This window comes from Lacerta agilis, chromosome 1 (genome assembly GCF_009819535.1).
Source record: "Lacerta agilis isolate rLacAgi1 chromosome 1, rLacAgi1.pri, whole genome shotgun sequence".
Lineage (NCBI taxonomy): Eukaryota > Metazoa > Chordata > Lepidosauria > Squamata > Lacertidae > Lacerta > Lacerta agilis.
In genome coordinates, this window is record NC_046312.1 from 28,213,172 (window position 1) to 28,285,260 (window position 72,089).

Here is a 72,089-nt window from a genome sequence, read left to right on the forward strand (position 1 = left end):
CCACTGCCTCCCGCAGTTTGGCCAAACTCATGCCAGTCGCTTCGAGAACACTGTCCAACCATCTCATCCTTTGTCGTCCCCTTCTCCTTGTGCCCTCCATCTTTCCCAACACCAGGGTCTTTTCTAGGGAGTCTTCTCTTCTCATGGGGTGGCCAAAGTACTGGAGCCTCAACTTCAGGATCTGTCCTTCCAGTGAGCACTCAGGGCTGATTTCTTTAAGGATGGATAAGTTTGATTTTTTTGCAGTCCATGGGACTCTCAAGAGTCTCCTCCAGCACCATAATTCAAAAGCATCAATTCTTCAGCGATCAGCCTTCTTTATGGTCCAGCTCTCACTTCCGTACATTACTACTGGGAAAACCATAGCTTTAACTATATGGACCTTTGTCGGCAAGGTGATGTCTCTGCTTTTTAAGATGCTGTCTAGGTTTGTCATCGCTTTCCTCCCAAGAAGCAGGCGTCTTCTAATTTCGTGACTGCTGTCACCATCTGCAGTGATCATGGAGCCCAAGAAAGGAAAATCTCTCACTGCCTCCATTTCTTCCCCTTCTATTTGCCAGGAGGTGATGGGACCAGTGACCATGATCTTAGTTTTTTTTATGTTGAGCTTCAGACCATATTTTGCACTCTCCTCTTTCACCCTCATTAAAAGGTTCTTTAATTCCTCCTCACTTTCTGCCATCAAGGTAGTATCATCAGCATATCTGAGGTTGTTGATATTTCTTCCAGCAATCTTAATTCTGGCTTGGGATTCATCCAGTCCAGCCTTTCGCATGATGAATTCGTACTCCTTTCCCTATTTTGAACCAATCAGTTGTTCCATATCCAGTTCTAACTGTAGCTTCTTGTCCCACATAGAGATTTCTCAGGAGACAAATGAAGTGATCGGCACTCCCATTTCTTTAAGAGCTTGCCATAGTTTGCTGTGGTCGACAGCAGAGGTTACCTATCTCTTGGGTTGCTAAAGAGAGGCAGCACTGGGAAGATATTTCCGCATCTCACACCTGCAAGGAAACACAGCCTTTAGCCAGAATAGCCAACTGAAAGCTCCTGATTCAGGGGCAATAAGCCCCTGGATGCCACATGCTGTGGGCAACTGTTGCCGATATCCCCTGCTCTTAAGCACCCCACAGGCTTCTGGTTCGACACTGTGGGAAGCTCTGAACTAGCTGGACCTTTGGTCTGACCCAGCAGGGCTTCTCTTCTTAAGGCACGCCAGGAGGGAGCAGTGAGCACAATTTCCTCCTCCTTTCTTACCTTCTTTAGTTTTCAGGATCAGAGAACCGGGTCATCTGCAGGAGAGACTCTCCGGAGCGACTCCAGGTGGGAGCGCACCTCTTTCGGATTTCCTGAGAATTCTCTTCCCGCCCACGCCGCTCCATAGGCGGCTTGCTTCGCTCGTGGTGCTGAAGGGACAGCTCCCCGCCGAGCTCCCGAAGCGCTTCCCCAACAGGGTTGCGGAAGGGGCGGACAGCTCCCCGGGGAAAGGAGGGCTCCCCACGGAGCCCGGGCGGGAGGGTGGGCTGCCGGTAGTAGCGTCTGTGCTGCTAACGGGGACTCTCTGAGCGCCTTTGCTGTTCACACCGCGGCGGCTAGAGGGGGTGGAGAGAGGGAGATCAGGCGGGGAGGGGGGGGAGCAGCAGCTGGCCCGGGGGCTTCGCGGCGCACAGGGCTGGCTGGTGCTGAAGGAACAGCAGCTTCCGCTCCGCTCCAGGCTTTCAGGTAAATATGGGAACGGCGGGGAGGACCCATCCAGGCAGCGAGCAAGGGGACTTCAAGGTGAATTCAACGCTCCTTGCCAGACAGATAGCCAGACGGAGCTGACTCGGGAAGTGGAGACTCCTGGCAGGTCCCTCGCCAAGTCACCCGCCCGCAGGGCTGGAGCACAGAAAAGTTCCCACCGGCGACCGTCAGATCCGGGGAGCGGACAGAGTTCCTCGCCTCTCCACAACGAAGGCAGCCCCTAAGTTCGCCTTCACCATGGACAGAGGCAAGGGGCGGCCACTGGAGAACCGGCTGGGGCGCCAGGGCGCCTTGTTAGCAATAGCAATGTTCTCCAACATTTGAAGTACGTGTGTCGTACATGGATTTGTTTTGGAAGAGAAAGCCAAGCGTGGAGAACTGGGTGAGGAAGGCGGGGTGGAGAGGGAAAGTGAAGGGGTGTGTGTGTGTGTGTGTGTGTGTGTGGCGAGGGGGAGGTAGACTTGTAGGAACACCTCCCTGTTTGGGTGTCTGAGCCCCCGCGTTCTTTAAGGTGGGTGGCTGCTTGGGGAGTGGATGTCGGCTTGCTTCGTTCTGCGATGCGCCTTGACGGAGCAGCGATGCTAGACAGGCTGAATGCCACAGACAGAGTTCCTTGCTGGCGCACCGCTGGCGGCTGGTGCCCGGCAGCACTTAAGCAGCTGTTTGGAGCATTTCCTGATGATGCCCATGTCAGGGCAACAGCCGCCGCGGTAATCTGCGGATTTGTGGCTTTCCAGGCGAAATTAGAGCATCGTTTTTGATCCGTATTGCAGCGGATTAGGACCGCCACCCGGATCCTCGCCTCCCCGCTATCTAATTAATAGCGCATAATAAAATAATAACGGCGCCCTGCATGGAAGAAGAGGAACTCCTGAATTGCAGGGCGAACCTCGGCAGGTCTGCTCAGCACACACACGCAAGAATCGTCCTCGGAGTTCAAGAGGACTCGCTACCCGGCGAGGGTGTCTTGCAGCCTTCCAGAACAGGGGGCCACGAGGAGCAGAGAGAGCTGGGTGGCGATGCAACCGGCAGGCAGACAGATAGGCAGGCTGGCAGGCAGGCAAGCAAGAGGCAGGCAACTTGAGAGAGACACTCCAGGGACTGCGGCCCCTGGCATCTCAGTGGCAATGCTGCCCGCCAGAGGCAGGGCCCTGGAGCCAGACCTGAGGCTCAGCGATGGAGAGCGAACCTTTGAGTTTGTCGTCCTGTGCACCGCTGAGCAGAGCTAGGAGGTGAAATGTGTGGGGAGTGTTTGTGAGAGATTCCACTGGGGAAGGGAGCAGGTTGGGAGGGACAAAGAGCCAAGGAGACCTGTGAGGAGGTGCTTCTTTTTCTCCAGCATCGGGGCGGGGGGGAGGAGGGGGGAATGGGGAATCCTTGTGTGCATGGGAAAGTGCAAGTCCACTGGCTAGGCTGGTGACCACTTGCGCTCTCTCTCTCTCTCTCTCTCTCTCTCTCTCTCTCTCTCCCTCCCTCCCTCCCTCCCTCCCTCTCCTCTTGCTCCCCGTTGCAGGAATGTAATCCACAATGCTAGTCCTCAGGTTCCTCAATGTGGTCGCTCCTGCCTACTTCCTGTGCATCTCCTGTGTGACCTTCGTCCTCCAGCTCTTCCTCTTCATCCCCAGCATGTTCAAAGACCCTTCCGCCGCCCCGCTCTTCTGCTCCTCCGCTTTGCTGCACGGCGCCCTCTTCCTCTTCCTCTCCGCCAACGCGCTGGGCAACTACATCCTGGTGATCCAGAACACCCCGGAGGACCTGAGCAAGGGCCTGAACTGGGTCGGAGAAGGAGGAGGAGCCGATGGGGTGGCCCCCAACTGGTCCGATGGGAGCTGCCCCCCTGGCTCGGCCTTACCCAACACCCACTTCTGTAGACTGTGTGCCCGGGTCACCCAAAGGCATGACCACCACTGTTTCTTCACAGGGAACTGCATTGGGAGCAGGAACATGAGGAACTTCGTCATGTTCTGCCTGTATACTGCTTTGGCTTGCCTGGATTCCTTGGTGGCAGGGGTGGCTTACATTTCCACTGTGCTCTCCACCTCCTTTGCCAACCCACTGGCATTCCTCACTCTCCTGCCTCAGTCCATCAGCCAGTTCTTCTCAGGTCAGTGTCTTCTCCTCTAGCAGAAGGGGTGATCTGTGGCTCCCTTCCCTCTCCCCCTCTCCCTGCCAACACTTCTTTATAAGACTTCCTTTCCCACAGCAGCTGTCCCTCCAGCATTGCCAGGAGCACGGGGGAGGGGGCTGTCTGTGCCTATGTGGGTTTCTTATGTTCCTTTGCCCATCTTTTGCTGTAATTGCTGGGGCTGATTATTGGAATAGCCAGCAAATAGAAAAGCCAGAGTGCTGTGCAAAGGCCACCTTGATACACAAAGGTTGGGGTCTGCTCCAGGTTACCGCCCAATGCTGTCTATGTATAATTGGATTGATTCTAAGAAAAGCACCCTGAAATGTCCTATGGGTGACTCAGTGTGGACCAGCCCAAGGCCATTGTCTGAAAGGTTTTGTACATGTTGGAAGACGGTGGAAGGAGCATTTCATTTTTGTATTATGTGACTACTGAGGGAAGTTAGTGTAGAGGCTTGCAAGAAAGGTTCCTTTTCCAGAATCCTATTTCCTCAGATACTCATTGGCTATCACCTGGACTTTGGTTCCTCCTGATCTGAACATCGTGTCCGTTCCTGTGAAAAGGACAGGAACTCGTTATGGAGAAAATTAATACAGTTAATAATTTAATACTTCATTTAGGCAGCAACCCTAATTAAGCCGGTCCTATTGAACCTTCAGATCAACACCACACGTTAAAAACATATCCAGCTCGCATTGAAAGCAAATGACTTTCCTCAAAACACCCTAAGAACTGTACTCGGCGAAGGGTATTAAGAATTGTAGCTCTGTTAGCAGTAAACCACAGTTCTTGTGATTCTCTGTGGGAAGTCCTGTGCTTTAAATGGACATTGGATGTGCTTTAAATGTGTGGTGTGGATCTGCCTTTATTAAAATGCATAGGATTGCACCACTAAGCTGCTACTCTAAACACACTTGCTAGGAGTAAGTCCCATTGCTGAAGAAGCATGCATAGGATTGCACTGTCATTGCCTCCTAGTGGAGGTAGACAAAAAGCAGATTTGATGCGAGGCACCCTGCTACATCCCACTTGCATTTGAAATGTGATTCAGATTCTGACCTTTCTGGTCAAGATCAAGCAGGCCTCATCATCATGCTGTTTTTCTTTTTCTCCACACCTCCGTTTGTGCCCAGTTTCTGGTTTTCCCTCCTTGTATTTATCAATTTCCACCCCTACTGCTCTCACTTCTGAAATTCAAGAACCATACAAAAGATCATTAAAATGAGAAACACACACACACTAAAGCCAGCCCAATATATTTTGCTGCCTGAGGCATAATAGTAAATGCCACCTCTCAAGTTAAGATGAACAGTACCCAAGGCTAGTCAAGTTACGCTGATCCCTGAAGCAGAAAATCTCACAAGTAACTTTTCTCTATGCTGGTAGGGGAAAAAATGCAACACTTTAAATAACAAGTTGCTGCCTTTTTTTTGACACCCAAGATCTGCTGCCTGAGGTAGCTGCCTCACTTTGCCTAATGGTAGGGCTGGGGTCGTGGGCACACACACAGATGGATTCAGTTCCGAAAGTGATTTTTCCCACCCAACAGGCTTGCTGTCTGAATGCATTGTGTTTCCAGAGTTTATAGACTGAACGACTTACAAGGAAGCATTAATATCCCTTCCTGCTGCTAACATTGTAGAACCAGGGAAGGATTGGGAAAAGGTCAGGGGTGTATATATTGGCTTTGAGATTATCCACGGGCTTGTTGACTCTAGTCTGTTCTTTATTGTTTATAATGACTGAGGCTAAATGAACCCAGTTTATTCTTTAGATAAAAGGATAAATTTGTATGGCTGATAAGCAGACAAATGCCAGTTTACTCAGATGGTAGTGTGAAGGTAGACCTTCATTGCGATATTATTTTAAGCTGGTGTCTGAGAAGAGTGGGGTTGTTTTTTTATGTAAAAATAATATTGTTGGATCAATTTCTTAAGCTGACAGCTTGCCAAGTTCATTCTGATGTTTGGACTCTGCCCAGCATTTATAAACTGGAAAGGGAGAAGAAGAGGAAAGGCCACTGCAGTAGGGTGCTTTGTTGTGAATCCTTGATTCCATCGCCTATTCCCCACCAGTCCTCCCATGAGCTAAGGCACGAGTTCCAACGTGAGTTGCAAAATGGAAGAAAGGCGGGAACATATATGTAACAAATAAAATAAAACTAAATGGTGATAAAGAGTATCTCTCTTTGTTGTAGAAGTGCTGCCCCACGATAGTCCTGTTACAGGAAGCCTCACCATGCATTCTCAATCTACTTGCATGATTTATGGGGATGTTTATTTTAAGGCATTGATGTATCACCCCCAAGGGCTTAGTAACATGAAGGGCGAATGAAGAGAGAGAAATTCTGCCATGGGCTACCATCTTGCCTGTGGCACTGTGCCCCAAATTATTATTATTATTATTATTATTATTATTATTATTATTATTTATGCTATATAGGCGCTTCCATCACAAAATAACCTTCCTGAAATGAGCAACTATGGCCAGAGGTGTTACACCTTAGGTGGCCTGGGATGGATTTCAAAACTGGATTGGTATGCAAAATCATTATCGTGCTTCAGCATTCATTAATTCATTCAGGCAGCCTTCCCATTTCTAGACCTCCCATTCAACTGTCCTCCGGGCAGTTTACAAAAATCAATAGAATACACAAACGCAATTCAATCAATAAAACAATCTCAATACAAATGACATAAAGACTCAGAACCCAACATAAAACAGATTCAAGATAGCATAGAAATGGAGCAGCATAGAATCATTATAAACACCAGCCTAAAAAGCCAGCAAAGGGAAAACATTTGGTCCCTAGATTTCAATGCTCTAAAACCTACAACTGAATTTAAATTCTATTTCTGACATGGTTAGGTTACAGCAATAGCGTTGTCATCATATCACCTCATGTCCATCTGGAAGAAAATTAAGACATTCAGGTGGTGAAATGTGGGGGAGCTGAGTTAGCCTGCCTGCTTCACACTCAGCTTTTGCAAACTTTGCTCAGAATGAATAATCAAAATAACAACCTCAGCTGTTTTACTGTATTTGCTTGCTTCAAGAAGGAGATTAAGAAACCATATGTGTTTTTAAGCAAGTGGCTTACGGGAGAATTTCAATTAGAAGCGGCAACAAAGAAATTGCCAATTTTCCCTCTGCAAATGTTAGAAATGCGACCCCTGAAATGAAGCTTGCAGCCTTTTCTGGGAGAAAATGTCTCAGCACATCTCCTGCTACAGCCTGAGCATTGAAAGGAGATAGCACAGGCGTTCAATTAATGTCTGCCTCCAGACCCCTTACCCACTGTTTCAAATCCATCTCACAGTAGAAAAATGACATATGTCTGGGGTTTTTTGCTTTCCAAAGGAGCCTGGTCTCTCTTTCACTATTTAGTGTTCATGATGCCTTCCTGCAACTAATGGGACCTGACAAGGATGGAAGGATGACACTGCATTTAGAAAGCAATGTTGAACAGATCCCCTTAACATCTCTTTCAAGTTTAGAGAAGACTCTTGGAATAACCAGCTGCCACCGTCTCCTTATACTGTAACAAGCTGTCATGGGGGTTCACTACAATGTGGTGGGAGAGAATCTCTGTCTTTCTCCCTCGCCGCCATATTGGAGAGTTAACTGATGAAATGGATGAGCAGCAAATTCAGGGCAGATAAAAGAAAGTGATGGTGGCCATTAGCTTAAATGGCTTTTAAAGTAAAGATTAGACTATTTCCTAAAGCAGGGGTGAGAAACTTGTTGCTGGGCTACAACTCCCATCATCCTTGACCATTGGTCATGGTGGCTGGGCTGATGGGAGTTGGAGTTCATCTGGAGGACTGCAGTTTCCCCACCCTTGTCACCATGGAGAATAAGTCTATCAATGCATTTGTGAATGGGCAGTGAGATTCATGTGATAACCCCAGCCTGGATTGAGCAGGAGATCTAAATGCTGATTTGCAAATGTGTTTGGCTGAACACACTTAGGATGGTATGCAACTAACTTATTCACAGTTGTTGACATCCATCTGCCTTGGGAGACAATGCAGGAGTGTGCCTTTGGGGTTGGTCAGGCTGTTGGAAGGTTGCAGAGCCTGCTGTGGCTGTAGAGACCGATACAGGAGAGACATGTTTTGCTGCAGGTGGGGCAGATGAAGGTGTCCGGTTGTGCTGCTGCAGATGCACCAGGGTGCTTCTTCTCTCTGCACTCCTCCTAGCAAGCCATTCCTCCTCCAGTCACTGCTATGGATACATGACCTGACTGTGTGTCTCCAGGCACTGCGGTCGTCTGCAAGGGATTCCCACATGGCAGGGTTGATTGTTGCCAGCCTTCCTGTCATGTCTGCAGCATTGGTCTGCCAATGGACCTGGTGCCTGAAGCCGGCTCCCCATAGAGCACTCAGAGTAGACCCACTGAAATTAATGAACAAGGTTAGGTATTAATTTAAATGGCCTGTGCTGAGTAAAGGTTAGCTGGATTCCACTCTTACAGTCCTCCCCATGAGCATGGAGCCACTGCCTGTCCATGGATCCAGTTTAAGAACTGCTGAATAGGGGTCATGTTCAGAAGCAATAAAGCCCTTAATATGAGATGTAGAAGAGAATCAGCAGTGGAGACCTATTGCCATCACACTCCGTTTGCAGCATTCCCATTGTTTACAAGCTGGCTCCTGTTGAAAATAGGCTGATGGATTAGATCAGGGGTCAGCAAGGTGTACCTTGACTGGGCCAGTTCACTCCTCCGGAGATTGCTCTGTGGGCTGGATCACGTCTGCGCAGACGCAATTTCCGTCGCTGCCGAAGCGAGTCCCCTCTCGATGCTGCACCGGTTTAGCGCAGTGCGTGGGGACTACCTGACCAGGTGGCTCGGATCGGGGGCAGCTTGTGGGCTTTTTAAATGACACCCGTGGGCCGCTTGTGGCCCATAGGCCGCAGGTTGCTGACCCCTGGATTAGATGTTGCCCCTTTCTGGTGAGGTGGAGGAGAAGGAAGAAGAATGAAGGTGTGGGATGCAATTTGTTGCTGCTTCGTTAGGGTCTCTCTGACCCCGGCACAGCCAGCCACATGGTTAAGTTAAGCACAGCTTTAATTCCTGGCTGCGCTACCTAGCCTGTCATTTGTCCCTTCCTGCTTGAATTTCTCTCCCCCCACTCTGCATTTTACTGCACTTTATAATAATGATTAGGAGATTACAGTGGTACCTCGGGTTACAGACGCTTCAGGTTACAGACTCTGCTAACCCAGAAATAACGCTTCAAGTTAAGAACTTTGCTTCAGGATGAGAACAGAAATCGTGCGGCGGCGGCAGGAGGCCCCATTAGCAAAAAGTGGTACCTCAGGTTAAGAACAGTTTCAGTTTAAGAACGACCTCCAGAACGAATTAAGTTCTTAACTCGAGGTACCACTGTATTGCCTTGTTTTTGCCCTTATTTTTATTATGTATTTTGTGTGGGTTTTTAAAATGTATTTTACGTTGTGGACTGCTCTGAGATCTACAGATGAAGGGTGGTATACAAAATAAATAAATAAATAAATAAATAAATAAATAAATAATAGTCTGAGCCATCAAAGCACTAAAGGAGGTGGAGAAAAGGTGGGAGTTGTTGTTGTTGTTGTTTTCTTATGTCAAGCTAATGTTCTGTTTGACCCATCTAGGAACTCATAAGAACCTGGGGTTTATTTTGAAAGAACAGCTTTGGCCATTGCTTTGATAAGGGGCCAATGGGAACCGGAGGACCCACTGAGTATCTTATACAGTGGTACCTTGGTTTACGAGGTTAATCCGTTCCTGAAATCTGTTCTTAAACCGAATCTGTTCTTAAACTGAGGTGTGCTTCCCCTAATGAGGCCTCCCACCGCTGGTGCCCTTCCACCATTTGGTTTCTGTTTGTAGACCGAGTTAAAGTTCGCAAACCGGAACACTACTTCCGGTTTTGCAGAGTTTCTAAATGGAATCATTCGCAAACAGGGCTGTTCTTAAACCAAGGTACCACTGTACCTAGAACACTGGAACAACCAAGCCATAACCCTTCCGGTCTTACCAGGAAATTAGCTTTCCTGATGAGACCAGAAGAATTTTGACTTGGTTATGCTTTGCTTAGTATGGTTCTCTCTATTGACTTTTATAGTCAAATGGTTGGATGAAAATAATTCTGATCTTTCCTACTGACCTCTTGGCAATATCTCCTTCAATCTGAGATAGTAACATTACAAATGTCTTTTACAGAACCCCGAAGGAATTACTTACCGAGGTTTGATCATTATATAAATACCTTGATAAATGTTACAGAAAATTCTTTAAACAGCATCAAGGATTACATAGTAGAAATATATCAGGAGATTTGAATAAAATGGACAGGCATGACAGGGTCATGTCCGTCCATTTTATTCAAATCTCCTGATATATTTGAGTTTTGTACATGTTTTCTGAGTATCCCTGAAGCAATTTAACTACAGGTAAATGCATTCCTGTTTAACTCATTGCCTAATTATCTAGCTGTTTGGGATGCTTCTTAGGCTATTTGGAGAAATGAGTTTGTTACATAGCTCTATGAGTCACTGAAGCCATTAAAACTAGCTAATAGTCTGCTCCAATTTTCTTCTCCATAGACATTATATCATATTTTAAAACAAACCATTATTTTCCTCCGATTTTCATACCATTAAAGTAAGGGGGAATACCTAGCAGTAGCACCATTATTGGTAACACACAATATGAAACTCATTAACTATCAATAATTTAATGACAATCATCTATGGCTTAAATCAGAAGAATGGGTTTTTATCCTATCGCAGGCATTCAATGCCAGGATGTTTGTGTTATCACCCTGCTTTGTTACATACATTTAAGCTGCTCCACTGGCCCTTCTTTACAAGATTGTTTATTTCATTTAAATCATTTCTATATATTTTAAATGGCTTACAATTTAACTTAAAGCATCAAATAAAGAATGACAAGAGTATCAAAACATTACAGATGAAGGTCAAATAAAACACACTTTTGAAGCAGCAAGTTTAACAAGAAAACAAAATATTGAACATAAATGTTCAAATAACTTGAGCATAGTTTGGCTGGCTAAAGATATTTTCTTAAAGTTCAGTCTGTCACAATGTTACAAGCACATTCACAGATCCTCACTGTGCAAACCTTGGAAGATAAAGAGATGTACAGGAGGGCCTCATTAGTGGGTCTCTTAAAGCAGGCAGATTTATTGCAGGGGTGGGTTGTTGTTTTTAGGTTTGTAGTCTTGAGCCATTTTAAAGCAGGCATGGAGAACTTGTGGCCTTCCATATGTTGTTGGACTCCAACTGCTACCAACCCCAACCAGCATGGCCAATGATCGGGGTTGATGGAAGTTGCAGTTCAACCACAGCCAGGGCCAGAAGTTCCTCAGCCCTTCTTTAAAGATAATGACTAGGGTCTGGAATTATGACAAGGGGCCTATGCCCTTGATGGTACAATGTGAGAAGGTTTCTCGTCTTGCACCAAAAGGCTTCCTATCGTACTTCTGGTTTCCTGTGGCTTTGGTCAATTTGAGCAATGTGTGTAATTTAGCCCATTGAGTTCAACAGGATTAAGATGTGACTAGCTTTATGGGGCTTTTGAATGAATTCACATGATTAATGATAAATGAAAAGATTAAACCAGCTTTTCTTTTGAGGAAGGTGAATATATTTCTTGATCAAAGTAAATATATTCAAGGGTTTGGAAAAAAAAAGAGAGACACAAATTGGCTCTGTCCTGATTCTATCTATTCCAGTATTATTCCAGAGAGGTATCTGTGCTAGTTTGTAGCTCAAAAAGAGAAAATATTAAAAGCTCATGGCACCTTAAAAGACTAACAGATTTCTTGTGGTATAAATGCTTGTGGAGCCAGCCCATTTCATCCTTATAAGATATAAGATATTAGTTACAGGGAAGGGGGAAATTGTAAACAGTGAATTCAAAGGCAACATTGGCCTTTGTCCCTCTTTCTTTACCTCCTTCCTGTGATGCTCTCTCTCTCTCTCTCTCCCCCCCCTGCCTCCTCCCAAAGGCTTGCACAGCTGTTTATTGCAGCAGCCTTGGATATAAGCTCTGCTGGTGAATAGCGCCTCTGGGAGGCACCACTCTTTGGGGCAGGGGGGGGCAGTTCAGAGACCAGGGACGGCAGCAGAAGCTGCCCGGAGGGAACACTCCACAAGGGAGGGTGTTCGAAAAAGGGTGAGGCAAGGGGTGACATAACTGGGCTCCTGAGTCCCACAGGGGTGCCCCAGTAAGTAAGTAGTTGGTTAAGGAAGCTGTGAACTCAAAAAGGTTGAAAACCTCTGATCTACAACAAGACAAAAAAAACTACAGAGCTGGAAGGGACCCTGGGAGTCACTTAGTCCAACCCCCTGCAATGTAGGAATCTCAACACATGGTTCCCCGTCCAATTTGAAACCTTACTTGATCCTGCTTAGCTTTGCAAATGTGCTAGCAGATTTATTGCTGCACCACTTTCACCCCTATTCAGGTAATCCCAGACAGAATCAAAATTCTCAGTAAGTTCCAATTCAGTATTTCGGAACAGGAGCCGCCCCTTGAAATCCCCTAGTAGGAGAATCACAACTTTCAGGACAGCAGCAGAGTGAGTGCCCCGGGAGAACTGAAAGAAGAGTTGCGTTATTAAGTGAGAAGGAAGCCTGTGTAGGCAATAAACAAAGGTCAAGAATAAGGTTGCATGGGTTCAGTGCAAAGTGTTAGGTTTATAATGAAGCTGTTCTGGTGAGGCTGGTTCGGAATGCAGAGAATATAAGCAGATGGGAAAGATCAGTTAGCTGCTGACTTCTACAGGCAGAGCAGGCAACAAAGGTCCATTTCTTTTGGCTAACGTCCCAATGGTTCAATATTACATGTGCCAAATGTCTCTGGATCCAATCCTGGTCTAGCCTACATACATAGGAGGGGTAGGATTAATATATCAACCTCAAACTGTCAGTGTTTGGCACATCTGACAACATGGTTGATTTCCAAAGAGAGGAATTAAGCACAATAACATTGAAAGCCTCCTGCTTTCTTACAGCTTCATATGGAATGGAGCTCCTGCTCTCAAAGTCATATGACAACACATTTCCTATCTGAATTCTTCCTAGAAGGCTCATTTTGGTGCATTGTTTTATCTTATCTCCTGACATTTAGACTAATGACTGCGATGTTGTTTATATTCTGCAGAATTTTCCATTCTGACCCTGTCACTAAGAATTAGCCGCAATGTAAACTACTCTAAAGAAATGTTGGATTTTAACTCCACTCGCCCCCCCCCCACTTGATACTGCAATTAAGGAGCTGCTGAAAAAAAGACAACTGAATATTTATTTAACCATGCAATCTTATGTATGCCAATCTACTTGGAAGTTGGTCCTACTTTGTTCAGTGAGGCTTATTCCCTAGGAAGTATGGTTCCAGCCTTAGTCCTGCATCTTCCTCCCCTTGATTCTGTTTAATTGTAAAGTAAAACTTCTACATTTGCCACATTTCACCTCTGCTTGCTGTACTGCGAAAGAACTGAAATCAGAAGAACCTACCTCATACTGAGGCAAACTAATGGCCTACCTGGTTCAGTTCTGTCAACACTGACTGGCAGCAGCTCTTCAGATGTCCAGACCAGGGACATTCCCAGACTAGTATCCCAGGAGATACTGGGGATTCTACCTGGGACCTGCAAATGTTCTGCTATTGAGCTTCTTCTAGCTCTTGGCAGCTGAAAATCTACTTCTAAGCACTAGCTACAGATTAAGCCACTAACTGCAAACAAGCTGCGTTGGCTTCAGGTTTTGGAGGGGGTAGGGAGCTCTGGCAAGATCCCCTCAGGGACACCCTGCTCCTTGTCACTGTCATCACGTCCTCTTGGCCCAATGGACAGAGTGAAGCCAGTGGAAACTGCAGTTCCATCTCCTTGCTGTTGGCATTGCTTGCAGGCTTGGAGAGAGCAGTTAGCAAGAGTGATGGAAGGGTGAGATGGGGAGCAGAAGCCTGGGGGAGCTTTGGGGTGCAGCCATGAATTCCCTGCTAGGCTCTAGGCCTTGGCAGGTGTCAAAAAAGACCTACCTTGAGTATTGGCCTTCCACACCAAACTTCCTTTGGGCACTCTGCCAACTGCCTCCAGTATAAAAGTATTATTATTATTATTATTATTATTATTATTATTATTATTATTAACATTATTTATTGAATTTATATACCGCCCTATATCCGGGGGTCTTAGGGCGGTTCACAGAATAAAATCAAGATATAAAACCACAAAATACCTAATAAAAATTAAAATAACAACCCAATAGCCCCCCCACACACATTTTAAAAGGGCATAGGATGTAAATCGGATCAACCAAAAGCCTGGTTAAAAAGAAAGGTTTTTGCCTGGCACCTAAAGGTGCATAATGAAGGCACCAAGCGAACTTCCCTGGGGAGAGCATTCCACAGACAGGGAGCCACTGCAGAGAAGGCCCGTTCTCATGGCCTCAGAAGATGGTCTGGTAGGTTCATATGGAAAGGGGCGGTCCTTGAGGTATTGTGGTCCTGAGCCGTTTAAGTACGTGTGCCAATTTGTTTTCTGGGCCAAATGAAAGGTGTTCCCATTGGTGTTTAAAGGCCTAAATGACTCTGACCCCAAATATCCGAAAGGCCACCTCCTTTCCTACAGACCTTCTCAAGCATTAAGATTAGCAGAGAGGTTCTTTTTATACTTCCACCACCCTCAGAAATGTGGGGGGAAAGCAGCTCAGGGATTTTTTTCTGCAAAATTTGTCAGGCATCCGTCACCTAATGTCATAATGATATCGGCTAACTTGGTAGGTGGGTTGTCCTTACCACCTTTCGATTCTGGTCACAGGAAGCGGGGGAAATTAGGAATCCCCAGCCCCACCTTAAATTTTGGGACTACCTCCCCTAAGAGATGAGCCCGTCATTTTCATAACTGGTTCACGTTGGAGACGCACCTCTTTACCCTGACCTTTGATAGTTAGGGTATTTGTGTAGAACCCACCTCTTCTGGTTTTGTTTTGTTTTAAATTGATACTGTAAACCCTTTGCTTCTTCATATAATTTTTGTTTTCATTTTTAAACTGTATGATTATATCATCATAATGTGTCCTGGGGACTTACAGTGAACGTAAGGTAAGAAGTCTCACAGACAGACAAACCCCATATAAAATGTCCTGCAGGGAACATCCAAAGAGCTCTCATTTTTAAGGGCCAGTCACATCTTCGCATCACTTCAGATCAGTTTAGTTCAAGCGTGGCTGCGGCACCTCAGACTGTGGCTGCGCACATGTCATGGGTTTAAAGCACAGGACTTCCCCCCAAAGAATCCTGCAAACTGTGGTTTGTGAAGAGTGCTCAGAATTGTAGGTATGGTAAATGACAGTTCTCAGGACTGTTTGGGGAAGTTGTGTGCTTTAAAGCTATGGTGCCTACATAGCCTGTGTTAGTCTGACCATTCTGGTCCATACGACGGGTGCGGCTTGAGTGTGTGCATGCTGTTCACTCTCCCAGTGACTGTGGGAGGGAATAGGCTTGCCTTTCCCTTGGATGCCTTCCATGCTCTTGGTTCTGCACTCAAACCCCCATCTAGGAGGCTGGAGAGCTGCCACTGGAATGTGTTTAAAATGTGGACAAACCATATTCTCTGTTCCAGGATGGACAGATATCATCACACTATGAGTGCATAAGGAAAGTGTTATGTACTGAGCTGAATCCTAGAACAATAGGATCCAGAATGCAGCAGTCTGATTGGTCCGCAGGAGCCACCCAATCCAGCTCCAGGTAGAAGTGAATCAGCGACCTGATTGGCCTGCAAGTGCAGCCAATCAGGCTCCTGGAGCAAGTGAATCTTCAGTCTGATTGGCCTACAGGAGTAGCCCAGAATTAGCCAGTCACGTGGGGCCCATTGTGTAAATAATGTATATACAGCAGACGTTTTGGGGAAAATATTCATTCCTTGCTACTATGAGCTGAATAAAGAGCATGAAATTCACACTTGGCTCCGAGTATATTTCAGAAAGCCTGCTGGATCAGGCCAATAGCCAATGTGGTCCAGCACCCTGTTCTCACAGTGGCCAACTGGGAAACCCCACGAGCAGAACCCGAGTTCAAAACCACTCTACCTCCCTGTAGTTTCTAGCAGTTGGTATTCAGAAGCATCACTGCCTCTGACCATGCAGTTGGAGCATAGCCGTCATGGTTAGTAGCCCTTGATACCCTCAAGGAATTTATCCAATCCCATTTCAAAGCCATCCAAGATGGTGGCCATCCCTCCCTCCCATGGCAGTGAGTTCCATAGCTTAACGATGCTCCGTGTGAAGATGTACTTTCTTTTATCTGTCCCAAATCTCCCAACATTTTCTCTTCCTTTCCCCTTTGGGTCTGCAGGAGCTCTGCTAAGCTCGGAAATGTTTGTCATCCTCATGCTATACCTCTGGCTGGGGATTGGACTCGCCTGCGCCGGCTTCTGCTGCCACCAAATGCTGCTGATCTTGCGAGGGCAAACGCGGTACCAGGTGCGGAAGGGGGTGGCGGCACGAGCCCGTCCTTGGAAGAAGAACCTGGAAGAGGTCTTTGGGAAGAGGTGGCTGCTCGGACTGCTCATCCCCGTGCTCAACGTAGGAAGCGACTATCACAGGCAGAAGGAGAAGTGACGCCGCCCGGCACGCAGGTGCGCATGCGCACACATACATGCACATGCGTGGGCCATAATGGAGTTGCGGCACTTTGAGGCACTTCTCTTTCCCTCCCCACTTCTCAGCCTTGCCACCTACAGGAAGGGAGGCAACTATCAAGCTAGCTGGGCTGATTCTGTATTTTAGAAGGGGGAATTGTTGCCCGTGTTATATGTGAAGCTACAGCAGTAATCTCCGGGTTGCTAAAAGCGTTCATCAGACCCACCCTTGGGACACTGAATCATTTTCTCACTGTGCCCCTTCTCACAATCTTCTCCCTTCCCACCTTGCCTTTCATGCTTAACTTGCCGTAGGAGTAGCAACAACAACATCCCCCACCATCTCAAGGTAGTCTGCGTTGCTCTGAGTAGGCTGTAAGCACAGCAGAGACTCCTGTGGGATTTGCCCAATCTGTTACTTGAAAGCTGCTTTTTGTGTGTGTGTGTGTGTGTGCAGTTTTTCAACTGACCCCAATATAGCAAGGAGCCGGTTTCACAAGAACAGCAGAGTGTGGTTGGTGAAGCACTTTAAGGTGCAAGGAATGACAACTGCTGGGAAGGCAGATGGTATATGCCTGCACACTTCAGAGATGACAAGCATTTCCCTGCCCACTTCCTTGTTGCTCCCCTCCATTCCAGCATCCAGGAACGATGGTTAACAGCCCGAGTATGTGGCCTGCCAGGGTAGCAGGTCTGCTGGCTGATTTTTTTTTAAGGGAATGAGGTTCGTTTTCAACCCACTTGCCCTGATCCCTGACACATAGCGCTGTTCAAAAACCCACCTGGCCACAAGGATGAGGAAACAAGCTTATTTGGGTTGAGCACAATGGCAGCAGGGAGAGCAGGCAAGTGTATGTGAATGGAGCAAATGAATGTATGAAGACATTAAAGTTCTGGACTGTCTTATACTGAGGCAGAGCACCAGTCCACTGAGCCCACAATTGTCTGACTTACAGGGGCTCTACATGGTTGTAAAAAGAAGTATTTTCTAAGCTCAATCCGTTAACTCACAAGTTGGCAACCCACAGCTTGGTGCCGACAAACGGGCATCCACCTCCTCTTTAAGAGGAAAAGATGGTGAGAGGGAAGCTGTGTACACATTACTGTGGCTCCTGTGCACTCTCAGTGCTGATGTTCAAAGCCTAGCGCACACGACCATTAGCCACAGTCCATATACATCCTGTACTTTCTGCCATTTAATGCCTTTCCTCCTTCCAATTTGAAAATGTAAGTTGCAGTTAAGCAGAGATGCATTGTACTTCAGCCATCTGTTGCACATGTGCAGAGGACAGCACATGCACAGAGCTTGGCTTCCTTGAATAGGAATTTGGAAGGTTTGCAGGTGTGGGAAAAGTCAGGAAATGGTGTGTACGGGGATGTAAACATGTGGCTTGAAATGCAGCAGGTGGAAACGACCCCGTTGTGTACATGCTCATGTAAGTTGTGTACATGCTCAGAAAATGAGGGGATGAGTGTTACTGGATGATGGACAGGTGTGTGAGTGCAAATGGAGGGATGGGTGAAAGGGAGAGAGAAGCGATGTCCCCCCACCCCACCTTTTGCTTTGGCCCAACCTCTCTCCACTAGTATGTGTCCCCCTGTGTATGTGTCCCTTCTGATGGAATGCAGCCTTTGACCCCCCCCCCCCGCCCCAAAGCTTACTCACCCATTTAATTGGAGATGGCAGGGGTTGAACTTAGGACCTTCAGCACCAAAGCTGTGTGCTTTGTCACTGGGCTATGGGCTCCTGCCTTCTCAAGGGACCTCTCACATGGAGGAATACCCTAAGACTGCATTGTTGCGTATGTGTGAGAGGGGAGTGAATGAGCAGAGGCTGGAGAAGAATGGGATGGTGTAGGTGGAGGGACTTATTTGAAAAGTGTGTTGTGTATGAGAATAAACAGGGGTTTCTTTTCAATCATGCTTATATTGGAATGAAAGAATCATAGCCTATGTACTTCTATGTGTATCCAGCCCTCCCCCATTCCATGTACAAAAGCCAACTAGAATGGCAGTGGAATCTTACTTCAACATTAGGAATGGAGGAGAAATTTGATTCAGTATGCATTTTAAACTGGATCTCTCAAATCCACACTTTCCAAAACAATATGTGAACTGAAACACAAGCTATCTTTTGAAATTTGCACTTATCTGAATTTTGGTTCTTCAACCAATGTTTACAAAAATGCATATTTTAGGAGACACATGCATAAAAATGAAGATATTGGTGAAAATAATGTGCGCAAATGCATTATGTTGGGGGAAAGTGCTTGTCAAAATGTGTACATTAATCAAAGTTGCTTATAAAAAAATGTGTTAAGAGAGTTTGCACTAAAATGCTGATGATTTTGAAAATTGCTTCCAAATGTGGAGGTCAGTTTAAGATGGGTAAAATGAGAAATGAAGAGAGCCAAAACTGGCATATCCCTATTCAACACTGGTGATGGAACAGAGTCACCCACTGCGCTATGGGGCAGTAAGCTAACCCTGAGGACACAAGTTCTTCCATAAGGAAATATCTGCTACCCATTCTGGCCGACTAATGTGCAATCTGCCTGACAAAAGGAAGAGCAGGAATGGTTGGCTAGCAGCTATAGCAGTACTCTTCCTCTTTCACCTTTGGTAAACCCATTTTGCAGCTTTTTAGTGGTGTTGCAAAAAAAAAAAACAAAAAAAAACAAACCAAAAAAATCACTGTGATCAATGAAATGTGTATGTACACCCAAGGCAACAGTGCCCGTCTTGCACCACTTTCAGCTTTCTTCAAAACTCCCATCAGTCTCCAACTTAAGAGGGCATGAGATGTAATTTTGCATGTGTCAGGGAGCAACCAAGTGAGATAGTGAACTGAATTATTGAAGGGAAGACTCTAAGTAGCAGCCCTTGAAGGCAGGCCCTCAAATTAGCACTTTGTAATAAATAATTCTTTCATGATTAATAGGGTGAAGAGTTCATACCATACATGGAAGATAAGAGACATTTCAAGGAACAAAACCGTTCAATCTCATTTTTCATTTCTATTTTTATCATCCTTCCACAGCCAAGCTCTGTTCCATATTGTTATTCTAATCATGACTGCCTCTTGGGCCACACCAACCTGTTCTGTCTTAAAACAGCCTCCCCCCAATCTAGCACCCATAATGTTTTGGGCTACAACTCCCATCAGACACAGTCAGCCACATAGTCCAAAACATCTGGAGGGCACCAGGTTGGGGAACGATGTCTTAGAATGATGCTTCTAGCAACATACTCATTCAATTCCATGGGGGCAATTAACTTAGTTTAGTCTAAACTGCAGCGATTAATCAGATCAGTAGAGAAGCTGACATACAACTTGGACATACACCCATTGTCCCTGTATCAGAACACTATAGTGGAAGGTGCCTTATTATTATTATTTTTTAAGGTAACAAAATCTGTCAGCCTGTTTCAGCTAAGCACATTTTATGCTGGTGCCCATATTGGATTTTGCAGACATTGAAAATCCATCACTTTTTCACAATTCAGAAATAGGTATTTGTGTTTCATTTATTTTTTAATTAGGAACTTGCATATTGAAAATGGAAATCTAAGCACATGCGCTAATGCTGAAATCTGCCCACAGAACAACCCCACAAACAAAATACATTTTACCTTTTCCCATATGCAAATTACCTATTTATTTTCTACAACTTGACCCCGCCCTTTTGGCACCTGTGCTTTAAAACGATAAAATCAACAACTGAAACAATTAAAGCAGAATAAACAGAGAAAATAAATGAGCAGCATTTAAAACCTAGCAGGAGCTCCGAAGTTAAAATTAGCACAGACTATTTATAAGGCCGGGGGCTGGGGGTGGGGATATTCAGCTGGTGCCAAAACAACACAAAGAGGAGTACCAGGAAAGTTTGCCTGGGAAGAGTGTTCAACAAAGAGGGCAGCCCCATTGAGAAGACTTTCTCCCCAGTCATCACCCAGCTCACCTCAGAGGGCAGAGGCACCTGGAAGAGTCAACATTTCCTCAACATTCAAGTTACGACAAGTGTCACATTTGTATTAGTAACATAAGGAAACCTTAATGCTGCTCTTGAGTTGGCCGGAAGGATCACAGTTAGCAATTGGTGCTGGATCTTTTCCTTTCACAACATGGTTGGTTCACATTTGGTGGAGAGATGAGGTCCAAGGAACTGTCCAAGTCACATTTCTCACATTTCCATTGACAATAAGCTTTGGCCATGTCCTTGTCATACAGCTTTGTAGTGCCAATATGCACACATAAGAAACAAATTAAATAAGCATATTCTGAAGAGGTGTTTTGACCTTGAGAACATCTCAGAAGAAGAAATTGCTAACAGGTTAGATAGATGGTAGCACACATAGAGAAGTGGCTTACTAAATAAGACATGTGCTTGCATGAAAACGCCTTTATTTACCTAGCTCTATCCTCTGCTGCATTTTCACACTTAACAATAAAATGTCTTGATTTTTTTTTAAATAAAAAAGTTTGCCTCTTCCGTGCTGTGAGCTTTAACTTCTCTTTTGGGAAATGGGGAGGAAGGACGAGGATGCTAGATTCTTAAACACCATAAACAAAAGAATTAGTTTCATTATTACATAAAATATTTCAAGTTAGCCTAGCAATTAGATTTCAGGTCAGTGTAAAAATAAGGCCAAAAAGGGTCACGCCACCATCATAAAATTTTAAACCATAAAATCGTAAAATGATGGAGCTTATTGATTTTCTCTTTCTGGTTCTACAATGTGTGTCTCTTGTGTAACTACTCTTGGCTTTTCATTTTGGACTCCTTAAATCTTTAATGCTAAATCTCTTATATAAGAAACAAAGATTCATGAACTACTGCATGCTACGTTTTCAGCATCAGGGAGTTCAGCCCTGGAAAGCTGAGGAACCTTAGGCTCTCCAGGTGTTTTTGGATTACAACCCTATCAGCTTCTGGCAAGATGGCCAGTGGTCAGGAATGATGAAAACTGGAGTCCAATAGCATCTGAAGGACCCCAGTTCCCTCTCCCCTGCTTGCTCATAAAGATCCTCTGGAGAGGCTCTCCTCCAGAAATTCTCCCATCAGCATGTGAATTGAGTTAGGCTGGGTAACAGGAAAGGACTGTCCCTGTGACCATATGCAGACTATAGAATTCCTGGTTAAGGGAGACCTTTGCTTGCTCTTTGATGGTCTTCTGTCACCTCGTGATGACCATTTTATTTTACCAGGCTTTTGGTAACACTGACACGCCATCTCCAGCTCCTTGAAAGATTCCATCAACAGTGTCTCCAAAAAAAATTATACCTCACTTGGGAAGACAGGCAAACTAATACCAGTGTACTGGAAGAAGCAAAGGTCACCAGTGTTGAAGCAATGATTCTTCAACATCAACTTCCTTGGACTGGTCATGTTGTTCAGATGCCTGAATATCGTCTTCCAAAGCAACTAGTCTATTCCAAACTTTAAAATGGAAACGTAATGCTGGTGGTCAACAAAAGAGGTTTAAAGACTCTCTCAAGGCAAATCTTAAAAAAATGTAGTATAAATGTAGTATAAATACTGACAACTGGGAAACACTGGCTTGCGAGCACTCCAATTGGAGAACAGCCTTTACCAAAGGTGTACTGTAATGGACTTTGAAGATGCTCGAAGCCAGGATGAAAGAGGGAAGCCAGCTAAGAGGAATGCACATTTGGCAAACCCTTACCATGATCAGCTGCCACCCGGAAACCTATGTTCCCACTGTGGAAGGAAAAGTGGATCTAGAATTAGCCTCCATTGTCACTTACGGACTCACTCTTAAGACCGTGTTCATGGAAGATAATCTTACTTGGCTACGAGTGATCACCAAAGGGGTGTGTGTGTGGGTGTGTGGGTGTATTTGATATATTGTTTTCAATTTGATCTTTTAAGCCATCTTAGGTGTTATTGTTGAAATAAGTGCTTATTTCCCTCACCACCAAATAATCACAGTCAACTCCCTGACAGACAGTCAGGTCTTGTAGCAGTGACCAGAGGAGGAATGACTGCTGGAGAAGCACAGAGAGATGAAACGCCATGGTGCATCTGCAGCAACACAACCAGACACTTTAATCTCTCCCAGTTACAACAAGACATGTCTCTCCTGTATTGGTCTGTACAGCCACAGCAAGTGCTGTAACCTTCCAACAGCTTGACTTCACCCCTAAAGGTACACTCCTCCATTGTTTCGAGACAGACGGATGCCAACAACAACTCCCATATATCTGCGGGGGGGGGGGATTAAATACCCCTGCCTTTGTTACCCTTACCAAAAAACTCACTGTTAATGTCCCGGCAAATACCTTCATTTAACCTACCCCACCCACCCCAACAAAGACTTCCCCAAGCTTTGTCTACAGTGAGTTCTCATATTCTCAAGGAAATCTTGCTGGAGGAAATGATAATATGATTATGTTTCACATCTAATCATCTGGAATGCAATGCCCCTTCTGGGATAGTTTGCCGTGACATTGTCTCCTTTTATATTCAAAAACCCAGAGCCGAGATTGTTGTTCTACCCTTGTGGAAGAGTGAATAAGCTTTTCTCTCAATGTACCTGTCCTTGGATATGGTCCCAATGCTCTGTTTTGTATCACTGCTGCCTTTTTTGTTTTCTTGTTGATTTCTAAAAGGGACTCCTAGATACCCTGCCAGTAGCTTTCTTGTATCAACACAGCTTATTAAGCTATGAGATTCTTGCCCTTTGCCCTTCATATTGATTGAACCAGTAGTTGCAGGCAGGGATATTTTGCAGGCTGCCAATTGTCATTTGTGGGATTTTTATGCCCACAATGGAAGTCAGAGCAGCTCCATATTTTGGTGGAACAGTGTGTGTGGGGGGGTAGGGGGTGCACAGTACCATCCCATCTCCCACACACATTTGCAAATATTAACCCCCAACCTCATCGTTTTTTGTCATACTGCAGTGAAGCAGAAAACACTATGAAGCACTTTGCAAATGAAAAGCACCACAATGAAAGATAAATCACAGCTATGTTGCTGTGTGACTGCCTCAAGGTCAGTCAATATAGATTTCCTTTTGAGAAGTTTTGCATTTGAGATCCTTCCTGACATGCATAGGAAACCACACAGTGACTGATCTTTGTTCTCTAGCTAGGTATTCTACTCTTGACTGGCGGGAGCCACCCAATAGAGCTTCTCTGTACAGACATGTTCAGCCTGGAGAAAAAACAATTAATAGGCAATATCCACCCATCATCAAATATCTGAAGGACTGTCACATAGATGACGGAGCAAATTTGTCTTCTCTTGCCCAGAGCGTATTATCTGAACTAACAGGTTCATATTACAAGGTATCAGCTAAAAATTAGGAATAACTTCCCAATAGTATCAGCTGCTTGACAGCCCATCATTAGAAGTTCTTTATCTGAGGCTGAATAAGGGGTGCTGTAACAGTGGGTGTTCAGCATCGACCAAGAATTGGACTATATGACCTTTGAGGCATGTTCCAACTCTATGATTCAACGTGAAATCTTTGTAATGTTGCAGGCTAGATTATTTCTCTGTCGCTTTGCCAGCTCTCTAGAGAATATCATCCAAGGCCTCAGAGTTGTAGACCCCACAGGAGCCGTAGCTGTCAGAGTGCCTCATTTACTCAAACTCCCTGGTTTCATCAAGCTCTCAGCTACGACAAGAAGTGCAGGGTGTGTGGGTGTGTGGGTGTGTGCACGCGCATCTAGGGGTCTATTCACAGAAATTCCTGAGATGAAGAAAAGTCACTATCTATTAACTCAAGACACAACTTTCTCTCAATTAAACTGTTCTGCTCCGGGGTCATGGAGAAGCACAGAAAATGTATGTCTTTAAATGAAGAGGCTATGAAGTTCCAAATACCCTGACCATCAAAAACTTACATAAAAGAAACAGGGTCTTTTCAATGGTAGCACCCATGCTGTGGAATCCCCTCCCTAGAGAGGCCACCAGCAATGTAGTTGTGAGGGGAAGCATTCCTGTAGGTCCCCCACAGCAGCAATGTTATATTTGCCCATCACTCTCACATGGTTTGGCATCTTTAAGAGACAATCTCTTGAAGTCTTCACATATCCTACACACTGTCTGCTTTCTGTGCAAAACTGCATAGGAAAAGTGCATTTGCTTTGCCCGAGGAAGTATATATTTCTCCATATACGAGACATTCTACCACCATAGAGCAGGCACTGTCCTTTTTTACATAGTATGAGCAGACAAGCCAGGGTTATGTTTGCTGCACAGCATAAAAAGAGTTCTCTCTCAAAACCACAGTGTTCCATCTGATTTTTTGAACTGGGCCTTTGGGTGCCGTTTGCCGTGCTAGTCTCCAGGCTTTGGGGAAAACACAGATGGAAGAAAACAGAGTAACAAGGAAATCTGACAAGAAACAACAATAATTCTGCAAGGCTCAGGGAAGACTTATGAGAAAAGACAAAGGGAGCTCATTCTGTAATCTGAAAGGGGGAAAGACTTGGGGAGATGCAATCACTGTGTGTGCCAAAGGGTGCATGAGTGAATGGAAGGAAGACTAGAGGGGAAAACACTGAAAGCTAAGGAGCTAAAGGCTTAGAAAAGGGAAGTCAGGGCATAGCTGTCCCCTATCAGAGAATGTTGGTGGTTATAGAGGCCAAAATTATGCCTCGCCCGGTTTAGACTGTTGTTATGTACCATTTCATCTGCACAACACAGAACTAAATCTGAAATGCAATACAATATATGTAAACTATCTATATGCACATCCTTTAGATCTCTTAAGCATTTTATTTAGTTGTAGCAGGAGAGTGATTTTACAGCTGGGAAAGACAGGTCTGTGGTTCCTACATGTAATTTTCAGTTCGAATGGAGGCCAATAACCCTCAGTATCCCAGTATAGCCAGCAATGTGTGTGTGTGTGTGTGTGTGTGTGTGTGTGTGTGTGTGTCTACCCACACACACTCTCTATTATTGCTTTTTCCATTAGGTAGAAAAAGCAAACTTCCCCAAAGTTTTGAAAATGACAGTGGAACCTTTTCCAGCTGAGGACCACATTCCCTTGGGAAGTGGGGCGGAGCTGTTGGGAGCTGTATGGCTGTGTGGTGGGTGGGACTTAAGCCAAAATGGGCAGCTATTCCTTCCTCTGCCTTTTTTGTCAACATCTTCTCTCTCTCTCTCTCTCTCTCTCTCTCTCTCTCTCTCTCTCTCTCTCTCTCTCTCCCTCCCTCCCTCTTCACCAAGTGGACTTCTGTGAGACAGACAACATCTCACAGAAGAATTTAGGATTAGAAACAAGGCTGTTGCTCTCACAGATTTGCTTGGGAAGGGATTGCCCAAAGTATTTCTGTGTGCCACTTCCCTGGGCTCCTGCAATATTGCAACAATTGATAGTGCAGATTATTGCATTACAAGCAGGTCCATGCTAACCGGTGAGGGTGCATTGTGTGGTGTGGGCACAGCTATGCTACTGGATGTTTTTCCACCCTTAAAATCAGGTTTTCCATCAAGAAGCCAGTCTCTGCTTCCATTTCACAATCAATGTGCCAGCATGTTACAAATGCACCCCCATGTGGTGAAACCAAGATTCATTCACATTATAGGCAACATTTGTTTTGAAGCACAGCATTTCACAGAGGCAGATCTCAATTTCATCACATCAAGGCACATTTATGGAGGACTCTGATGACAAGGAAATGATCCTTGATACACTTCCTCATAAAAACCGAAAATATAAACTCAGCCTTCCCTGCAAAATGTAATGCCCTGAATGCAGAAAGACAAAGTCAATGGCACCCACAATTTCACCCACTGAGCAACTTGCTCCACCAACTTACAGGTGAGGTGACTAGCAGGCAAATAAAAGGGAAGAGATCTGGTAAAGACAGGAAAAGTTTCGACACATATTGTAGCCCTTTTCCATATCAGCAATTCATGTGCAACAGCAAGAGTCTATTAAACAGTTGATTTCCAGCGAGGTAGACATATTAGCCTGTTGCAGCAAAACAAGAGGGTATTGTACCACCTCAAGCCAAGAGAGTCCCCAATCCTTTGGGGCCTGGAGGCAGATTCAGAAATGTAAGAGACTGCCATACACACCATACATTAACAATGAAACATCTGAACTAGCCTCTTCCCTTCTAAAGCAGATAGAAAAACAGGTAACATTCCCTGTAAAAACAAAATTTTAAAAAATTCATTCCAGTAGCACCTTAGAGACCAACTAAGTTTGTTATTGGTATGAGTTTTTGTGTGCATGCACACTTCTTCAGATACACTGTCTGAAGAAGTGTGCATGCACACGGAAGCTCATACCAATAACAAACTTAGTTGGTCTCTAAGGTGCTACTGGAAGGAATTTTTTTTTATTTTGTTTCGACTATGGCAGATCAACATGGCTACCTACCTGTAACTATTCCCTGTAAAGAAAGCTGAGCTTTTATGTATGGTGGTCCATTTCATCATTACATGAATTGCTACCCTGAGTACTTGGAGTGTGTGTGCTTGTGCACGTATACATACAGAAACACTGTTAATCACCTAATCATCCCAGTCTTTATTTTCTCTGTTTCGTTTTCTTCTGACCTCAGTGTTTGTAATTCCCCTTCTCCAACCATGCGTGCATGTGAGATACTCACTCACACTTATAATACACTCATATATTGCACATACTCAGTGCAAAACTTCATGCATCTGATGAAAGCTTATGCCTTAATTGACAGACAAATCAGTTCTGGATGATCTGCAATGCAGAAAGCTGATACCAAAGACATTTCATGTTCACAAGTTTTCTTAAAAGAGATGATTCCTCTATTCCTCCCTATCCTTCCCTTTGGAAATTGGAGCAGAATACAGCACCCACTGTGCATTATACCGTTTTGAGGAACTGTTTGCTTCCTTAAGAGGAGTAAATTATCTTTTTTTTAAAAAGTATTTAAAAAATCATCAAATAGTTACTTGCTTCTTAGCAACCCTCCCAGGTGGGGAAGACTCTGACCCCACTAGGTCCTTGGCTCCTATTTCTATTCAGCTCCTACCTCTGTTTATTTCTTCTCTCCATTTACCAACAGCTGCCACCCACTCACAATATTAACTTCATGGTGTTTTTTGCTTGGTTTCCCCTCTCACTTCCATCTTCTCAAATTGCTGAGATTTTAAACACGAGCCATGTGGCTACCGGGTTCTCCTACCCAAAAAATTGTTCTCATTTCTCACTTGATGCAATTCTTTAGAAGACGGCGGAGAGATGGAAAATTACCGGTACACTGAAAACAACGTAGTGAGGGATGCAGAAGCTGGCGGCGGGGAGTGGTGGTGGGGAGATAATGTTATTTACCACAAGGATAAGATGTGCATGAGAAAGAAAAGGTGGAAATGAGATCACAGGGGTGCTTGCTGCATGATAAGTGCTGCAGATCTAGACCATAGACCGAAAAGGAGGGCAAGAAGTTCACATTTCAGAAAATAAACTGAAAAATAAGAAAGAAATTATGGCCCTCACACAGACAACATATGGTAAGTATTAGGATGCTGAAAGAGATAAAGCAAGATTCAAGTCCCCTGAGACTGCAGAAGCAAGAGGGGAAAGATATTGGTCTCTGCCATTAGCCAAGGGTCACTGGGTGCTTTTCCTGCTGCCTCCTAGGAAGAGCATCATAGCAGTGGTGAGACCAACCTAGTCCCAGTACAGTCGTACCTTGGATCTCAAACACCTTGGCTTCCGAACAAATTGGCTCCCGATTGATCGAAACCCGGAAGTGAGCTGGTTTTCGAACAATTTTCGGAAGCCGAACATCCAATGTGGTTTCCAAATGGCTGCAGGACTCTCCAGCAGCCAATCGGAAGCCACACCTTGGTTTTTGAACGGTTTCAGGAGTTGAATGGACTCCCGGAACGCATTATGTTCAAGAACCAAGGTACAGCTGTATTGATCAGAGAAAGGTCAGCTGAAGGGAGCGTGTGTCTCTTCTCTTCCTACCAGAAAGAAGAAGTTCATGCTCTGACTGTTGTCCCGAGACTATAGATGCAAAGGAAAAAGAAGACAGTGGCCTCTTCCACCAGTCAAACAATAAAGACACCAGCTGCTATTCAGGCAAAAACACCAGGAAGGGAAGACGAGCCTGACCTGAACTGGATATAAAATAGTCACAGGGCTTGTCCACACTTCTGCTTGCCCCATGCCTAGAAAGCACATGTTGAAGTGGTTTTCCACTTGACCCACACTTTCTAGACACACGTCCAAGCGGCTTCCCCCTTGCCCCGCTCCTTTCCCAGGGAAAACCCACTTTTTAAAGCTAAATTGAAGCAAGCATCAATCCAGAGAAAACCTGAATTGCTGTTGGCTCCGACTGAGCACTAAAGAGTGGTTTCCATGGGTTGGGAGGATCACCCATTTTCAGCCGAATTTGCCCTAGAAACTCTCTGAAACTAGATGACCAAAGGTAATTCTGAATTTCAAAAGACAGCCAAAAGAAATTCAAAGTGCAAATACAGTGCACAATTACTTCAAGTGCAGAGGCCTCGGATATCAAAGATGGAACTGTAGCTTTTTAGTTTTGTGATGGTTTTGGTTGCAGTTATTTGAGATGTGAACACGTGCAAGAGAGTGCTCTTGTGCTCTGATTTTGCTTGCAAGCTTCCCATAAGCACCTGGTGGGACACAGCGAGGACAGGATGCTGGACCAGATGGGCCACTGGGCTCTTCTTATGTTCTGCATCTGAACCTGCATCTCACATTCTGAAAAGCCACAAGGCAAAAGCATCTTCGAGAGAAGCAGCTAAAGAGACCGAGTTTTTTAAAAGAAGGAAACTGAAGGAGCAGTCTGTATACTGGGAGAATTTATGAGTTATTTCATGACTACATTTTATTTCATTTTTAAAACAACAACATCTGCAACAATTATTTTCTTTTCCAGTTGTTTTCCAGTTGTTCAAATCAAGACAGATTTTAAGTGCACTTTACATGTTTCAATTGCAAGAATAGATCTGGCATCAAACTGATCTGCAAAAAAATGCAACTTGAAAAGAAAATACATTGCACATACTTTTGTAAACTGAGAAATCTTTTTAAAAAGGAATAGATCTAGCCATTCCTCTCCTAACTGCACACTACCTGTAGTATTACCTATCGCCGTGGTTTTGACTTGTGTACCCGGGCATCACCTGTGGTGAGCAAACAGCTAGGGAAGTCTGTAGCTGATTTCAATAGCAGCAGAGCTGTGCAAATTTCCAGAGGGGGCTGCCCTTTAGACAACATTCTTTTTTCACAAGGAGAACACCCCCCCCCCCAAATGATTTGCAGCAGTCCTTATTCAAAAAAGCAATTAGTCCAACAACAGTTATCACAACACTCAAACTGTGGCAATAATTTATATTTAAACACTCCCAAGCCGAAGCATTTTGGAGAACAAAGGACCTTTTTGCTTGCCTTGATATTGACGTCAGCTCCCTGCAGTAGCTGATTTATTATTATTATTTATTTATTTTTTACAAAAAAAGACAAACAGTGCTGAATCCTTGCAGAGCTTCTGGGTGCTCACTTTGATGCTGTCCAGCTGTTAGCACAGGAAGGCTGGCAATCACTCCAATACACAGCGCAGGGGATGCTGAGCCACTGATGAAGAGCCCTTGAAGCTGGGAGGAGCAGGAAGGCAAGACCATTCAATCTGCCACCTTCAACTTTTTTGAATATATCTCATATCTATCTGTCTAGTCCAGTTGTGTGGGATCAGTTCCAATCTGTTACCTCCGAGGATGTGGACAGGCTGCTTGGACGAATGAAAACAACCACCTGTCTCCTTGATCCTTGCCCATCCTGGCTTATAAAAGCTAGCCAGGAAGGGCTGGGCGATGGGCTTCATGGGGTGGAGGCTGCAAGGGAGCCTTCCCAGACCCGCTTAAAGAGGCGGTTATTAAACCGCTTCTTAAAAAACCATATTTAGATGTGGCCAATATGGCCAACTATCGCCCAGTCTCAAATCTTCCATTCTTGGGCAAGGTGATTGAGCGGGTGGTTGCTGAACAACTCCAGGCACGCCTGGAAGAAGCGGACCATTTGGATCCCTTCCAGTCGGGATTCAGGCCTCATCATGGGACTGAAACTGCCTTGGTCACGCTGGTCGATGATCTCCGCTGGGCTAGGGACAAAGGTGGGAGCTGTTTCCTAGTTCTGCTGGATCTCTCAGCAGCTTTTGACACCATCGACCATAACATCCTTCTGGACCATCTAGAGGGGTTGGAAGCTGGGGGCACTGTTATACAGTGGTTCTGCTCCTTCCTCCTGGGCTGTGTTCAGAAAGTGGTGGTGGGGGATGAGTGTTCAGACCCCTGGGCTCTCACTTGAGGGGTGCCTCAGGGTTCTGTCCTCTCCCCCATGTTTTTCAACATCTACATGCAGCCACTGGGAGAGATCATCAGGGGGTTTGGGCTGGGTGTTCATCAGTATGCGGATAATACCCAGGTCTACCTCTCTTTTAAATCAGAACCAGTGAAGGCGGTGAAGGTCCTGTGTGAGTGTCTGGAGGCGGTTGGAGGATGGATGGCGGCTAACAGATTGAGGTTGAATCCTGATAAGACAGAAGTACTGTTCTTGGGGGACAGGAGGTGGGCAGGTGTGGAGGACTCCCTGGTCCTGAATGGGGTAACTGTGCCCTTAAAGGAGCAGGTGCACAGCCTGGGAGTCATTTTGGACTCACAGCTGTCCATGGAGGTGCAGGTTAATTCTGTGTCCAGGGCGGCTGTCTACCAGCTCCATCTGGTACGCAGGCTGAGACCCTACCTGCCCACGGACTGTCTTGCCAGAGTGGTGCATGCTCTAGTTATCTCTCACTTGGATTACTGCAATGCGCTCTACGTGGGGCTACCTTTGAAGGTGACCCGGAAACTACAACTAATCCAGAATGCAGCAGCTAGACTGGTGACTGGGAGCGGCCGCCAAGACCACATAACACCAGTCTTGAAAGACCTACATTGGCTCCCAGTACATTTCTGGGCACAATTCAAAGTGTTGGTGCTGACCTTTAAAGCCCTAAACGGCCTCGGTCCAGTATACCTGAAGGAGCATCTCCACCCCCTTTGTTCTGCCCAGACACTGAGGTCCAGTGCCAAGGGCCTTCTGGCGGTTCCCTTGCTACGAGAAGCCAAGTTACAGGGAACCAGGCAGAGGGCCTTCTCGGTAGTGGCACCCACCCTGTGGAACACCCTCCCACCAGATGTCAAAGAGGAAACCAACTACCAGACTTTTAGGAGACATCTGAAAGCAGCCCTGTTTAGGGAAGCTTTTAATGTTTAATAGATTATTGTATTTTAACATTCTGTTGCAAGCCGCCCAGAGTGGCTGGGGAAACCCAGCCAGATGGGTGGGGTATAAATAATAAATTATCTATCTATCTATCTCCAGGCTTCCATGTTATATATTAATTAAATGAAACATGTATACGTACGCTCAAAATCTGCTCAGGCTGCTCACAAAACACCAAGAGAAGACCCTGTGGAGGGAAAAGAATAAAGAGAAGCAACACTGTAAGTAAGAACATACGGTAAAAAGGTAAAGGTAAAGGACCTCTGGACGGTTAAGTCCAGTCAAAGGTGACTATGAGGTTGTGCCACTCATCTTGCTTCAGGCTGAGGGAGCAGGCTTTTGTCCGCAGACAGCTTTCCGGGTCATGTGACCAGCAGGACTAAACCGCTTCTGGTACAACGGGACACCGTGACGGAAGCCAGAGCGCACGGAGACGCTGTTTACCTTCCTGCTGCAGTGTTACCTATTTATCTACTTGCACTGGCATGCTTTCAAACTGCTAGGTTGTCAGGCGCTGCAACAGAACAATGGGAGATCACTCCGCCGTGTGGATTTGAACCACCGACCTTCTGATCGGCAAGCCCAAGAGGCTCAGTGGTTTAGACCACAGAGCCACCCACATCCCATTTGTAAGAAAATAAATACTTACCAACTCCATGTTTTGCTACACATTTATGGAAATCAGTGCAATTTACTTTTAAAAAAATAACTGCTCATCCTCCACCAGACATCTTTAAAGCTGTTGCTTATGGATGTTCAGGGGAAGGAGGGGAAGGAAATTAGCAAGTAAAAGAGAAGCAATTCTAAAAAGTGACCCATTCAAATACACAACAAATACATTGTGTGATACTCGCCTAACCAGCCCCATGCCACAAGGACTTCTGCTTGTGCAATGGGGTTTTCCCCACTCCTGCCCCTGTGCACCCCCCAAAATTGACTCTGGGAAGTCGATAGGACCCTCAGAACAGGACGCTGGGGCAGGGGTGTAGCGAGCCGCTTTGCTGCCCGGGGCAGCAAACCAGGGGCACCCCCCTAGGGGCAGGGCGCTGCCCCCAGCACGCGTTGTGATGTCACGGTGCGCGTGTGCAGCATCCTTGGGCGCAGTCCACCCAAGATGGCAGGTGCGAGCAGCCGGCACCCCTTCCGACAGTGCCGCGGCGGGGCAAGTTTTAAGGCTGCAGCGCGCGAACAGCAACACAGACGCTGTGCTGCTGTTCACACGCTGCAGCCTTAAAAGTTGCCGTGCGCCGGCAGCGCCAATCGTGGGGGCGGGGCTCTGCCCCGAGTGTCACCCCCCAGGGTGGTACCCGCGGCGGACTGCCCCCTCCCCCCTTGCTCCACCCCTGCCCAGGGGGAGAAGATGGGGGAACATGCCATCTGGCATGCTGAAATGTTTTGCACAGACAGAATGACTGGGAAAGTGTGGCGTTGAATTCCACCCACAGAGATTACATTATCTATTTGCTCCAATATTAATAGACTCTGGGCCAAACTGCACATTTTATTAGATTCTTCAATTGTCTATGTCTGTCTTTGTTTGAAAAGATGCATGGTCTGGAGAAACTGGATTCCTCCCTCTCTCATAATACTCAAACTCAAGGTCATCCAATGTAAGCTGTTGTTGCTTCAGTTTTTAGTGCACCGTTCAGAGATATTTTTAATATATTAAGTGGTACAGAATATGAATAATCTAATATAAACAAGGATTGAAGAGTGAGGATAGACAAAAGAAAGTACTTCTTCAGACCACACATACAATCTCCTACCACAAGATGTAATGATGGCCCCCAACTTGCACAGCTTCAAAAGGAGATTAGCCTTCTCCTCCATGAATGCGTTCCATCAAATGATGGCCATATAGAGCCTCCAAGATCAGAGGCAAATATGGCTTGAAATGCCAGTCACTGGGAATGGTGGAAGATGGCTATTGCATTCATGTGGTGTTTGTGGGGTTGCTAGAGGAATTTGGTTGGCTACTGCAGGAACAGAATGCAGGAATAGACAGGCCTTTGATCCGATCTGGCTGGGCTCTTTTACGTCTGCTTTCCCCTTTTAAAGTGGCAGCTGCTGTGTTGGTGGTGCGAAGATCAGGAGACAGGGATTAACCTTTCCCGGTCTGTGCTGTGAGCCTGAGGAAAAATAGCTGCCCCCACAAAGCTGCTGGTACATTGGTCTTTTTTTTTTTAAAAAAAAAACACATCGTTAAGTATAATAATGCTTGTGTTTTGCTCGCTCTTCCTTTGGCTCATGTTGAGCAATTAAATAGAGCAAAATTGGAGAGGTATATACCCTCCCCACACTGCTAGCTTTGGGTGCTTGGGGTGGTGGTGTCGGGTTTTTGTTGGGAATGCAGCATGGGAGAAGAAGGTTTACCCTCCATGCTCTGCAGTCCCAATACCAATCTCTCCCACAAACATGCAAGGGCACATTATACATTTAACACAATGTGTAATTTGGTCCTGAGGATGATAGCTCCAGAGGTTTGCCTCTGAGGACCCCCACCCATCAAGGCGGGCCAATAATTCTGCAAAATTCACAAGCCTTTGGGTGTGTTGCAATCACATTCTCCTTGAGGAACAGTGAGGGGCAAACTTTTTTTTTAAAGCATTGAGGAAATGGAAATTTCAATGGAATTCTTAGCTAAGCCACAGGTGTTCCATTGCTGCATTTTTTTGAAATTAAGTGTTCTGTCCCAACTCTGAAAAGCATTTCCAGATGTTCTCATTCTTCAGGAATTGGAATGCTGCTGTGGGTAGAAGCATGTTGAATACCTGCAAGCCAGACCTTGTACTGATCGCTGCTAGTGTGTTTTGGGCTAACTGCTTATCAGCAGCACTCCAAGAACCACCTTACATCAGATAGTATTTTTGAACCTCTTACACAATCTTCTTCGACAGCAGCAATCTATTGGATTCCAACAGACCCCTTTAACTTCCTAGCGGGAAGTAAAGATAGAATTAGTCGCAAAATTTCTAGATTTTCATTGGTATTGCACTCCAAAAACATAGTATAACATGAACACTGTTTGGGTACATTGTATTCCACAATGTTAACTTAATGGGTTCTATCTGTTGGATAACTAATTTTCTATTGATTTCAATGGGTCTGCTCTGAGATGACTTAATGATGGATATTTAAAAAAAACAAAAAAAAAAGTGTTGTGCTCTCATATTCCAGCTCTTAAACAGCAGTACTGTACAGAGAGCACTCTGTGCTAAGCAACCAAGAGTCTCTAACAACAAAGCTGAATATCGATTTGTTCTGTTAGGGGCAGACAAACCTATGACTGTTACTGAGGAAAAGATACAGCCTTCCAATTGGGCCATCATCATTGGGCTGTCAGGAAGCCCTGGAGGAGAAAACAGAGGAGCAAGCAAAACAAAAAAAAATTAAAAATCTCCAGTGGAAGAGATTCAATATGGCCCCCCAATAGTCTAATAAGTGAAAAACCATGTAAAGTGAAATCTCTTTCACTAATGCCTGTGGGGCCCCAGAACATAAGCCCCAAGTACCGGTAAGTGGGGAATTGTCTGTACAGGCATTTTTGTACACTAGGCAGAGACGGGACGGGACGGGACGGGACGGGGGTGGTGGTAGTGCACAACCTTTGTAAAAGTAGGTGTACCTTTAAATGCAAAATGAATCAACTTTCTCACCCATCCCTAATTGTGACTTTTCCTCCCTTTCAACAGGTCTTAGGCTAGGGAAGCAAGGTTTGAGCAGTAGGCAGAAAGATTTTCTGCAGCAGTAGCACTATGAATTAAAGTATATTTAACTGTAAATATATTTAAAACCTTGTTCTTGATGCAAAATAGTAACACGCAGCTAACAAAACACACAGGTTTTCTTACCCAAACCCCAAGGCATTACAGATCAGAAGACAATAGATGCAGGGCCTTAGCAAGAGGTTCTGTTGAGGTTTAAATTACTCAGGCTGTTAACACTGGAATATAGTGAGCATCCTATATTTAAAGCAATAAAAAAAATCACTTTGCATTTCTGACTAGGAAACATTCCTGCTGTTTTAAAATTGAGATACGTAGAATTCAGCACTGCTCAGTTTTGCTCCAAGAGCTGTCCTACAAAACTTCTTCCCAAATGCTTCACTGAACAGCTACCAGTTTGCCGTAGCAAACCCAGAATGGGTTGTTTTCTTTGTGCCATTTCATTTTCTCTCCTACAGGCTGGAGCTAAGCTCAAGGGAGAGAGGGGTCAACATGAAAAATGAAGAACTGACGAAGTCAAAGATAGCATCTCCTTCATCAAATAGAAAGGACTGCTGTACCTCTTCAGAATCAAGGCCCTGTCCTCTTCTTCAGTGTCAGTGTGCACAAAACTCAAGTGGGCAGCAGTGGCAAAGGGAGGTAGCGTGGATAGGCATTTTAAGGTTAGTCAGGCCACATGTACAAAAAAGGATTTACCAAGCCAGCAGTATCTGTTCAGAAAGCATAGGCTTCCCCACAGTTCCCTTTTACAGAATAGACAAGAACACAGTGTGTTCTACAGATCCCAACACTCTCTGAAGGTAGCATACCAACGTCATACCCTGGCCAGAAATCTGTCTCAATCTTACAAAGTGGCTGGTTCTCTGTCTCAATTGTGTCTGGGTTATAAGGCACATGCTTAATGCTATACAATATTTACACAGTCTCTTATTTTTACTTTTTAAAAAAAATGATAACCTTTTCCTCAGGTACCAAAGAAACACAAACCAAACCCAATGAAGACTTTTGCTTTTTAGAATTAACATTGGGTGTAGTTAACACAAACAACCTTGGTTAAGGGATAGAAAGGTTCGCTGGAGACTCTTTTGACAGTTCATCCAATTCCCAGATTCAAGGGTGTGTGTGGAAATATAATACCATAAATATAATAATGCCAATTCTAGCAAGAAATGTTATTTTGGTTCAAAAAAAGCACATCCGGTGCTTAAATGCAGCAATGCAACATTTTAAGAGTGCAACCTTCGTTTCCACTGGTCCAACAAGCTTGTGATTCACATAGAGACCACTTATTTCAGATCAGTAACACATCGAACTCTTTTGTTTTGTTTTCAATTTCCAAAGAGCTCATCTGAATGGCTAAAGCCATTCCTCTCCAGCTGTGAACAAAATCCTAAAAACTAAAAAGCTAAAAAGGAATGATGTTCAAACAACCTTTCTCACACTATCAAATCATTGCTTACCTCCAAAAGGTCCAACATGAACACACTATAAGAGATCCAGATTGCATGCAGGTGATTTGAGAAGTATGTTATTTGTTTACATACTGCCCTTTCACAAAATGTCAGGGTGGTAGGACCTATACAGCAACATATTTTATTTTATTTTTAAATACAGAATAGGCTAACCATTCAAATGACTGGCTACTCAAGAGATGTTTTAAACAACTGTATAGGCCTGTCAGCACAGAAAACTCTTCAAGAGATGCCTGAAAGTTAAAACCCAGGATGTTTGCTGAATACTTGCTGGAATAGTGTTCTACAGTTTGGGACTGGTGCCACTAAGTGCCCAACTTCTGGTTGAGATCAGTTAGGCCTCTGTAACACAAGGGAAATTAACAGCTCTCCTCCATATGATTTCAGAGATTGAGCTGGAATATAAGGGCTCAGGCAGTCCGTAAAGTATCCTAGACCCAAGCTGTTAGGGGCTTTGCATATACAGTAAGCACAAGTCCTGAGCCTGCAATGCACTGCAGTAGTCAATCCCAGATGTTATCAGAGCATGGATAATCGTGGCCAAACTATCTCTGTTCAAGATAAAGGCTGCTGTGTCCTCTGTGGCATAAACTGATGAGAAGCCCTCCTCACCACACAAGTTTACCTGGCTCTCCAAGTGGCAGAACCAGATCCAGGAGTATCCCCAGGCTATGAAATTATTCCTTTGGGGAGCGCAGTTCCTCCCAGAAGAGACCAAACTTTCTCAGCAGGTGAGCCACCTACCCATAGATCCTCCACGCTGTCAGGATTTTCAGTTTATTCACCCTCATCTAGCCTATATCTGATTCTGAGCACCAACGCAGGACTTCTACTGCCTCAGCTGAATCCAACAGAGACACATACACAGCTGGGTGTTGTGGACATACAGACGGCACCTTGCTCCAAATCCTCAAATGATGTCTCCATCTACTTTGGAGACATCAAGTATAACACAAAATCAGCATAATAAATGTGGAAAAATATTAGTGGTCAATGTATAAGTTCTTGGTTCATGAATTGGTTTAAACAACTAGGAAGAAGAAAAATAAAAAAGGGGGGAGATGGGAAGTGGGGAATGGTGAGTGGGGTGAGGTCAGGTGAGTTGTGTTTCTATTATTCTAAGTGTGTGTGTCAGTGTTACTTGTGTGGCTTCTTTGGTTGGCTGAAGTGAGAATTGTTTTTGTGTGTGAGCTGGGTTGCGGGTGTGTATTTTTGAATCAGGTTAGCCAGATTGCTTCGTATGCTGTTGGCAGAATCTTGTTGTTGTCTTGTTGGGTTGTGTATGTGATTAAAGGAAAACCATACCAGGGCGAAGGTGTCTTCTTCTATTTGTCCCCATGTCAGTTTCAGTTTATTGGTTAGTTTCCATACTATTTGATACCATTGGTATTTCATGTGAATGTTAAAAATCACGGGGGTTAAGAAAATAACAACAACACCCTGCAGGACCCCCACTGCATAAATGCCATGGGGCCAAGCAAAAGTCTCTCCAAACATTTCTTCTCTTCTCTGAGAAGAATTGTAAAATGAAATACTTACATTCACAATTAAAACTAGCCAGGGAAAGAAAGAGAGATATCAGTACGCTTAGCAGGTAAGCTTTCAAAAAGAAGTTTGACAGCAGTTTTTCCTTGTTTTTAATAGGGTCAATAGGAGAAAGTTAAGATTTAACAGGGCGGGGGAGCTGCCAAATGCAAAAGCAAATAATAAAACGGACTGCCAACATGATTTTAGCACCAAATGAGCTGATGTTTGGAGCTGATTGCTTTATATTAGATTTCCTGAATTCATTCCGACCGTAGCAAATCTGAAATTTGTTATGGCACCTAAGATTCCACGGTCTGGACTTCCAAATAATAAACTTGCATTGGGGTTCTGAGTTACAGCCATGAATTTTGATTCCTGTGAGCAATTAATCTTAGGTGGGAACTTGCAACTGATCAGATGACTTCACTGATGGACAGTAAAGGTAAAGGTAAAGGGACCCCTGACCATCAGGTCTAGTCGTGTCCGACTCTGGGGTTGCGGCGCTCATCTCGCTCTATAGGCCAAGGGAGCCAGCGTTTGTCTGCAGACAGCTTCCGGGTCATGTGGCCAGCATGACAAAGCCGCTTCTGGCGAACCAGAGCAGCGCCCGGAAACGCCGTTTACCTTCCCGCTGGACAGTAGCCTATTAAAATACCATAAATAAACAAATGCAGGCTTGGAGACCCAGCCTGTCCCAATGTACTAACAAGACTTGGTGGGATTGCAGCCTAAGGATGTCCATAGTTTATGTGCTGCGAAGAAGCACTTTCTTTTATTTGCCTTGAATCTTTTATTTGTCCTGAATCCTGAAGGTTGCATTGGATGTCCATAAGTTGTAGCGTTATGAGAGGGCACAGGAACCCTTATGAGATTTGCTTCTCCCCGTCCAAACTCTGGCTTGCTACCCACTGTTTCTACAGCCATCCCTGACTTATTTACCCTAATGCCTGCTCCCATCACTTCCCCCCTCACTGACCCGCCACGCCAGTCTCTCTCTGTGAGCTGGACGTGCTCTTTGGTCTCTTCGCCCCCGTGATCAGCAGCCAGCGCTTTCCCCTCAACATGGGAGTAGAAACCGCTGAGCCACCTTAAAAAGCCATTTCGGCAACAGGAACTACACGCCTCGCGTTCCTCCTTCTTTCTCGGGCTGAATCCCACCATAGAGGAAAGTAGGGGTAATAATTACACCCCACTTCCGGGTTTCTATCTGAATGTCACCATTTGCGGGGCAGGAGGCAAAGCCGCTTTAGCCCTACCTCTCTGCGGCGCCCTGTCCCGTTCCGCACGTTCAGTAGACAACCGGAAGTGTCGTTTGGCAGCTGATGGTAACGCTTGATACCTCAGGCGAAAGCGGGCTGTGCTTCAGGGAAATTTAAAGCCCAGTGCATTTGTTAACCTTTAAGGTGCCTTGAGATTCTTGGTTGTGAAATCACCGACGCTGCGACCCTTTCGGGTTAAAATCAATTGGGCACTAAATTGCTTCTCTTTCACAGGATGGTACGCAGAGTGACTTTACCACGGTCACAGGTTCGGTGTACAGAGCCCAGCAGTGATTTGGATTCTTGCCTCTTACACCAAAATCCAAAACTCACCCAGTCCAATGGCTCACATGAATTTTATCAATTATCCAACTCAGTACAAAACCAAAGTATAGAAAAAGTTTTAAATGTGTTTTTAATAAATAATTTTAAAAATGCAGATACAGGCCATCATTGTACTGCAGGAAGTGAGGGCTGTGGCTGACATTGCATAAGCTACACCAGCCCTGAAAAAAAATAGAAAATTCTTTCCAGTAGCACCTTAGAGACCAACTGAGTTTGTTCAGGTGCTACTGGAAAGAATTTTCTATTTTGTTTCGACTATGGCAGACCAACACGGCTACCCACCTGTAACCAGCCCTGAAAAGTAACCAAGTGTTCCTATATCCATTTGGTTGGAGTGGGGAGGTAGAATAGCATATGCCAGGGTAATTTCCTGGTGTTTGTCCCCCACTCCTCAAAAAGGTTAATACAGGGTGTGTGTAATTCTCTCTCTCTCTCTCTCTCTCTCTCTCTCTCTCTCTCTCTCTCTCTCCTCTGTGTGTGTGTGTGTGTGTGTGTGTGTGTGTAAAGTTGATTGTAGCAATAGTGCAGTTAATTAAGGACTGGAGGAAGCCAGGGGAAGAACTGATGGTTTGAGCTCTTGAGTGGAAGGATTTTGTCTGATTGCTAGGTTTATCTGTGGATAAAACAGCTGATCTACCCATTGGGAAACAATGAAGGGTATACAGTACCTATAACTCTAGCTTTTTAATGGCCATGCCTACCCAGGCCTGGCCACTAGTCATCAAATGTACCAGAATTCTCTTAAACTAGTTATGTTTTGTTTGGTGTATTTACTTCACTCTCGCCTGGAAATATTTCTGCAGATACACATTATTGTAAGAGTGCTTGAAGCATATGACAAGTCACTCTGGGAATCAAAACACTAGATAGTACTAACTTTTGGTCTGATGGACTGTAGCTCCGTAAGTATAGAGCACCTGTTTTGCATGCAGAAGGTTTCTGGTTCAGTCTCTGGCATCTCCATGTCAGGCTGGGAGGGACTCCCTGTCCAAAATCCTGGAAAGCCACTTCCAGTCCTTGTAGACAGTACTGTGCTAACTAGACCTGTGGTCTGACTCAGAGGAAGGCAGCTTTCTGTGTTCCTAAATTCTTAGGAATCTATTGCTGTGACAGTGACTTTAAGTGACCCACAGGTGGCTTATTTTATTTGGAATTTATCATTGTGTTTAATGACCACTAGGTGTCATCTACACTGTAATTACATTATGCTGCTGGCTTAATAGGATGTCTGCTGAGTTTCATTCGAAATTAGAAGATAGCTGGGAATTTCCAAAAAAAGAGATGCTGGTGGCTGTGAAACTCACTACATTAGTTTCTTCTGTTCCCCATCATCATCTGGGCCTTAGGGAGCCCTTCCACAAATTAAACCCAGTTTGTATCCACACCAGACAAAAAAGTACTTCTTCCCGCAATGTGTAATTTATATGCAGAATTTGCAGGCATGGTAGGTAGTGATGGCTTCTTATTTACTTGGCTTTAAACAGGGTTTAGTCAAATTCATGGAAATAGGTTTGTCAATTGCTACTCTCCATGCCAAACTGCCATGTTCAGAGGAAATATGCCTGATATTGCTTTTTTAAAATTGAAAAATTGTCCAGTAGCACCTTAGAGACCAACTAAGGTATAAGCTTTCATGTGCATGCACACTTCTTCAGATACACAGTGTGCATGCACACGAATGCTTATACCTGGAACAAACTAAGCTGGTCTCTAAGGTGCTACTGGGCAATTTTTTTATTTTCAATGTTTTTATTTATTTTGACTGCGTCGGACCAACACAGCTACCTACCTGAATCTGATATTACTTGTTAGGGAACAAGCGTGGGAAAGGGTTGTGGCTTTCATGCTTTTCATCTGTGGGAAATAGAGTGCTTGATTAGTTGGGTATTTGGTCTGGTCCATGAGGCATCATATGTTCTTATAAGCTTTTCCTAAGCTCTGATTAACTACAGGGAGTCACTTAATCACAGGGTCATGGGTTCAAGCCCCATATTGGGCAAAAGAGTCCTGCATTGCAGGGGGTTGGACTAGATGACCCTCATGGTCCCTTCCAACTCTACAATTCTATGATCAAGGATTGGGATTATGCACATTTTGCCCTGGCATATGCAATTTTGTACACGTCTAGAGAATTACATTGCAAAATTGGAGCAGTATGAATTTAGAATGGCTGTGTTTTGGTTCGTGTATCTTTTGGAAATGGCAGATTATGTAGGTTCACCTTCACATTTCTTCCCTGTCCCTACTTGTAAATGCATCCACTTTGCCAAACATTTTCCCAGTTGCGCTCTTACAGGAAATCTAGAATTCCTTTCAGGAAGCCCTGTGGCAACTGCAAGTGAAATAATTTAATGAAGTAATTTGCCATGTGAATGGCTTTGGTTGATGTGAGAGAGGAACTTTATTTGTCTTGAGGGAAAGGAATCCCATATAAGACATACAAACATAAATAATGCATGAATACATCTATGACATAGATTCTGTGTGGAAGAGATGGGGAAAATTACCCCCAAGAAAATTTGCATTGTGGGCATTTCCCACACGATGGCAGCAAAAATCCTTGGAAGACCAGAAATTACCTTCCAAAAAAGGGGGGGGGGGCGAAAGAGGAAAAACAGTCCAGGATAATCACACACTCAAGTGTTTCTGGCTGAAGATTTTGATCTCTCAGGTTTCTCCCAGTAAATCTCAGAGTCTGTAGCTTGCATTCCAGGCAGCCAAAAAACACCCAGGCCAGTACAGGCTAAAGTACTGATCACTCCATATAGCACACTTATACAAAAACATAATGGTGCCCATCGGCACTGCTACAAGAAGCAGCAGTGATTTCCTGTGTTTTGTATGTTTGTGTGGGAATGTTGAGATGTGAGATGTGAGAGGCTGGGATGCACTGCCCAGTAAGGAAGTCATGCTGACTTATCACTTGAAACCAGTCTGGCTGGAGGCGTCTGCCAGGGGAATCGGTTTGCCCCTGCTAGGCATCTGACCCATCCCGTTTAGTTTCTTTGACAAGGCCAAACAGAGATTAGTTTTGGAAAGGGACTTGAGTCTGCCTGCAGCACTTCAGATAGCCTCGCACATGAAAGCATTTAAAGAGGAGCATATTTAAAGAACTCGGAGGCAGCTGTGCATCTAAAATTAAAACGTGTCTTGCTTCTCGTATTGTTCGGCTGGGCTTCCTCTTGCACACTCGGAACCTGTCTGAGAGCTCCGAGCAAGAGGAGAGGGAGACATTCCTCCTTTGTTTTCTGCAACCTGGATCCGCCATCTGTGTGTGTGTGTGGGGGGGACCTGTGGTGAAGAGAAATGCTTGGGTTTTCTCTCTCTCTCTCCCTCCGTCCCGTCCCCGTCCCCGCTAATTGGGGCAATTCCATTCCATTCCCAATTTATCCTGAAGAATTCTCTTCGACACAAGGGGATTACCAGGATAACACAGGCAACCATAAGAACTGGCATTCCTGTCCTGCTCCCTCGCTGGAAATAGAAAGGTTCACACTGTCATTGTTTTGCACCTTGGGTAATGGTTCCCACTTTTGTAATGTAGGTGTAAAACTGTTACAGCTAAATGATAGTATTTGCATATAAATTCAGTATCGTTCGAGGAACTAATGGGGTGGTTGTGTGGTGGGGAGAAGGGTCATAGCTCAGTGGTAGTAGAAGAACACATGCTTCAATGTAGAAGGTCCCACTAGGAGATACCATGTCTGGGGATCCCGGAGAGCCACTGCCCAGTTAGTGTGTAGGCAGTTGTGAGCTGCATGGACCAATGCACTGATTCTGTAAAAAGCAGCAGCCTCTGTTCCTGTAGGATGAAAGATGGGGAGGTGGAGGTGGAGAAGGTGCTTCATAACATCTACAAATCCCAATCTTGACTTCCTCTAATTTTGTTCCACCACCGCAAGTCCGCAACCTTCCATAGTAAAAGTCTGCGGCACGGAATTTAAGGGGGCTGCTCCCTACATAACTGCATTGGATCTTGAAGTGGGATATCTTGAGAGAGAGAGAGAGAGAGAGAGAGAGATCCCAAATTGATTATGTAGATTTTAAACTGCATTTGGTCATGCTTATATAAATTGTCTTCAGGCCTTTGGACAGAAAGGAAGAGTTAAAATCAATCAAATAAATATAGTGTCAGGCTGGGAGTGGGGGGTGGGATGGTGGGGAAGAGCAGCAACAGTTGCATCGCATCCTGCCCAAAATGTGACATTGTGCATTCATGTCATGCTACATAGGTAGAGTTTAAGCAGAGTGTTTCACCAGACACCACCCGCTTTCACCAGATAATCCTATGCAGGCACAGAAAAAAGGTATAGGAAAACAATTAAGCAAAAACAAGAAGCAAATATGTAGGCATAGGATGGGGAATACCTGGCTTGCAAGCAGCACATGCGAAATGCACCTTGGGATTGTAGTCAATCTCAGTCTGAACCAGTATGTCAGCAGTAGGACGTGGCTTTAAAAATAGCTCATGCAATTTTAATACATACATTAAGAGAACAGATTTTTTTCAAGTTGCAAGAAGTCGCAGTTCCACTTTATTCTATATTTTTCAGGCTTCATCTAGGGTACCAAGAGATCTTAAATGTAAAAAACAACAACACAGTAAATTGATTAGCTACATGATAGATGCTAGAGTAGTACACACGAAACACTGGGAATTCATATGAAAGCCCATGTTTAAAAGAATCAATAGTAAAAACCTTCCAACCTTGCAACTATGGCACAATTGTTGTCTTTCATAAGAATGAAGGAAAATCACTTATATTGGGCTGATATAGTAGTAGACATATAAATGAGGTATATTCCTAAGTAGGTGGGTTTAGGACTACAGTCTTAATTTATTACTGAAACCACTATGTTGTGTTAAGACAAATGAGCAAATAAATCAAATATAGAAATTATTTAAATTATATGTACTTTCTGGGTGTTTATTGTGTATTAGAAAGAACAGAGGAAAACCCTTCAGATTAATAGTGCAGTCCTAGGCATGCTTACACAGAAGTTGACCCTACTGTGTTTAAATAAGGGTATATAAGGATTGAAGCCCTATCACACTTAGCTGGGAGTAAGTCCTTTTGAATACACTGGTACTACATTTTGATAAAATGTTGACAGTAATGAGCTAGATGGACCAATGGCCTGACAGCTTGCTATGTTCCTATAAAATGTAAGGCAGCTTCTCATGTTCCTATAAAAGACTGGGAAGCAAGCAAATGCCTTTTGGGGGCATGCACGTTCTGAGTTCACTGCAAGCATGCATAGGATCAGGCACTTATTTATTTACTTATTAATTTAAAACATTTTTATCCTGCTCTTCAGTGCAAGCCATTTCAGAGCGGGTTACAAATTAGAAATGCCGTTAACAGGCGCAGATTGATTGACTGCTGTGGTTTTTGTTCAGTTATAATCTAACAAGGGGTGTACAGTATAGGAAATGGTAGTGCCTCTGGTGTGGGACACGTTGTGCTCCTTCTTTGCCCACCTTTGGTCCCCACCCTGCACTCAGCTCTCACCTGTGGCTCCAATGGGTTCTTCTGCAGCCAAGCTGGTGCCAAAACATATTGCTCTGATTTTCTTTGGACCATATGGACACAGGGTTGAATATGTAGGGAGGAATTTGTAGGTACATCCTACACAGAGTCCCTGTGGAAATGGACTGTTATGTTTCTACAAAAAAAACACAAAAATGTTGCCCCACGTTCCAGAAAGTGCCTTTCAAAAATGAAGAAGAAAAGCAGGCAAAATGGAACTTTTTCACATTATGAAAATATGATTTAACGTTGAGATGAGAAAATGTTTTGGGTTCAATCAGTTTAGACTTCAGAACGCCACCTAAACTACATAGGGAAAGAACATAACATCTAAACAAAGACGAAAGGCTCCTTGCAGAACTTGAAAAGTCCTCCTGCAAGTATTAGTCTCGTGGGTGGTAGATTAAAGAGAAGGAACGGACGTCTCATCTTCAAAATATGGAACACCCAGGATCAGAGTTGTCTCATTTCTCATTTCTGTTTATACAGAGTGCTGCTCAGGTAACACACATAACACTCTTTTATCTGTATATAAGGGCTGTTGTCTAACCGTTGTCTATTCATGCTAATAAAAACCAGGCGTGTTGCATTTGTTTTTCAATTGGTGCTCATCTATTGTAATGCAATTGGGATTGATTCCCAAGGAGGCTTTGATGGAAATACATTACAGCATTGTGTATTATGTACTGAGACACTGACTAGCTCTATCCAGGTCTGTTTCTAATGTTATAACAATGGTGCTGCCAAACCCCACCCCTTCTGATGCTTCTCTGCCACTGCCCCGCTCTCCATGAGGAGAGGGCAAAGTTCTGCTTTCTGTTCCTGAGGATCACAGGAAGCTGCCTTACCTTATACCAGGCAGGGCTGTCTTAAGCATAACCGGCGCTGTGGTGCAAAGAGCCCTCTGGTGCCCCACCCTTTCCCAGAATTTAGAACTCGGGGCCCAACTAGGAGACCACCTTGTAGCCTCGGGAGCTGCCGCCCACAGAAGACACCACTGATGTGGTGGACACGGCGCGGCTGGCCAGACTGCCGGAACCGCGCGCTCGCTTGCGAGGCTCTGGGGCGCCTCCTCCTCCTTTGCTGCCTGACAACGACAGCCCACTGCCGGCTCTCTCACTGCTGCCCAGCAGCCCGAGGAGCAGGAGGCGGTTGCCACACTGCTGCCTGTGCCACAGGGAGTGGTGGTGGGGCGGCGGCGGGCACTGGTGACGTGGAGGAGGCCCCTCGGGAGCCGCTCCCACCATGGGCGGTGGCTGAGGGGATTCCTGCAGCCAAGGAAGAGGAGGTGGCGGTGGAGGAAGAGGCGGCGGGGGCCCGGCCTCGGCTGCCGCCTCACAGTCGAGGAGCGGCTCCTAGTCCGCCGCAGCCCACACCACCGCTGCAGAGCACTTGTGGGAGCACATAAGCAGCAGCAGCAGTGCCAATGCACCCACAGAGGGGGGTGGGCAGAGGAGGGTAGTAAGGAAAGATGGTTTGGTGGGGCGCAGCTGGTGGCGTGTAGGGAAAGGTGAGGCCACCAGCCAAGGCGCGCAGCTCCCCCACTCACTGGGGCACCCCTGAGAGGCCAGCACCTTGGCGCAACGAGCCACTAAGGCCTTTGGGAAAGACGGCTCTGATATCAGGTCAGACTGTCTGTCTGTCTGTCTGCTCTGACAGTGGCTCTCCTGGTTCTTTCCCATCACCTGGTAGCATTAACCAGAGACACCAGGGATTAAACCTGAGACGGTCTGCATTCAAGGCATATTCTAAATCCTGGAACTATTAATTGTTGGAACATTGGTTTCCCTTGAGGGTTCAGACCTACTGCTGGATCATTCAGAGCTATGTAAATGGCATTTAATGCCAAAGTACTATGAGGCAAGGGGCATTCTCGGTGCTAATTCCAAGGGCAAACTGCTCTTGCGCACTCATGTAAGTTCACAAAGACAACCAATGAAGGTTTTGGAGGAAGGACACTCTATAGTCCTAGAGCTGCAAAGGCTCCCTGTCTGAAACCCTGCAGAGCTGCTGCCAGTAAGTGTAGACAGTACTGAGCTAGATGGACCTCCGGTCTGACTCCGTATAAGGCAGCTCCCTGTGTTCCTGTGTAACACTGCTATCACACTGTGGGTGGGGGACAAAATACTGGTCTGCTGCAGTTAATAACGTAGCACTGATGTCACAATGGAAGACACACAATATGAATTAGAAAAGGCCGTGTGTTGGTGTCAGTGGCATTCCACCTCAGTGGAACACTGTTCCCATTTTGTGGTTTTCATAAATTCAAGTTAGATGTTAAATGCAAACCTCCTTTCTGAGGTTTCCCTCCCAGCTTCCAGCTCAGAGGTTCAGTTCCTATGTGACCTGGAAGCATCCTGTGGAGGCACATAAGAACATGAGATCATAACAGCAGCCAGACAGGATCAAAGGCACGTCTAGCTCGGCATCCTAATTTCACAGTTGCCAAAAAGTGCAACAGCACTCTGCCCACTTCTGGTTCCATTTCCCAGCAACTGGAATTCAGGCCCACTGTTTCTGACAGTGGAAGAAGAGCATCACCAACATGGCTGCTCACCATTGAGAGCCATAGCTTTATCCTCCATTAATTAGTCTAAGCTCATTTTAAAGCCATCCTATTTGATGGCCGTCACGATATCCTGTGTGGCACCAAATCCCACCGTTTGTATTTTGCCTCTCCTGATTCCCCCTGTCTTCTGCTTCCCTGGATGACCCTGGATCTAGTATTATGAAAGGTGGATTCCCTCTACTTTCTCCACACTATGCACATTTTATACACCTCTATCATTTTCTCCTCCTTCCACAGTATGTACATTAAAAAATAAAATAATTAGAAGCCTCAAATGCTGTAAACTTTCCTCATAGGGGAGTTTCACCAGCTCTCTTAATCATTTTCTGATTTTTTAAATTATTTTTTTGCAGCGCAGCAGTATCTTTTTTTCTTTTTGGAGTGCAGAGAACAGAACTGAACAAAGCATTCTAAAATAAAATAAAATAAAAAAGTTATACTTGAAGTGGCTGTTCATAATTTCAGTGGGGTGAATTGAATGCGACTCATGAGATTTGTCCTGGAAAATATTATGTGGATAACCTGTTCCAGCATACATATTCCTTAATCACAAGATAATTACAGGGGGGGGGGAATCAATGCATAGAAGCACCAAATGATATTGACACAAATGATTCCTTTTTATGCACACCTCATTAACAGGCCTGGCATATTTTAACCTCATCTCCGTCATTTCTTCCAGATGGCTCTCTTCGTGGCTTTTGCTCCGCACATTATGATCGCTGCACTGAATGTTACCCTGGTGTGTACCCTGCAGCAAGCACATAAAGAGCCGATCAAAAATGGCCTTCCAAAATTCTCCACTCTGTCTGCAGGCAGCAAAACAGGGGGAACCATTTTACTGAATATGGAAGGAGGAGAAATCCCCCCCCCCTAGTTGATAGGCTGCCCATCTGCTGTAGCAGCAGCACAGCTTATCCCTGCCACCCACCTAGAACCATGTATTTTTATGCTGCAGCAACTCAGTTGGCAGACTTGGCAACATTTTGTGTTCCTCCCAATGCCCGAGACCTGCCATTGTTCCAGGACTTGGTGAGTGGGGAAATGGTAACAAACAAACAAAAGGGGGGGCACATAGAATATTCCAAGAAGGGACAAAAGTATATTTTAAATTATCAGAAAATTTCTGAGAAATTTCGGCTCAGGATACCCACTTCATTGAAGGTGATGCCCATGAGTGATATCTGTAGCTCAGTGACAGAACATCTGTACTGCATACAGGAGGAAACTCCCTGTCTGAAAACTCCAGAGTCTGGATGAACCGATGGTTTGATTCAGTATAAGGCAGCTTCCTGTGTTCCTATGGGCAGATTTCCACTATACATTTAAAGTATAGCGAACACCCATTTGAAGTACATGACTTTCCCCAAAGAATCCTGGGAACTGTAGTTCCCCCCTCACAGAATTACTGCTTCCCAGCATCCTTAACCGACTACAGTCCCCAGGACTCTCTGGAGGAAGTCATGTGATTTAAATGTGTGTTGGATGTATGGTGCTGACTTGCCCGGTGTTGCTATCCGCTGTAGGAAATTCTGACGTGGGCTTTGCCACACAGCAGTTTTAATATGTGGGGCTGTGCTGAATCTTTTCACGCCTATCTCTTTCTGGCTCGATAGCGGGTTGCTTCCCTTCCCCTCTCGACGCATATCGGAGCATTACTCCCTCGCTGGAGCTGTGCCTGGACTAAGAGGCTATATCTGGTTTCATGGAAGCTGGCTTCTCTCAGGCTTCAACACTCCAAGGCTTGAGAAGATGCATTTATCTCTAACACCTCCGGGATGGGCAGACTCCCATCAGCCCCAGCCAGCATGGGCCAACGGTCAGAGGATTATGGGAGTTGGAGTTCAGCAACATCTGGAGGGCAATAGGTCCGGCCTCATCCTGCCTTAAAGGATGAGTCTCAATCTGTTTGGCCTCCCTTCCCCCCTCCCACAAAACAAAATAATTTGAGGTTGTTGGCAATGCTGTTTCTCAGCCACATTGACGCTCTCCTGTTCTGCTGAGTGAGATTTGTTGCTTTAACTTCTCAGCTTTGAGCTGACATTAAAAAGGCTTTCCACGTCTCCATCTGCAGGGTGGGAGCATCCCATTAGTATGCAGTACAGGTACGCAGAGGACGCTGTCTCCATGCGACAGCTCTCGATCTACTTCTCTGATTAATATGGCTCAGGGAAGGATGAGAAATTCAAAAGATTCCTTTGCTTTTTTTTTTAATGAACAGCAGTTCTGGAAATATTATCCAAGATCTAATGTTGAGATTTATATTACCATTCGCTGCAGTCGGAATCTCCTTAACGGGCATTTTTTTAAAAAGCAAGGGGTCAGCAAAGAAAAATAAAATGCAAGGCACTAATTACCTGATGAATTTATTATTTCCATTAAAACATAGCGCGTGCACACACCAATAATAATAGTACCAACAACAGCAGCCAGCTTCTGACCTTTATCTAGAAAGATTTTGGCAAAGCCCAGCATCAAAGAACAACCTCCCATTGTTCTCTTGCTTTTGTCTTTGAGCAAAAGGCTTCTTGGCAAGGTCAGAGAAGTCTAAACGTATTGTGTGTCCTCCTTTAGGGAGAGAAGGGGAGAATACAAGCCATTGTTTCTCTTGATCTTGCAAAGAAACCAACAACCTACATGGCATATTGCAATAGCCCTTTATCTTGAAGGACACCCAAAATATAGGGTTGTGTGTGTCTTATCATTCTAAAAAAGAAAAAACCATTTTTCTTATGAAGTGGGTTTTGATTCACCTCTGAAATAGAATCCCTTGAGGTAGGAAATATAGCCACAGTTTAAGGGCACAATACTATACTCCACTTGTGCCTGCTGAGGGCTGGGAAGCCAAAATGTCCTTTGTGCATCCGATTGCTGTCTGTGGATGCAGTCACATCCACACAGTACATTTAAAGCACCCTCGTACCGATTTAATAGTCATGGTTTCCCCCAAAGAATCCCGGGAACAACAGTTTGTTAAGGGTGCTGCAGGTTGTGAGGAGACCCAACCACAGAACTATAATTCCCAGCACGTTTGGCCAACCAGAGTACCCAGAATTCCACAGGGGACCTTATTCGATTGCGCTTCAAATTTATGCTGTGAATGTGACCTATGTGGTTGGAGGAATGCTCTGTTGCACTCACAGGCTCAGTTTCAGTTTGGGGCACTCTCTTTCCCCCCCAGTGTGGTCCCCCCCCCGGCACACAAAAATGAACAGAAGAACAGCCTGCTAGATCAATCCAATGACCCATCTAGTCCAGCATCCTGGTCTCACAGTGGCCAACCAGATGCAGGGCATGAACAGCACGCTGCCCACCTGCAATTTCCCATAACTGGCATTCAGAAGGATGCTGCTCCTGTCCTGACTGTGGAGGCAGAGCTCAGCCACCATGGAAAATGTCTAGTTGGTGGCCCTTGCTGCCTCCTGCGGTTCCATAGTTTAACTGTGCACTGCATGAAGAAGCAGTTCCTTTTATATTTCCCAAATCTTCCAATATCCAACATATTGCCTCTTTCCTCTTAGTGAAGCTCAAACTCCCACCTTCTGCTTCCAACCCCCTGCCCCTATTCAGTGAGCCACGGGAGACCTGCTACGGTCAGAGCACATCTCTGGGGTGCATCAATAGCTGCCCATGTTGCATGTCCTGGTCCCGTTTTCTGACTGCTTTGGTCGGCGCAGGAGAAACCTTAAACCCTTGTCCCTTGAGCGATGTGTGCGCTCTTTTGCGGGCATCCTCCCCAGTAAGCTATGTGGGTGCTATATTGTGCATCTCCCCCTGCTTCCCCTTTGTATGTGCTGTGCACCGAAAGATGTACTGTGGGTTTGAATCCCTGCCTGGGTAGATGCCTGCAGTGCTGTGGGTCACTGTGCCACGGGGGTTGATGGAGCATGGGCACTGCTGTGGCATCATCTTGTACGTGTGTGGTGATGCAGGGATGTGTGCGTGCTGGGACAAATCCTCATCATGGCAAATTCATTGGTTTCCTCATTGTGTGGACAGAGATACTATCACTGGAACAGCCTCTGGGTTTCCCAGAATGCTGGGGCATGTTGGCTGTGTTCCTCCCATTTTTGTATTTTCCGAAAGTGTATTTACCAGGCTGTGCACACATCGGATACGGTGGCCATTCTGCTGGTGTAGAGGCAGCATATCTCCTCCGGTCCTGGCATGATATGAGTGTAGGGTTGATGTGCTCAGTGCTCCACAACTCTGCATTGTAGTTTAGAACAAGAACAAGTAGATAATTTTAAAACTGCCCGGTGAAACATAAGGGTATGAACAGCAGGAATGGGTTTAGCAAGGCTGTCGAGACACATGAGGCTCCTCTTAAAATATGAAACAGCACAGGGGGGTCATTCACATACTCTGGGACAGGCTTCTCCTTTGAGTCACTGGGAATTTTAAAATACCAGTAAATGTCAAATACAGAATTGGATTTAGAATATTTGATCATAACAGGTAGCGGTGAGTTCAAATACTTTTGGAACCAGGAGATTTCAACAGCTATATATTTTATGTTATAAATTGTCAAGTTAGTTTTGCACCCAGTATTCTTTCCCCACTTTCAGTCCACAAAGAAAGGGGGGGGGGGAAACAGCTGTATTTAATTTATAAGCAGCTATGTGAAAGCATTCCTGAGCTAAGGATGAAGAGGTCATCATCAAATGGGCCAGTCAAAGATTAGATGTGACAAAAGAGCAGATCAGCCTTCCAAGACTCAGGAGGTACCAGGTTTCCTTGTCCATTAATCAATGATAATCCAGAATTACAATCCTTAATTATTTGCAAAGTCTGTTATATACAGGCAGTTGATAATCACCCATGTAATGTAAGGCAGTAATTCTATCAAGGGATTCTGGTGACACTATAAACCACCATATATATGGAGACTGAGAAATCAGAGCTGAGATTTGTTGGGATTAAGCTATTGACTAGTTGCAAAACAAATTTTGTATTTTCTGTCTCTCTCTCTCCCCCCCCCCAATATTAGCTTTGTCAAAATTATTCTCATTGTCGAATAAAATGGAGAAATGTACTACAAATGGAGAAATGCCCTGCCGCTGCTTTCAGTTTTTTTATATATATATACATACACATATAACGTATGTGAATCATATTGTGTTGTGAAATTGCTTTGCGGTGCTTCATAAGAAGATAATAACATAATAGTTTTGATTCCTATTAAATTCATTCTCTGATTCGCTAACAACAACTACAACTGAGATTATGTAGGTGTGTCAATTTTGTATCCTGATGAGTTGCTGTATAATGGCCAGTGCAATTTGAGTGGGGCTGAAACAAGTCCATATTTTCTGATTATATAAGGCATAAACACCATGAGTGTAATTCATCCTTCACCAACCTGGTGCCCTCCAGTCCAGATGTATTGAACTACAACTCCCATCAGCCCCAGTCAGCGCAGCTTATACATAACTATGTTCTCTAGGGGTATTAGGCAGCCTGTTCTCTCTGACTTTACCTAATTTCCTCTACATTGTTGGTTCATGCAGATCTACTTCCCCAACTTGCTTCCTCCCGATTCTATATCTCAGGGGTGGCCAACTCCCAAGAGACTGCGATCTACACACAGAGCAGAGTTAAGGGTGTTGGGTCAAAGTCATTGAGTTTTTTGGGGGGAGGAGGTAAAATGTTGAGCTTTTTTTTAGGGGAGCCACAGTTGTTCAGCTTCTTTGCGGGGAGCCAATGATCTACCAGTGATCTACCGCAGACATCCAGTGATCTGCCAGTAGAGCATGATCTACCTGTTGGACATGCCTGCTATATCTTATTTCCTTCCTCCTATAGCATTCTGTTCACGTCCCTTTCAAATACTGGACTCAGCTATACAACTGCGAATAAAACACTTAAGTGTGTTTTAAGTGCAATATACAATGGGACACTAGATGGTGATAGTGAGCCTTTTGGAAAACCTCAATGTATTTTTAAAAACACTTTAAAAAAGCATTTTCAGAACTTTTTTTATATGTGTGTAGATTCCACCAATCTGTTAAACTTATATGAAGAAGAGCTGATCAAACAGCCATGTCGAAAATATTCTACAGAGGTTTTCACGGTTGAGGAAAATTTGAGAGTTAACAGTTACAAAATGTTGACTTAATCTCAACTGCAGTATACAAGGTTATTAACCCCTGATATCAGCCAGCTATTCCACCCTCCCATTAACAAAAAAAATGCCATAAAATGCTACTGTATATAGAAAGCAGGAGGTACCATAATTTGGCAATCCAGGAAGGGAACTGAGGAAGGACTGGGGTACGGTATATTGGGCTATGGAAGATGACAAGGAGCTGCTACCACCTGGGCAACTTAAAACACTGGTGCACATAATGCGCTTATTTCCCAAGTCTGAGGACAGCATAGTCAGAAACTAGGGGGATGGGAGATCAGAGGAGCTCTCTTTGACTGACTGCCGTTGCAGGCACTGGCCTGGGCTGAGTCCCAGGGGAGGAGGTTTCTCCTCCAGGCAGGCCAGTCATTGCTCCGCAACAAGACAGAAACTGACAAGAGATGGAGCTTTTGTGCCTTACATTTGACAAGCATGGACAGCAAAGGGTGCCTTTGTTCATATAAGGTACTAGCGAGAAGGATGGGGACTGATCACTCCAATGTGCTGCTTGTCAGCCTCTATAAAAATTTCTACCTCTTGGCTAGTATAATTTTGTGCCAGTTCTACTCTGTGTGAATGGATTGACAAGCACCTGTGATTACCCTGAACTGGGATTGGCCCTCCTTGCCCATTTATTTATTTATTTATTGGCAAGGTGGAGAAATAATGCAATGATTTGTGTAGCAATATTGTTTTATTTGTTTTATTTACTGAATTCATATACCGCCCTATACTCGGAGGTCTCAGGGCGGTTCACAGAAAAGATCACAATATATAAAATTAAAATTAAAACAAGAACCCAATAACACGCCGCTGCCCACCCCCCCAATGAAAAGAGCCACATTTTAAAAGGGTATAGGATGTTGATCAGGTCAACCAAAGGCCTGGTTAAAAAGGAACAGTTTTGCCTGGTGCCTAAAGGTGTATAATGAAGGTGCCAGGCGAACTTCCCTGGGGAGAGCATTCCACAGATGGGGAGCCACTGCAGAGAAGGCCTGTTCTTGTGTTGCTACCCTCTGGACCTCTCAAGGAGGAGGCACCTGAAGGAGGGCCTCAGAAGATGATCTCAGGGTCCAGGTAGGTTCATATGGAAAGAGGTGGACCTTGAGGTTTTGCGGTCCTGAGCCATTAAGTAAGGTCCTGAGCCCATATGTAAGGTTTATGAGAATAGTGTATAATTTAGGCAGCCATAGTTCCTGCTGTTATTAAAATGCTATTGGGGAACAGACAGGAAAAGGGACAGTGGCACATCTACTGTAGAAACCTTGGCTTTTGGAACCCCTTAGGTTAGTAGTTCAAGGTTAGTGCAACATCTCACAGGTTGTAGTTTTGCATGCTGGGCTGTGTGAATTTTGCTCCAAGGAACCATGATGCATGCTTCCGTCGTGCCCCCGTTGGTGTTATCTTGTCCACATAGTTAAACTATGGCATTAGTTTATGGAACAAGATGTGGTGATGGAGGAGTGAAAGCCACCAACTTAGATGGCTTTAGATTAGACAAATTCATGGAGGATAAAGCTGTCAATTGCTACTAGTTGCTATGGCTCTGTACCACTACCAGGATCAAGAGATAGCACACCTTTGAACCCCAGTTACTGGGGAACATAGTAAGCGGGAGAGGGCCCATGTGTCCTGCTTGTGGGCATCTTATACACATCTGGTTGGCCATTGTGGAAAATAGGATGCTTCCTAGATAGTACTTTGGCCTGATCTAGCAAGGTTCTGATCTCTGAGAGTCCATTGTAGACTGCTTGCTATTGTTCTCTAGTCCCACCATACAGTATTGCAAACATCAGTCTGTTACACACCCATAGTCTTCAGCCTGCCACCAACATGGGCATCAACTTAACCCATCATTTTCCTTCTGGGGTGACCAGATGCTCTACCTTTAATCATAGCAGGCATCAGTATTCAGCATATTTGGGCAGTTGCCAGTGCCCATTGGTGCTGCCTTGGCCCCCCACCAGAGTGGATCTTTGGCTGCTTGCATATCTGATGGTAGCAACTGAGAAGCTGCCCTCCGTTCTGAACGTTGCTGACAGTTGTGATTATGATTGAATGCTGTCAACATTATGCACTTAACACTGTAATGCTGAAAGAATAAGGCAGATACAGCTGCACACAATATGAACATGAAATACTTCTTTCATAACAGGCTTGAAGAGGCATTGTCATTTTTCATTTAACTTAGGCCACAGATGTCCTGTTCAGTGAAACAGCTCTAAACACCGGTTTTGTCTGGTGACTGTCATCTGATGATGTATCCAAATTGGATTCCTGGCTGTCTTTATTTCTCCAATCTTCTGATAAAAGATCAAAAGTAATATTTAAGAATTTGTATAACCACATCCGACTACAAAGTGATTCATGGCAAGCTCTTGTAAATCCATTGCCACTGAAATGGAATTGCATAACATTTTTGGGTCATCTCTTTTGAGGTGGGAATGAAAGAACAGATTGTTGTCAATCTGGAACGAGATGGACCTCTAACAATGCAGCTGTTGGCCAGCCCCAGATTAAGAAAGCCAAACCAAGGGCTGTCCAAAAGCAAAGGACAAGATGGTGCCCTCCCCTTCTTGCATGCCCCTCAAAACCTGCTCCGGAGAGTCTCCCACCCTTCCAGTGCTGATAAGTAGGGTGTTGGGGTGGGGTGGCTAGAAGAGATAGGAGGAGAAAAGGAAGCTCCGTCACATACACTGAAATCTTCTGGTCCCTGCAGAGCTACAGTGTTGGCCACTGGGAGCAGGTGGCGCTGTGGTCTAAACTACTGAGCCTCTTGGGCTTGCCAATTGGAAGGTTGGCGGTTCAAATCCGCATGATGGGGTGAGCTCCCATTGCTCTGCCCAGCTTCTGCCAGCCTAGCAATTTGAAAGCCTACCAGTGCAAGTAGATAAATACATAGGTACCGCTGCAGCGGGAAGGTAAACAGCATTTCCGTCCGCTCTGGGTTCCATTGTGCCAGAAGCACTGGACAAATGCCGGCTTCCTCGGCCTGAAAAGCGAGATGAGCGCCACACCCCATAGTTGCCTTTGACTGGACTTAAACGTCCAGGGGTCCTTTACCTACCTTTACCTTTACCACAGAGTTGGCCCTTTGTTTCCTGTGAACAAATTAGTTGATGTTGCAGGAAGGGGAGTTTTCTATCTGCATTGACCGAGGCTCACAAAACTGGATCACCCGCTCTTTTCATCTTTAAACCATAAAAGGTTATGAAGCGCACTCATTATTCTGGAACGGCTGACACCTCCCCTGACATTAAGCACAAAGGTTCTTCCTACTCCCAACAAATCAAAGACATCAGGGATTTCACCCCCCCCCCCCCGCAGCAGCTTTTCTTCTCACATCTGCTTTGTCTGCTAAGTTTCTCACTTTTTTCTCCACGCACACACGCCACATGTGTCATTCCTTTGCCTCCCACACCAGGGTTATTTTTGCTACAACTCAGGAATAAGGCAGGACAGAATGACCAATAGGACTTGATTTAATGGGGGTGGGCAAAGGGTGACCAACCCCCTTAAATTTTGTGTTGCAGCTCTGTATCCCACAATACCTTGGAGGGATACCACAATCACATCAGCGGCATTGTGGGAAATTGTGCTTGCTGCATAATTTTTGTCATCCTTGTTTTAGCTGATTGGTTGCATTGATCATTTTATTTATTATCTTATTATTGTTTCAATATGAATATGGCAAACCACCCTGTGATCCTGATGGACGAAGAGTGATCTACTGTAAATAAATGACTTCATTTGGTGACTTTTGCTTTACTTCTCTGAGAGGGTAGGGGATAAAGAATGGTCACAACTCAAATACAGGTGTCCCTCCCCCACTTATGTGGGGGTTACATTCCGGGGCCCAACTAATTAAAGTGGGGAGCACCTTCTAAAATGCCTCTAAACACCCATTTCCCCCTGCTCTCTTCCTGCTGCTGCTGCTGCGTTACCCTGCACACCAGCTGTTAGGCAGGGAGGCTGAGCAGCCTAAACAAAGCCCTGCTGCGCTTCCAATCTCTTTGGGGCTTCCTTTGCCCATACTGACATCCAGGGTTGTTGTTGTGAATAAGGCTGAGAGACTTCAGAGAAGTGTGAGTAGCCCAAAGTCACCCAGCAGCTGCATGTGGAGGAACGGAGACGCGAACCCGGTTCACCAGATTAAGAGTCCACCGCTCTTAACCACTACACCACACTGGCTTTCCACAAGGACTCTCCAGCTCTTTCTCTCCATTTCCTAGTATGATTCTATTTATTTTCTGGTGCTGCAAGTATACACAGTTGTGCATGCGTCAATTGCACATGGGGGCGGATGCATCTCTGCCGCAAAACCATGAAGGAAATCCATATGTAGAAGGAAGCTTGTACATGCACAGATGATGCAGATATGCAACTGAATCAGCTGGACGATGCATCTTCAGATGCCAGTGAAAATAAGCATCACAATTCAGGGCTACTGGTTGCTGCATGAGACTAATTGCATATGACTAGGGCTGGATCGGGGTCAGAGACTTTAACATGCAAAATACATCAATTCAATAGCATAGCTAGGTAATTTTAGACCCTGGATTTAAGGGTCTTATGGGGGTGGGGAGGGGAATGCTGTAGGCAGCCATGGGTATTATTTCATTTGCAAAGCATACAAAATATATCTCTTCCCCACCTCCCACTGTGATTCCATACTTTATACTACTGCTTCTGTATTCTCGATACATTAGAGCAACAAACAAACAACAACAAGCAGTTTGCCAGCCTTGATTTCGATAAAAGGAATAAGCGTGTGCAGATTTGCATGTTAAACTCACTTCAATCATAGCACCACCGGGACTGCAAGGAAAAGATGGCGTTTACTTCTGCTGCCCTGATGCTGAACACATTTATGTGGGGATAAGCACTGCTTGGTTGCAGAAAAGGAAAATCTATCCTTAGAGTGAAAATAATAAAAAATGAGCATCTTTAACCAAGAAGAAGAAAAAGAGGAGGAGGAGGAGGAGGAGTTTGGACTTGATATCCCACTTTATCACTACCTGAAGGAATCTCAAAGCAGCTAACAATTTCCTTTCCCCTCTTCCCCCACAACAAACACTCTGCGAGGTGAGTGGGGCTGAGAGACTTCAAAGAAGTGTGACTAGCCCAAGCAGCTGCATGTGGAGGAGCGGAGACGCGAACCCGGTTCACCAGATTACGAGTCTACCGCTCTTAACCACTACACCACACTGGCTTGTGTGGACAGCTGCCCCCTGGCTATATAACATGTATTTAAAAATAAGAGGAAAGAAAGCATGCTGTGGCATCCCAGTAAAAGCCTGGAATGCCTGCTTGACACTGTAGTCCATGGATAGGCAAACTAAGGCCCCAGGGCCAGATCCAGCCCAATTGCCTTCTAAATCCAGCCTGCGGACAGTCCGGGAATCAGCGTGTTTTTACATGAGTAGAATGTGTGATTTTATTTAAAATGCATCTCTGGGGTATTTGTGGGGCATAGGAATTCGTTCATCCCCCCGCCCCCCAAAAATAGTCTGGCCCCTCACAAGATCTGCTGTAGTCTGTCACCTGTTGCTCTCTGGGTGATCATGTGGGTGGGTGAGGGGCTGTAGGGCCCTGGTCATTGCCTCCCAAGGTCCATCTGTAGTCGGAGCACCATGTTCCTTTTAAAAATATGTGTGGAGCTGGGGGTGGGAAGACGACTTCTCTTTCTAGTTGGCCATTATGGTGATTTTGCTGGATGACATATTTTACTGCTGAAGCCTTTTTTGGCTGCCATTTTACGGAGTCTGTTCTATAGATTTTTGCACATACCTGTATCTATTCTTGTTATAGATTTGGGGAGACCCCTCCCCCAAACCGTAGAAATTAATAAATGGTAGGATGTTGATGATTTAGAATGTGAAGGGAGAGATAAAAGCTGCAGATGAATTCCTGAGCTCGCCTATGCAAAACAACCTGGCCAAGCAAGGGCCATTAAGAAAAAAAATACAGGGTCATTGAGAGCCATTGGCAATGCAAGAGAACTGTCCTTGCCCCTCACACAGAGGTTTGAACAGAGACTGGGGAGTTGAAAGGTTGGGTGTAAGGTGACAGGGAAACAGAGTTTTAGCAGTGTTTTGGGAAGAAGAAGGAAAAATAAAGACTGGGATCCATCTTGGGCAGGCTGGCTGAAGGCTGGGTGGGAGAGATGCCTTGGACTGCAGGGCTGCACTGCTGTGGGGGACAAGCCCCTCTTGAAAAAAACCATGCTGTAAGATCTGGACACCCTCCATGCAGATTGAAGGGGTAAATAGGTGAATAAACCATATTTCTTAAAGCTATGGTAGTCTCCGCCATGTCTCAGTTCTCCAAAGGAACATAGACCTTGGGTGAGTGACTGGAAGCCTCTGGGATCTTGCTATTGCTTGGCAGAGAGTGGGGGTAGCACCCAACTTTTGTAACATTATAGTGTAATTATTATTACATTTATTTATTTATTTATTTATTTCCCGCCCATCTGGTTGCGATTCCCCAGCCACTCTGGGCCACTTCCAACAAAATATTAAAATACAACAATTAATCAAATATTAAAAGCTTCCCTAAACAGGGCTGCCTTCAGATGTCTTCTAAAAGTCAGATAGTTGTTTATTTCCTTGACATTTATGGTTTTATGTTATGTGTTATATTTTTAAGGTTTACAAGTCACTTAGATTCCTTACATATCAAGTGATTTATAAATTATTATCATAAAGATAATAATTGTTGTTGCCACTGTTATTACAGTATTGAAGATGTTTCCTCTCGCTTGTTTCTTTGCCGATCTTCCAATAGGTTTTGTTTTTGTTTTGCTTCTTTTGGCCTGGAATTTTAGAAGAACAGACAGCAAAATGAACTAGACGAGGTTATGTGCAGGGTCTCATTCAAAGATATGTTGGCACGATGCCCGGCCATCTTCCATGGCTTGGCAAGCGTCTCTGCTTTCACCGCATTGTTAAAATGAGGCATTTGTAGGATAGGTAGGGAATGAAGGTTTGTGCACTTCAGCTGCACAACTACATTTGCCTTGACCCAAATAATAAATTGCTTCCAAACAGGTCAGAGCTAATCAAAGGAAGGCTGCCGTGACATGTTAACATGCTCATTTAGTAGAGAGAAACTGTCAGCTGTTTAATGGTTTTATGCTTCTAACAGAGATCAGGAAATAGAATTTGTTACACTCCTAATTTTATCCATTTTCATTAGCCAGGTAGTGATTTTTCTCTCCTTCTCCCCTTATACATTTCTCCCACCCAGTGTTTTTAAGTGGACCAGCATGTGGCTCACCCCCTTGCTGTGTTTTCCCAGCATTATCTCTGTGTAAGCCTAGAAATATGTTTCGAATAAAACATAAGCAATAGGCACACAAGCTCAGCTCTGGGAAGGAAACTGTATTTTTATGTGGGGCTTGGTTGCCCTTCTTTCTGTAGCTGTAGTGCTTCACCATAGCAGCAACTGGGAGAAAGAATTCATGTCTTGTGGAAATAAATAATGGTGCTGCATAGGAGAGGGCCTCTTACCACAGCATTCTTCTCTGAGGCATAAACCCCTGGCCTGCCGGTCTGGACACCACAGCCACATGGATGCCATGCGGATTCCTAGCACGTTCTTGAAAGGTTCCTTTGTTTTATCAATACACCAACTATCCCTTGTCACTCCTCCCCATCCTGTCTGTTTACCTCCCCTCTTCCCACTCTCTATTTACATATCCATAGGAGCACATGCGCATAATTTTTTTTTTAAAAAATGGGGTGGAGAGGAGAGAAAAGAAAGAGAGCAAACAATGCATATAAATGAATTGTGTGTCCTTTGGCAGGCTCCTGAAATCCACACCATTTGCTTCCTCCTCTGACGTGGTAATTGAGAGATCCAAGAGCCCACCTATTAAAATATTCCAAATCTGAGCTTTTGTGATATGTATGGACACCCCACCTGAAAATATGCTTCCAGGTGGGGGTTTTGTATCACAAACAGGCATTCTGTTTTATCAGTCCTGGATGTTGTCATTTCACCATTTGCTGGTCATCATCAGCAGGCACAGCTTAAATGAACCCAGGCTGTTTTTTATTTTGTTACTCCCCTTCATCGCCGCCCCCCCCTTACCCTCCACTACCTTTTACCTTTTTACCATTCTGGGCATACATGCAAGTATTTAAAACATGCACTCACATTTTCAAAAACACACACATGCACCAGAAATACACAATAAGGCAGAACCAACCATTACCAGCACTTAAGTATTACATTTCACAATACACAATAAATAAATAAATAAATGGAGGTTTGTGCTTGGGGTGGGTGGGAGCAAGATATGTTTTCATTTTATTTTTATTAATACTGGGGTTTTGCACAAAAGGGACACTGAGCTATGTAGACAAACTGTTTAATTTTACGTGGGTGGGACTGAGAAGAGAGTGGCAATATTGTTTTTTTAAAAAAACCTTAAGGGTACCCCCTAGTACCTCATACCTATTAGCTGCACAACCATGCATTCTTTCCCCTGCCCCAAATGCTGGTGCAGTGACATGCAAACACGAGGCTAAAAGGGTGCAACTCCATTCTACATACCGTATTTTCCGGCATATAAGACGACTGGGCGTATAAGACCACCCCCAACTTTTCCAGTTAAAATATAGAGTTTGAGATATACTCAACTTTTCCTGGATTAAAAAGTAGTCTTATACGCCAGAATATACAGTAATTGTTGTTGCACCCCCTGTGGTGCCAGCACCCAGTGCAGCCGAACCAATCATGCTACCCTAAAACTGCCTCTGGTGGCTGGATGCATGGAAAAAGCAGCTTCCTTTCCATGCTGGATGGCCCTTCGCTCAAAGTAGAAAGCCAAGTGTGTACAGGCAAAGCTGATCACATAATGATCGTTGTTAACTATGTGAATTGGCAGGGAGCAATATAGGCTTGTATGTTCTGTAGACATCTGAAGGCAGCCCTGCATTGGGAAGCTTTTAATGTCTGATGTTTTGTTGTGTTCTTTTATTATCTCTTGGAAACTGCCCAGAGTGGCTGGGGCAACCCAGGCAGATGGGCAGGGTACAAGTAAGTAGTAGTAGTAGTAGTAGCAGCAGTTGTAATAGTATACACTCCAGCCCAGCCTCACTGCACTCTAGGACTAGATGCTCTCAAACAACCCATCCTATTTCCTACAGCATTAGAATCACGTGGCTGTTCTCTAAGGCCATTCTTATGACTGAATTGCCACAGGGCAATTTCTCCCCCAGGCTATAAAATTATTAAATCCAGGGTTGTTGTTGTTGTTTTTTTGCAATAAGTGTGCATTTGTTACTACTCATTTGTTCAACACGGTCCACAGGTTGCACTTCTATTGGGTGGATATAACATTTCCCAAACGCTAAATGGTTTGTGCTGAAGAAAATATTACCTTTTCCTTGCACACATACTGTGCCTGCTGTGTGAAATGGGGTTGTAGGAATGCCACGGGCGCAGACTGGCTAGTCCCTCTGTTTTTAGTTTAATTGTAATTTTCTTCCATAACCACTGAAGAAGCAAATAAAGAAATATTTGGAGGCCATGCACTCTTTATTTCTTTTGCTAGAGCACATATGAAGCTATGTTTTAAAGAAATGTGCGTGTGCATGTTTAATTATTGTGTATTTTAATAATGCTGTGTAATTGGCTTTTATATTTCATAAACAACTTAGAAGCCTATTTTGGCATTTGACGGTATATAAATTTAACAGCAACAATAATTCCCTTGATCCCTGGACCTGTTTTAATCACTGTATTTTAATGGGATTGTTTTACTGCATATTTTAACTATGGACATTTATGTTTTAACGTTTTAAGTTGATTATTTTATTGTGTATTTTTAATTATGATGTATTTAAATAATGTTGTGTAATTGGTTGTTATATTTTGTAAACTGCTTAGAAGTCTATTTGGGCATTTAATGGTCTATACTAAACAACTACTTCTACGGCTACTAATGTGAGGATTTCCCTCTGTTCCATCCAGTCCCTGAATCTTTTCAATGTAGCTGAGACATTGCAGTAATATTGCTCGACTGGATTGAGGTATGAAAGTGTTCCAGCGGGGGCCATTTTGTACAGAAAGACCCCAAGAATAGGACTTGGATGATTTTATTTTCTGAGATACAGATGTTATAATGCTGTAACTTCACTGAGTGCCTAGTGTTGCACTCATTTATGTTTTACACACACACACACACACACACACACACACACACACACACAATTGCTCCTGGGCATTTTAGGTCAGGTGACAAGAGGGAACAATTTGCTTGAGACTGCCTGCCAAATTGCTCAATATCAGTGCATTCACAGAGTCCTTAAAAACCTGTTTCAATGCAGGAAGGGTAATTCAGTCTCGGGTATAACTAGTTCATGTCAACCTGATCTCAAAGCAATGACAAGAGCCAGACGTGGTGTCCAGTCTCTGAGGAGATAAGCAGAGTCATACCTTCCCAATAAGGCCATCATAAGCAAAACACAAAGGTGGCTACAGACAGCGGCGGAGGAAGCCTCTTCGCCGCTGGGGTGGCGGCGCGGACGCACCCCCCTGGGGGCGGGGCATCACGGCGCGCGTGTTGTGACGTCACGCGTCAGGTGCACGGCGCGTGCCTGGAATTTCCCGGCATGCGTAGTGCATCCGGCCGGCGCTGCCGGAGATGCAGAGATGAGGGGCGGGCCAGCAAGGGAGGGCGTCACGCAACGCCCCTCCTCGCTGGCCCGCCCCTCGGCTCCACGGCAGCCGAGCACTAAAAAAGCCCTTTTAAAAAAAAAAAACAGGAAAGGAAAGCAGCCGCCGTTCGAGCAAGCAAGGGGCTGCTTTCCTTTCCTGTTTTTTTTTTTTAAAGGGCTTTTTTAGTGCTCGGCCCGCCACAAGTGTCACCCCCCCCCCCAGGGTGGTACCTGGGGCGGCCCGCCCCTTTGCTCCGCCCCTGGCTACAGAAGTTCAAAAGCATCAAATCCTTGGAGACAGAATCAGTGACTTCCTATAATATTATTGGCACTGTTTTTTCAACTAAAGAGCATCGAGGACTTTCTGTGCAGTGGGGCACAGGAGCTCTAAAAAAGACAAAGGAAAGGGAGGGGTGGGCAGAATAACATGCGATGGGGAATATACAAATTCAGATGTCAAACACGGTGTCCTCTGCCAGGGAAGCCCCAAGACAGAAGCCGGTGGAAAACACCATATTCGTTGCCAGGCAACAGTCATGTTTTCTGATTATGAGGGAATAGCGGAAGAAACGGGAGGTAGGTGTTGTCTGGGAAGGAAGTAGGAATTTGGCTTGGACAAGAGCTACCTGACTTCCTTGGCTTGGCATCTTCTGAGCTACCTGACTGCCAAGCCTCAAAGAAGCCCACTCCATGTCTCTGTACCACTGTTATGAAGATGCTCCTTGAAATGAAGGAGGCAAGCCCAGTGAAATAGCTCATGCAGAGATATGATGGGCGCTCTCATCTGAGGACATGTAATAGACTGCAACTCTACATTGAGAGTTATGGACAGATCTATTCACAGCTGGCGTAGTTACCCTACAGAGGGTGACGCTGATTAGGATGCAAGGCCAGACCATCACATCTCAGAGAGACACAGCAGACATCCTCCGGGGCTTATATTGAATGAATTAGGTGCACAGTTTGGGAATGACTTGATTAGGTGCACCTAAACCAGTGCACCAGAGACTCTTCTTCTCCCTTGCACCCTGTGCAAAATCAGACACATGCTCAACCGCGTGTTCAGTACAGACGCAGAGCAGCTATGGTCACTGTTGAAAAGCTAAAAGAGCTTCCAGGCAGGAGCATAATACAGGTTGCAGAAGGCAAAGCAACAGAAAACCTCTGAAGGGCCTTTGTTTGTATTTATCATCAGACTCTGCTCTCCATGGGCAGACCAGGAAGCTGCGTCCAGCCCTAAGATGCCTTCCTATGCCTTTTGCTCTCTCCCCGCCACAAACATCTCTAGTCATCTGTGCCTCCATTTTATCAAGTTGCCGGGTAACCGCATCACAAATGCATTGCCAATGCACAGGAGGTTTTCTACTGAGAGGGATGACAGACTGCTATTTTTTTTAAAAGTTCCACATGTTGGGATCCTCAGGGAGATAAATATTTCAGCTCCTTTTAGCAGAGGCTGCTAGGAGGAAAGCCTGCAGGCTTATATATACCCTAATATCCTCTTGTATGGCATGAACTTCCTCCATTGCTGCATTACCTCACTGTGCCAAAATGCTGATTGCATTTGGAAAGGATATTACCAGGTTCAGTTTATTTTTTCACTTTATTTTTTACTGCAAGCCTCTAGCGCTATTTCCTGCAGTATGGGGGGGGGGGTAGGGAAGGTTAGCCCCAAATTCTGAATGTTTGCCAGCGAAACCAAATCTTGTTACTGTTTACAGTAAAACAGCTGTTCTCAGCTTCTCCTACTCCCCGCTCTCTTTCAGCCTGTGATACAGGGATATAGGAGTTCTTCCATACTTAATACTGCATCGTCATAGTAACCACAGAACTGAAATCAGAAGCAGACAGTCTCCTACATTGCACCTTGCACAGGCAGCGCCTTTGACTGCTAAAATAGTGAGGCTTCTGATACTCCTTCGCCATTCTTGCAGCCCAACTGGACACTTGAAAGGCAAGCAGCTCCAAAATCAAGGCAAAGAAAAGGGAGAAGAACAATAATATATTGTACGATATGAGATGGTTCACAGAATATGGTTCAGAATGACAAAATAAGGGAAATACTGGACAAACCCATCCTCAGTATTCTGTTGTATTTTCAGAAGTGCGGGAAATGCTTATAAATATGCATGAAAAGACATGTCTAGCATGAGACATTTGGTAATTTTTATCTGGCTTGCCTGGTTGGCTCTGTAATATGTACGGTACGTGATCCACCAAACACCACCACCACAGAGAGCATTTCTAGAACTGTCTCTAGGTGCGGTGTGCAGATGTACAAGGCTGGCACACTCAAGAGTAGTGCATGGAGCCAACTCGCAGAGCAGTGCTCATCCTTCCACAACTAGGCTGCTTCCGCTGCACTGCCAGGTGTGCAGGATCTTTGCCTCCAGGCTGATAATTCCAAGACAGACACTTCCCTGCTTTGCCTACAAGCAACCAAGAACTGGTTCTCCCTCCAGTCTTGAATGCACAGGCTACCCTCAAGAAAAGTCACACCAGGAAGCTTGGGAGAGATTGAGCTTGGAGAGGCACACAAAAATTCATTGGCGAAGGTGGTCAAAGGCCTAGTGGCTGTTGATTTTACTGCTGGATTGTTTAAGAAGGCATGTAACTGGTGGTGTGTTGGCAGGGCCGTCTTAAGCATATCAGGCGCCCTGGCGCGGCTGGCGAACTCACGCTCCCGCGCTCCGCTGGGCAGCCGGAGGGTGCGGCCAGCAAACTCATGCTCCCGCACTCCGCCGGGCAGCCGGAGGGCACATCACAGACGGCCAACTCACACTCCCGCGCTCCGCCAGGCAACCGGAGGGCACTGCCGGAGTGCACTGCCAGCGGGGCTGGAGGGTGGAGGCGCCCTCCAGGCCATTGCGCAGTGGCGCCTTGCGCCAGTATGCTCAATGGTTAAGACGGCCCTGCGTGTTGGCCAAGGTATTTGGGTGTCCCCTAGTTTGTCTCGTATTTCTTCTGTTGGTTTGGGTTTGTTGTTTTTGTAGAAGTCTTTTAGACAGTGTAGACCTTTGGCTTGCCAGATTTTTATCTGGAGGTTTTGTGCTGCGTGTTGGAATTGTGGGTGACAGGCCAGCAGGGTTAGTGGGCCATGGGGATAGCTTGCCTACTTTTCCCTTCCATGCTTTAAAATGACATATTTTAACTGAATGGGTAAATGAATGTGATGCACCTGCATCAGAGACCTTGTAACAACCTGTGTTCACCCTGAGAAATTACTTTACTAGTATTATGTCAGCATTTTCGAGTCAGCTCCTGCAGCATCACACATTCTTTGAAGAATAATGTTTAGGAGTTAAAAGCAAAAACTGTGAAACCCTTCTCATGCCTGGGAAGCAGCCGGGGGCGGGGGGCGGGCGGGCGGGCGCTATGCTGTTTACAAGGTGATGCCATGGACTGTCAGATGATCCCATCAAATGCAGCAATAAGTTGTTGGGAAGAGAATGTCAAAGCTGTATTGCTCCAATAATGCTTAAACAGATTCCTACTCTGTGGCACTGAACCAAAATGGCCTTGGAAGATTTGAAGTGCCTCAGATCAACCAGTCAACAAACACAGGAGAGAGTGGGCAGGGGAAGGGAGCAAAATCAGAAGAAACAAAGGGACTTGTAAGATCCAGATGTATCCAGGAAATCTTCATAAATTCAGATACAAAAGAGAATGGAACAATTCCAGCGAGTTGATTCCATACATGGAATAAGAACTTATTTTTGCAAACTACAAAAATGCATAGCAAATACCAGAGTCCTTGTTTTGTTTTCAGCCAGTGGTTTGCACATGATGAAGGAGTATTCCTGCCTTCACACTGTAAGCAATTTGCTACAATAATGGGTGAAGGATGCACCTCAGTCGTTGTTTCCTTAACTTCAAAACCTTACTAGGAATCTGTGACACAATTGTGGACTTTTGAGCAGTCACCCTGATTCGTTTTCACAGATGTTGCACAGAGGTTATGCAATGTCGCCATCAAGTGCTTGTTATCCTCCTGTGGAGTTTTTTTTGTATTAGAAGAGTTATTCTAATGAATGCAGATGGAGTCCAGAGAGAAAAGAAACAGATAATACCTTGATGAGAGAATTTTAACAAAACAGAGTATACTTTGAGGAAAAATAAACAGAGAGGTCTTCTATTTACAGCATGTCTGGTACAGAGAGCAGGGAGACATAGAGATGCAGATACTGTACATCAGGCACGTCCAACAGGTAGATCGTGATCTACCAGTAGATCACTGGATGTCTGCGGTAGATCACTAGTAGATCATTGGCTCCCCCCAAAAAAGCTGAACATCTGTGGCTCCCCTAAAAAAAGCTCAACATTTTACCTCCCCCCTGAAAAAACTCAACAACTTTGACCCGAACCCCCAAAAAGGGGGTAGATCACTTCCAGTTTTTAACTCTGTAAGTAGATCGCAGTCTCTTGGGAGTTGGCCACCCCTGCTGTACATCTTCTGAATAACACAGCCAATCAGAGCTCAGGTTCTCAGCAAGCATCATGCCACTGACTAGTTACCAGGCAACACCTACACACACACACACACACACACACACACACACACAAACGGTTGGCTGATTAACTGTCAGTAGAATTAACCCAAAGGTTACTGACCAAATGATCCCTGCTGTATTACTTCCAACATTTTGTCACTTTTCTTACTGCCGAAGTCTAAATTTGGATTCTTTTGGAAGTGGATTTGTTGCACAAGAAGACTGTGTTAGTGTTTCTGTTTATTGTGATGCGCCCACTTTCTTTGTGGTGGGCTATGAAGGTGCCCTCTTATCACACAAAGCTCATATACAAATGTGTGAGAGAGCTGCACAAAGGTGAAATGGTGCTGTAACGCCATTTAATTCTGCTTTTCTGCATGTTGGACAAAACATATCCTAGCTCTCTCACTCACATGTATATAGAGAGCATGGGAAGAAAGAAAATAGTTTTAAAGCAATAGTTTTCCCTGCTCACAAAAACAGCTAGAATAACAAACCAGTGACCACCTGGGAAAGGTTTCAGTCACTGTAAACAACACACTGTAATTGTCGACATGCCATTGCCTTTTTAGCCTATCTTTTTTCCTTCTCCTTTTGTTCTCTCCTGAGCTGCAACGAGAGAATATTTATGGGAACATTTCAAAGTCCGTGTTTATCTCACTATCTCCTTTCCAGGTGAGTGGAGCAAAACAAGTTCACCTTAGCTGATTTTTATTCAAAATTGTCGCCAAACTCTTAAAAGAATGGAAAAAATATATAATAAGAGTCCCCCGCCCTGGTTTTTTGGAATAGTTTTTGAATAATCAGGAAATTCCAGTGAGACAGATTGTATAGAGCAGGCCAGGATTACCATGGCAACCGTAAGCAAGAGCCCAGAGAGTCAGGTAACAAAATTACAGTTGACTACAAGCAGCTTCACAAAATCTAGGCTGATTTTTTTTTAACCTTTGCAGTTGTGAAGAAATATCTCCTTCGACTCAGTATAGTGGCATGAAGAGGACACTTTGACAGTGATGCTTCTGTGTGCGGTATAGAGATACTGTAGATTTCTAAATTATTGCATTTAGTCTCAATCTTCATATATCAAATAGGAGTCTCCAGTAAAAAAAATGCAGCTGTTTCATACCCTTGAACATTATTATTTTGAACTTAACTAAAGGGGCAATCCTATGGCAAGATCCACCAGAATGAGTAGTTTAGGATGCAGCAGATCTCATCCTGCAGATTCCTGGCTCAACCGGTGTCTTGAATTCCTATACCAATAATATAGAAAATTTTGCCACTTTGTAACTAAGCTAGGTTTTACTGCCTGTGCAATTGTTCTGACTGATGTATGGAAAAGCACATGAACCTGGCCTTTGATGGGTTTGTAAGTAAACAAATATGTGGTCTCCTTTCTATGCCCCCCCAATACTGGCAACCTAGAAAAGAACACCATTTTAAAGGCTTATTTTCCCTCTGCCGGGTTTAGGCAAAGCAGTAGCCCCACTGGTGTATGGGGTTTGGATCTGGTGTAACTCTATACTGGATAAATTTATTTACACCAGCTTGCTTTACAGGAGCTTCCTGTGCATACAATTGCTCCTTAAAACCGATTTCAAGTAATACACAGTATAACCTGCACATGCATGAAGTCTCTCTCCCTCTCTCCTCATGTGTATGTCACTGCAGTTTCAGTTATTTGAGGCTATTGCATTTCAATTTTCCATTCTCCTTTCTGATTTATCACCAAACATTTTTTTCCAGCAGTACTTTTACACTGAAAATAAGAAATTTTAAGGGACTTGTTAAAAAGCAATTGAGAAGGAACTTGGCAGTTGTATAAACACATACCTAATAAATTGAGGTACAGTAAAAGCTGCAGTAGCTTGGGCATAACGTGGTTACTGGATGCTCATACCTTGCATGTATTTTGCAGGCAAAAGCTCTCCTTTACACAGAAGCACACCAGTCAGAAATGCTCTGTTCATCTTTATTTTGTTCTCAGGATCAGTTCCCCAAATCTCAAATGTAATGAACTGTATATGGAACAGTCCTCAGTGAAATATACTCGGAGCCAAGTGTGAATTTAATGCTCTTTATTCAGCTCATAGTAGCAAGGAATGAATCTTTTCCCCACAAGGTCTGCTGTATATACATTATTTACACAATGGGCCCCACGTGATTGGCTAATTCCAGGCTACTTCTGTAGGCCAATCAGGTTGCGGGTTCACTTCCTCCAGGAGCCTGATTGGCTGCTCTTGCAGGCCAATCAGGTCACTGATTCACTTCCACCTGGAGCTGGATTGGGTGGCTCCTGCGGACCAATCAGACTGCTGCATTCTGGATCCTATTGTTCTCGGACCAATCAGACTGCTACATTCTGGATTCAGCTGAGTACATAACACTCAGTTTCAAGGTTTGAAAGACGTCTGGAAAAACAGATGCCGAAATTACTTCTCTACATGTGTTCATCATGGCATAGACAGATTTTAAAAAAAATTATTATTTTAGATAGTACCACTTAAAACTTGGTCTTGATTAGTGAAAGCCTAGGGTGGACTGATCCCCTTATAATTTGCAATTTGCTCACTTAAGCTAGGA

At 44.8% G+C, this 72,089-nt stretch overlaps 1 protein-coding gene across 4 annotated transcripts; it reads left to right on the forward strand.

Moving 5' to 3' along the window:
- The first annotated feature begins 1,639 nt into the window (after positions 1-1,639).
- ZDHHC22 (zinc finger DHHC-type palmitoyltransferase 22) lies at positions 1,640-17,188 on the forward strand. 4 transcript variants are annotated; one of them, XM_033142242.1, is made up of 3 exons: positions 1,640-1,722; positions 3,257-3,847; positions 16,245-17,188. In XM_033142242.1, the coding sequence occupies exons 2-3, from the start codon at positions 3,271-3,273 to the stop codon at positions 16,508-16,510; spliced, it is 843 nt and encodes a 280-aa protein (XP_032998133.1). In that variant the 5' UTR covers positions 1,640-1,722; positions 3,257-3,270; the 3' UTR covers positions 16,511-17,188. The 4 variants fall into 4 exon arrangements, with proteins under 4 accessions (XP_032998133.1, XP_032998141.1, XP_032998149.1 ...); XM_033142250.1 differs by lacking the exon at positions 1,640-1,722 and adding an exon at positions 2,045-2,125; XM_033142258.1 differs by lacking the exon at positions 1,640-1,722 and adding an exon at positions 2,259-2,453.
- The last annotated feature ends 54,901 nt before the right edge of the window (positions 17,189-72,089 follow it).

What these genes read in the sequence shown, in the direction of transcription:
- ZDHHC22 (XM_033142242.1), top strand. Translation starts at nt 3,271, where the DNA reads ATGCTAGTCCTCAGGTTCCTCAATGTGGTCGCTCCTGCCTACTTCCTG. An exon ending in CATCAGCCAGTTCTTCTCAG is followed by an intron (nt 3,848 to 16,244) that starts GTCAGTGTCTTC and finishes TTGGGTCTGCAG; the next exon opens with GAGCTCTGCTAAGCTCGGAA.